The sequence below is a fragment of the Cyphomyrmex costatus genome, unplaced genomic scaffold (assembly GCF_001594065.2).
Source record: "Cyphomyrmex costatus isolate MS0001 unplaced genomic scaffold, Ccosl1.0 scaffold223, whole genome shotgun sequence".
Taxonomy (NCBI): Eukaryota; Metazoa; Arthropoda; class Insecta; order Hymenoptera; family Formicidae; genus Cyphomyrmex; species Cyphomyrmex costatus.
This window is the reverse complement of record NW_017276291.1, coordinates 490292-562380: the sequence shown is the minus strand read 5'-3', so window position 1 is coordinate 562380 and position 72089 is coordinate 490292. Positions and strand designations below refer to the sequence as shown.

Genomic DNA, 72089 nt, shown 5'->3' with positions numbered 1-72089 from the left:
GATAAAATATTAATTAACAATATAATTATTATTCATAAGTAATAGTCAATAATATAATTGTTATGTAATATATGTTTTATATTATATATATTTGCATTGTTGAGTGAAATTATAAAGTTATATTATATTACTATTGATGTTTACCGAATTTTTTAAAATGATAACTTTTGATGCGCGAAATTACGTTTTTGTCTTCCGAACGTTTTATTACTGAATTATGAAAATTTATCCTGAAAAAATAAGCTCTTACTCTGAAAGCTGAAAAGAACTCTTTTTCATCTTTAATACAAATGATGTTGTTTTACATATTAATTATAACTCTTTATACTGACAATGATATTAGATTTAATAACGTAATTAAGAAAATCTGAAAAACAATTTGAGAATAATGCAACTAAAAGTGTTTTTAGATCTTGCAACGATAAAGGAGCACAAATAATCGAGTTATGTTACTTACGTGATGTCAAGTAGTTACGCTCAGTTTAAAATCGACCATAGTTTGCAGCCTCGCGCACAGATGGCGCTCGCAGTGACTTTGTTGTGGCGTTGCAGGCGTTAGCTGCGGCGCGCAGTCTGTTCTTTTTCAGTTTCCTCTCTAAAATATACTCGTTGGTTAGAGAGAGAGAGAGAAGCGTCCAGCGGGTCCAGCGTACCTTTTTAAAACGCGGCGATAAATTGTAAGTAGCGCTTTGTGTAAGATGTATTATTTTCCTTTTTAAGTTACGTCGCGAGATCTTAATTGTTGATCTTCATGTCGTTAGACAATAATCTTAAATTAATTTCTAAGTTCTCTATTTCATAGCCGGTCTTGCGATACCGTTATTATTATAATGTCATTCACACGCGATCACGTCTATATGAGTTTTTCGTACGTTATAGCATATTCATTTTAGTTTATAATAAATTATCTTTAAACTTGAGACAGATTCAGTGATTAACCTTTCACTGCGGACTAAGCAGTGACAATTTTCCCGCCTTTCCATTTCGCCTTCAGCGAATTATCGTTGGCGTCAGGTACGCACGGCGCCGAGGGGCCCAATCAGCAACATAATATTTAAAAAACATTTTATTTAAACATTTATTTAATATTTTTAAAAAAATTAATTCGATAATCGTCGAAGGCTCAAATGAATAAATCGAAGAATAACATCAAGTTGCCAATATGAGCCGACACCAAGGTGACTGCGTGTTGAAAATTTTTCTTTATTAATTAATATAAATCCATACGTTTCGACCTCAATCTGGGTCCTCTTCAGTTTAATATACAAAGAACTTAGAATCTTTAGAGGTGTTATCACTACTAATCAAATCCAATAGAAATCAATGAAGTTAAAGTTTCAATGATTAACATTTGATTTGACCATCCAAAAAACAATTGTCTTACAAACGTACTGAACTTAATATTTTTACATTAAACAAATATTTAAAAAATATTTTTTAAATATTGTGCGCTGATTGGGGGGTAATCACTTAATGTATAATAATCGTGGGACAGAGTCCCTGAAATCATTATAAAATTTATATAAAATTTCGATATATAATATCCGACAATTACAAGAAATAATTGTGTAATATTAGATAAAATCGTTTATTTTACCAAATTACCGTATATATAGTGAGGAAAAATTATTTGTCATTAAATAAAATTATATAAAATTAAATAAAATCTGCGGGACAATATTTCAGATAGTGGTTACCCCCTCGCATGGCGCAATGTTGGGCAACGAGACATGTTATAGTCCCCATATTGCACTTGTGTTTCAGTTTCGGTTAGTGATGCCGATTCTTCAAAAAAAGTATCAAATTTCAGAATCAATCCATTCATTTTAGGTTTAATTTTCGTAATCGTGTATGAATTGGAAAAAAAAGAATCGATTTTTTCGATTCTTTTTCTTAGCAACCAGGTAATTTCTTATGACTAATTTCTTTACTTGCAGATAATAAGTTACGAATAGCTTTTTCTAGAAGATATCTCCATTGTATTTTATATTCTAGGAGATATCTTCTGGATAAAAGTTATCTAGAGGTAAAGAAATTAGGCACTAGAGAGAGAAAGAGAGAGAGGGGGGAGGAGATAAGAGAGTGAGAAGAGAAAGAGTGGGAGGGAGGAGAGGAAAAAGGAGGAGGAATCAATCCATATGAAAACAATAATTCAACAAAGAAGAGATGTTAATAATAATCGCTTACTAAACTTTTAAATTGGTTGTCTATAATCAAAAATATAAATATATCTAGATGTTTTATTTCTCCATAATTTACAACACATCAAATTATTTTTTAATATTTTTCATATTCTACAAGCTATATCATTATATGTATATACATATTATATACATATAGGTATATATTATATAATTATATACATTTATATAATATTGTATTATATATGTGTGTATGTATACATATATACATATGCATATAAATCTCAACGGTATATTTAATTTCTTAGAATATATAAAAATTACAAAAAATAAAGTATATTGTGTATAATACATCATTTTATCCTTGTTATTCACCGAATATTAAAGAAAGATACATTATTTGCATAATGCGTGAAAGGGAACGCAGCCGTGTAGGTTACACGTGTAGTGTAAACTGTGAATACAATGTAAAAAAAGGCGTCGTGATTACGTGAATAAGAGAGTCAATCAGACCTATCCCTTTAACATCGCATCTCTGTTTTCTATAGCTCTAGTTACTACTAAAACCTTTACGTGGCTAGAAATACAGTAACGACAAAAATAACTATTGAAATCGTTACCATTACCCTAAAAATGTAGCTGCGTTACTTCGGAATAACGTTACATGAACGTTATTCGCCGAAGTAACATCGTTACCTATTCGTTACCGAAAAAAGTAACTTGTCACAAACAAAAGTAAACAAAAACACATGTACTCAACTAACGCAACTGATTGTTATTCAACGATTCATAAAATAGACTGATAAGTGAAAATTGAATCCTTCTCATGATTTCATCTATTCTTAGTCATAAGTTTGAAAACCGTAAGACAATTTTTCATTATCACAGTTTCACGTTTTATTGCAATCTCGTTTCTAATTTAAATATCGAAGTTAGTTTGAACTCTACAAAGAAAATTGCGACATTTTCATGAACTTTGTATACGTGACACACGTAAAACTATATGTCCTAATTATTCACGTCTCAACACACAAACGTCAATGTCACTGTAACTGTAAAAGCGTGTCTTTTAGTACAATGTATAGCTTTAATTCGTAGAAAGTCATATAGTCTTTAATTCGCGAAAGTGTACTACATTAAATCAAGTGAGGACGTAAATGAAAGGATTAATTACATTAAAGTTATTTAAAGAAATAAACAGAGCTGAAATGTGTTTCGTACTTTAAACGCTCAATGTTGCACATCAATCCCTATAGGCGTAAAATGACACATAAATATAATTAATAGTTAAAATAAAATATTATAAATTATTTCGGTAACAATATAGAATATTTTTAAAAATTGTGAGACTATTCTACGGATGCTGTACGTCCATTTATGTAATATCCTTTTTTTCCTTAAAAATGCCAAAATGTTACTATGACATATATACATTATCGTAATCTTTTTTGTATTTCTGCAATCTGTGTATAAACAACACAGTAAGATTAAACGGTATGACAGATCAATTAATATCGATTTTTGATTTCGTCTAAAGAGCTAAACTTTTCTTAATAAGAAAGAATATATGCTCCTAACAATGCTACTTATATGTATGACAATATACTTACGTTAGAGTATCTCGTAAAAAATTCACTCGTATTAGTCTTATTAAAAATAAATATAATTGATTATCTATCCCTTTGTCAAACGCAGTTCGTTACTGTGGCATTATGGTTGTAATGTGCAATTCTAAAAAATAAATAATTATTCCTACAGGGTCTATGCAACTTTTTAATGTCAAAACTTCAGTAACGTTAGATCGTTAAACTACAAAAATTGTTGTAGTGATAAACTCATTTTTGTTTCGTTTTGGAGAAAGTCATGAAAGAGGCAAAACGTATAGTTTGTCGTCATTGTACTCTTTTATAATTTATTTATTTAAGATTTACACATTTGCTTATTATTAAAAATGTTGTCCTGTTGCAGGAATGCAAACATATCGTCGATACAGACAGCCTATCTCGCCGCCAGAAACTGATTTTGTGATATTAGGTGCACTGAAATTTTGATTCGATTTTTTAGTTGTTGTCGTAAGTTGATTCATAACGAATAAACTTCCTGTTCATTACAAACCTCCACACAACAAAATTTTATGGTACAGATGGTCGAGATGACTAAGACAATATTCCTTGACATCCAAGAATGAAATGACAACGTTTTGTCTTTTTTATGATTTTCTCTAAACGCAAACAAGTAAGTATATTCTTACGACAACTTTTTTCTTAATTTATCGATCTTTTACACACTCCAGAAATTTTTACGTTTAAATGCTGGACATCCTGTATGCTAAATGCGTTGTGGTATATTACAATTATACCAGATAGAAATATTTTATGAGTACATATACCAAAAAAATAAGAACAAATAAAAATATGATAATGGATTAAATAATTTTTTTAATGAATGACTTAATTTCGATTGGGTACACGAAATCCTCATTTTCTTTAAAGTTTTTTAAAGTGATTTTCTTTAAAGTTCTCTCTCACTAACGAAACAGCGTAATACGGAACTCTATTGCCACATTTATAGAATTGTGACTGTTGAGATCTGGCAACAAAGACTTTAATGCAATCAGAAAATTAACATATTTATAATTAATGTTTAGAATCTTAGAAAAACAAAGAAGATCAAGTGAGAAAGAATTGAAAATACGATAATTTTAAGGCACATACCTCGCAAGGATGTCGTCTTTTAACTTTGTGCTCCGAGCCCATATGATATAATGGAGTTATCATTCATGGGAATTTCTTTCGCATTCTTTAGATTCGTAATAACATTAATTATTTTAGTGAATCATTCTGTGTTGTTTTAGAGATGAAGAAAGCCTATAAAATTTCCGTAGCAATATTTATCGAAATGAATTCTCTAATTCTTGCTAAATGAAGTACCCACCTAAACATTTTTCCACAAATCTTACATTGGTAAAATTGTTTGCCTTTATGAGTATTTTCTTGATCACGCAAATGCGATTTATTCTTCAATCTTTTATTACATATTATGTATTTATCAATATATAGATTCTTATTAGCTTTGTAACGTTTATCATTGTAATGTTTTGCCACCACGTGGTATCTTAGGTCTCCTTCTTGACTGCAATGTAGTAATTATTATTTTTTACCAATTAATTTAATCATTGCTATTCAAATACCAAGGTATTTTTCTAACTCTTGTGTTGTGTGTGTTGCGCGCGCGCGCGCGCGCGCGTGTGTGTGTGTGTGTGTGTGTGTGTGTGTATGTCTTCGCTTAAACACCCACCTAAACGGTTTTTTACAAAAGTCACAATGATAAAAATGTTCGTCTTTATGATCATGCAAAAACGATTTATTCATAAATTCTTTATTGTAATGCCTTGCCATCAAGTGGTATCTTAGGGCTCCTTTTTTCCTGCAAAATAAACGTTGCAATAAATATTATTTTTTACTAGTTAATATAATCATTGATACTGTATTGCAAAATTTTTTTAACGCCTGTTAATCACTTAAATACCTACTTAAATATCATTTTACAAAATTTGCATTGACACGGTTTTTCGACATTATGAGTTTCCTCATGACGTCGCAATTTCGGCTTAGACTTAAACCTTTCACCACATGTTTCGCATATGTGTCGTTTAATTTCAATATATATGACTCTTTTATTTCGTTTCAAAATTGTCGGGGAGTCCGATCGTTTATCTTAATATTAAGAAAAATTCTTGTTATGATATAAGCATGATAACAGTAATATAGATCTCATAATTTTTAAAACAGGCTATACTCATTAAAATTAAAGCATCACCTGCAAAAATAGGCAAACTTCGAAATAGAATAGCTTCGTCAAAAATCATTGTACCAAAATTAAACCAAAGGTTTAAAAAAGCATTTTTAATCTTGAAATCTCTATTCTTCACACCGCTACTTCAAAAACTATCTTGCTGACATTTCATGAAGTTGCACTATCATAAATAATGACGCATCAAAACACAAAATTTTTTAAGTAATTTTTGAAATTGTACGGCGCAAAATAAAAATTATGCACAAATGGGATTTACAGCTATCGAAAGATGAAATCATGTTTTTTATACATATGTAATTTTCTTTTTTTTCAACCTCTGTACGATTTTTTTTCACGGATTTATTCAACGTTAAAGCAAAAAAATTTATTTTTACATTAATGTCAAATAACTCAGTGAAAGAAAATAGTACAGATCTCGAAAAAAGAGCAATTTATCCTTTCAAGATTTATCCTTTCAGATGCTGTGAACTGTATCAATGCATAATTTTTAATTCGTGACGGGGAAATTTCACAAATTTTGTTAAAAATTTGAAATCTGTTGTATGCTCATTTATATTTGCGTAAATTTATAAAATATCAGTAATATCGTTTTCTTAAGTATCTGCCTGAAGAGTACAAATTTCAAGTTTTAAAATGCTTCTCTAAATATCTCGATATACGATGATTATTCACAAAGTTATTCTACATCGAAATTTGTCTATTTTTGTGTGGTGGATCATGCATTGCATTAATTTTGTTGAGCAATTTTTAATACACGAAGGTATTAATAAAATTAAGAATGTTTATTAAGGACTATATAAAACTTACCGCACTGTTGGTGTATATATTTTTTTGTGTTGTTATTCGATACTTTATGTTGACTCATCCTTTCAAATTCAACTCTCAAACTTATCAGTGGTATTTTTCAATTCACTTTACTGTAAAGTTTCTTATATTACTTTCAGTTTACACGTTATAAATATATTTAGACACGTTTATATTCATACATATAATATATCCACCTAAAATCATAAAAAAGGATAACTACTTGATAATATAATAAAATTATAATAAACTGTCAGCTATCACGAAAAGTAATAAGGAAGGAACAGAAAGTGTCAAAGTTAATATTAGTTATAAAATAAGTGATACTTAAAATTAGATTGATACCTGACGTTGGATAGTTGATAAATGTATTAGACATATGATTTAATAACTTTTATGCACTATAGTTACAGTTTAGACGCATAGATCAAGAACTAAGAATACGGTTGAATTTCAAATTGTTTGGTAACAAATAAGTACGTCAAAGTTTTGGGAACGACTGATCCAAGGTCTCCGTATGTGTACCTTTTATATGTGTACCAATACATACATTTATACATTTGTATATGTATAGGTGATTCTTTTGAGAACCGACAGGTCATTTTGCATTATAGCCTTCGAAATCGTTTAAATTCTAAAAAGATGGAATTTTTGCCAAAATGTATTTTTAAACTTTTTAATTTAATGACTAAATACTTTTATATCAAATTATTTTAATTTTATTATTTGTTTAAATTGCCATTTTACCAGCCCCTATAAATTACTGACTTACTTACAGTAAATTGCCAAGTAAATTATCGTAAAATTTGGTCATTTTCATCTCTAACGTTGCATGTTAATTTTCAGTATGATAAAAATTAATATAACCAGATGTCAGAATGGCCAATTATTTCTAGGAGAACGTTAATTTTTTTGCAACAGATAATTTACCTTTCGCTTATTGCAAGAAGCATCCTTCTAGGAATTTGTTTTAGGAAATCGCTTCCTCCATTCAAATTTTTTGCGTCTCCCTTCTTCGGCCCTCATCCCGTTCCACCTCTACCTCGCGATGACCGATTAATTGCGCACTAATGCTCTTCCTCCGGGCGTACTCGCGAACTACAGCGATCGCCAGGACTAAGTTGCAAATAATTTCGCCAGACACGGATACGTGGCTTCATATAGCGCAAGTTACGCGGAGATTGCGTTGTAACCGCGATTTAATCAGAATACGGAGATATACCAATTAACAGTATATTGCGTCCGTGAGCTAAAATTGCGTATGAGGGATAACAAAAAGGGCTTAATATTCATATTACATATATTAAGAGATAAAATCATTTATTTCTTTTCATTTTTTTCCCTTTAGTTATTTTTATTATATATTATTACTATTCCACATATGGTTTTGCATCGATCGTTATCGAATTTCGTTATAGTCGCAAAGACAATCGATATGTATAACGATATAATAAATAATAAAATGCATAATTTATTTTAATATACATATAATATTTTTCATATCTGAAAGCAGAACGTGAATGACGGATATGAAAAGATTGATAGAAGAATATTTGTTCTAAAGGAAGATCGGATATCTGTTCGGGAGTACGTGAATTTGTTAATTTGGAAGTTGTCATAACACCAGTGTGTGATTCGTTTATTTTGTATTTTTTGCAAATTTCCTTGATTTCATCCATTTTATTGCCCATTTTGATAAAAAAGTTTGAGTTATTTATTAGGTCTACAACTTAATTATCGACCTTTATGTTCAATCGAGTACTACAGTACTTATTCAAATTTGAATCTTTTTCTCGCCGTACAGTCGTTTTGAAATGACATCTTTGTACGCTTTAAAATATTAAAGTATAATATGTGTCGATGCTGTGAATCTAACCTCAACAAATAGTAGTAAAATCTATGTCGTTCCGAAAACAGCATTCGAGGCGCTGCTTCCTTTTCGCGTTTCAGCTGAAGAAAAATGTCATGGAAAGAAATGATTTGCTCGACTTTAGACAAAAATTCTGTGTCGCACAGTACATGTAAAAAGTGGTTCTAAAGATTTCGTAATGACAATTCCAATTTTTTTCATCGACTCAAAACAATCATCTTTTTTCCGAAACGGAATCCAACAGTTGCTTGAAAGATGGCGAAAATAATGTGTGAAAAGTAAAGGAGATTATTTTGATTAGGTTAATATTCGTTCTTTTATAATTTTACATAGAAACTTTGTAAAGAAGACCGAGAATTAAGTTGTATATAGACATAGTGAGTATAAATCATACATTCGCAATGTTCGCCTTTCACGTTTCTTCAAAATAAAAAAACTTGATTGCTATCCTAATATCCTAATTGAACAGAATTTGAAGTAAAGAAATTACCATATTGATAATAATCAACATTTTATTATCACATATAATGAAAAATATTATTTTAACGATGTTTTACTCTAATTTCGTTCTTTGCAATTAAACGAATATTTAGCCGGTTTTTAAAGACTAAATGAATTTTGATTGAATAAAAACGTATATCGATTACAACGATTTTAACGCACATAGCTGAAAATTGCAGTGTGCGATAATCGAGGACAGTGGGACAGGATAAATGAAGTGAACGCATTACGAGATATATAATATAATTCTACAATTATACCATAATACGTGTTCCATTTATTAAATTGGAGATATAATACACAAGCGATAGATAACACGTATGTATAATTTATACAGTACTTTATACAGATTGTCTCTACCTCGTCCATTAACAATTTACCTAGGTTTACTGTACAGCAATGTGTTGTCCGATACTCGATAGACATTACAAGAGACTTAGGATGCGCCTTTTAGGAAACGATCGTTCGATTAATCACAGCGCGCAAAGTAGCGAAGCGTTCTTCCTTTTCATTTTCTTCTTTTTCTGCGTCCGGAAAATGTTCTTCGAACCCTCTTGCCCCTGCAGGGCCGTTGCCGAATCTTTCTGAACGCTTGAATCAAGTTCTACAACTTGCATTCTCACCGCATGTTGAACTAAAAGGTAGTCCGACATTACAAAAATTAATAACTTTTTTCTTTTTAATCTAAAAAAAAAAGATTCAAAAAATTTTCTTTAAATCCAATATTTGAGATTTTTCTATATAAAAAGACATAATAATAATATATTGGATTGGAGGAAAAATTCTGTAGCATTTTATTAGCTCAAAATTGCATATTGTACATTTAAAAAATTAGCGATTTACTATTCGATACAACACAAAATTTCAGTTTTAAGAATCTGGTTTTTTAATTGCGGTACAATGATTTTTAACGGAGTTATAGATAACCAATTAAAACCAAAGCAAACCTTTACTTAATTCGCGAATAACTCAGGAACAAAAAATTGAAACATTTTTTAAAAACAAATTTTAAGGAAAATCTTTAAGCTTTCACGTTAGAATAACCGTAGAACTTTTCCTTCAACCTGACATAACGAAAATTAAACTTTGACAAATGCTCGATTAAGGCGATATCGATTTTTATATTTTTATTGGCATAATATGAATGTTTTAGAAAATAGTTATTGAAGTATATAAAATCTTCGTAAAATTTCTTACGCTATATACAGCCAAAGTTTGTTATACTCTGTTTAAAGAATGCTTTTATATTTCGATCCAAAACTCAAGTAATCATATTTAGCGCTAACTTGCGGCAAGAATACAGAAAGTTCATTCTTTTTAGTTGCACTTTTACTTTACTTTATTTCCATTTTTTCTTCTCCCCCCCTTTTCTCCCTTGAGAGCCCGAATATACACATGTCTCATTTTAAATGCGGAAAATGTAAGGAAGTGCAGCTGAAAAAAACCGAGCCAGAGTTACGAGTTTAGACGCACGCCACGTGCGATTTATATATATATATTTATATGTATATATATATATATATATTCTCCTATTCCTCTGTATTTTATTTTAGTCTACAATAGACGATATCTACTTACTTCACTTACGCGCCTAGACCGAACGCCGTATTAAATACGTTAGATATCACATTCACGTTATCGTATATCTACATAATATACAAAGTTCAATTTTGCGTGATTTAACGCGCAAAGTTCATTCGAACGTGTTCGAAATTCACGTGTCATTCATCTCTCCGATATATTTTTTTTCGTTCACTTACTTCTTTTATTAAGGTAAACACTCGACTTTACCTTAATTTACAGGCAAACGAAAGAATTAAAAAAAAATCTTCATCTCTTACTGACAGTTTAGGCAAATAAATAAATATTTATACGTAAAGAATGAAATTCGTACAAAAAGATAAATAAACTAACTTTTTAACAATATAATCACTTTTCAAACAAGAGATCGTCTTTAATTGTTTTTCAGAGTTTTAATTCTCCGAGAAATGAAATTTCTTTTCTGGAAACGCTTTCCTAACAAAGGCGATTTACAAACGATCTTTATCTGTCGATAGGAAGATCACACTAGTTCAGTATGATTGATTGAATTATTCTGTTTCGCATTGTTTTGTTTGACAGTTTCAGTGCCATTCAACATGCGATCGTAAGGTTGCAAAATTACATCTGAATAATTATCTATATCTATAAACGTAAAAGTATTTTTTACGTTTCATGAATAGATAATTTCATTAAACGACATGTGAGCACGAAGTCGAATGTTAAATGGCACTATCCTCTTGTGAAGTAACATATCTTTGTCATGCCCGTGAATTCGCAACATTCAGTGCCTTCCGATGATGGGATCAGTCACGTGTTTATGGCGCAGCAAGTAATTTTCTCGGGGGCATTCATTTTTGGAGTCCAGCGTATTTACATGTAAATATTTTATTCAATCGGAAGAATAATTCGCATCCTATTCCGGTGACGAGTCGACTAGTTTAGAACAATGTGCAGATTGCTAGGCCCTTGGATTTATGGTTATCCATTAACACCTTCTTGACGGGGGGCTGACGTTACGTCGCGTGCGTTGTTTACCATATTTGCCGTGCGTTTGTTTGTCGGATGGATAACAAAGCCCCCGGCGACTAATCTGCCATCGCATAAGCAGCTCGGCAAACCCTTCCTATCGATTCCTCCGTATGCTCTCACAGCTACAGACTAAATATGCACACGCGATTGAGAGATTTTGGGGACGGTAACACGTCGCGATTCAGAAGGTGGTTAACGATATTTGGACGCCGCTATATTTTCCTGCCAAACATAAGCAACATTGCGTAATGTAAAGTAACGAAGTTGTCATGCTTGCTAAGCCGATTTTAAATTGGCAGATACACGCAGATTCTAATTTCAAGTGTTCGACACGCCGTTATTTAAAATGACTGTACGCTTTTTCTCTAAAATCTTTGAAATGGAACCTAATTCTAAGGATAATAAAGAGTGATAGTTAAGGCAGTGTTAAAAAAAAAGAGTGGCACAATTTTTAAAAGTAAGATTTTACTCTTTAAAGTTAGATTCCACTTCAAAGATTTTAGAGAGTTGTTTCGTGATGATTTCATTTGAAAAAGTATAAATTTTAACATAAATGTTGATATTTTATACGAGATTGACTGATCAATTCTAATTGTATTAAAAGTATTTATTCTTGAACTACGCTAGATTCTCATTTCTTGGAGCAAGAGAAAAGAAAAAGTAGTTAAAAAATGTTCGTACGAAAGCAAATCTTTATAATAATAAATTGACATTGTAATCACTCGCGACCAATTACGAATTGATAAACGTACTCAATTTGATCGAACGATTTTATTTTACATTTCGAGATCAGCGTTGAATCAATAGTCTCTATCGATACATTTGAATTATCATAGAAACAAATGTGGCAAAGCGATGTAATTTAAATTCCAATTAGCGCCAGGTCATTTTTTCAGATGGCAGATTCATTGTGTATCGAAATTTTTGTTCAACATTCTCTTAAATGAAAATGTCTCTATTTAATAATTACACTATAAAAAATAAAATGTTAATTTTAATTCAAAAAGACGTTGATTTTCTGAGACATGCAAAAATATTAAAATTAACATTTTTGTGTTAATTTTAACATTTTTGCATGTCTCAGAAAATCCACTCCACGTCTTTAAGTTAAAATTAACATTTTATTTTTTACAGTGTATATTCGCAATAATACAAATTTTTAAATATGAAAAAAATAAATAGTTTTTTTATACATCGTAGCGCTTAATTCCGATTTAAGTAATTATCATTTTGCCAGTACTTTGTTAACTCTTGAATAAATCCGCCATCGACGAAATCAACGTTTTGCAATTCACAATGTCTCAGAGCGAATCAAAACATCCGTTAATTAAACTAGTGATTGCGTGATTATGTTACCAATTAGTGATTACTATTCAATCAATTAAAGCAATGTAGTCATCAATTGCTTTGCTCTAACTGGTTGAAAAGTAATCGTCAATCACAATTGGTTACAATCACGCAATCGTTAATGTGATTACGGCATTAGAGCTGGTCAAAATTAATAGCAATCATCGTAAAGATTGATTCGGTTCAAAGAATCGTTCTCGACCATGACATAGCTGCAAACAATTAGGCATTATCACACGAAACACATCCCGTTTTGCAAACGTATGATGGATGAATGTTCCGCAAATTGCGCGCGCTTCTTCTCAGTTGCAAAATTTTTTAATAAATTTGAAGAATCAAGCTTTCCCGATCAAAAGACACGACAATTAAACTTCTCTATTTAAATTTTTGTTCCAGCAAAAATTCGTCTAAAGTTATAATTCGAAAATAAAATAAAATAATTCACTCCACTTTTTTTTCGTGTATCTCCTATTCGTAATTCAACAAGAATCCACTTCAACGACCCTCATTCTCAATCTCTATTAAAATTTTAAAACCATTACCTTGTACTTTCCTTAAAACGGAGAAGACACGCGACTTTCCAGACATCCCAATATGAAAACTAAATACGTCACTCGCGATGCCGCGTTAAGCGTCCGTTTAAATCACGAAGAAAGACACGCGACACGCACACTCGTGTACGTACGTCTCCCTTTCTCTCTCTCTCTCTCTCTCTCTCTCTCCTTCCTCCGTTTTTCTCTTTCCATCTCCGCTGCCGTACAGTCGTTCCGCGATCATTTCCGAGCCGACACGCGCGTTGTTCTCCGAACAAGCCGCGAGAAACCCTCCGGAACGCGCCGCCCCCGAGCCACGCCTTATCCTTCTCCTCCGCATCCCTCTTTTCCCTTTTTTCGCGCCCCCGCGTGTCCCCGGGCAACCCCCGTCGTCCCCGGCGGTTCTCAATGCCTGTACTGCTGCTCGAGCTCCCTTCGCAGCCTCTTCGCGGCGGTCTCGCCGCCACCACCACCGCCACCACCACCGCCGCCGCCACCACCGCCACCGCCGCCGCCGTCGGCTTCAGCATCACTGCAACCGTCCTCACCCTCGGCGACGACGCCCTCGACTTCCTCCTGTCGCCGCTTCGCCGTCGCCATCTCCGCCGCGTGCTTCTTCCGCCACTTCGTCCGCCGATTCTGGAACCATACCTGGAAACCCGGAAACGGACGCTCGTGTTAACAAGTCCACGATTAAAACGTGATTTTAATTTCTCCGATGCATTTTCGTTAGGTTCAAGCCCGCAATTTCGCCAATCTCCGAAAATTATAATTTAAAATGCTTTTTGAATATTCATATTGTAGTTTTATATTGGTTGTAAAGTGATAAATATAAAATAAGATGAACAAACTGGGTCAAACTGACATTCCTAAATCGTAAAAAGCTAAATACTTTGACGTATGACGTATCAAAGTAACAAAATGTATCAAAGGCTTTCGAAGCAATTTGTTATATATAATAATAATCATTTAATTAAATACCGATAATTCTTTATTCTTTCTATTACAAAAAGATTCTAATTTCATAATAACATAGTCTTTTTGGAAATTACATCTTTTATATTTAACTAAGTTATAATTAGAAATAGATGAGACAGTTTTTTAAACCTACACTGAGAAAAAGGCTTTTTAAATTTTAGTAAATATTTCCTTAAATGGTCCTAGTAAAACATTTACTTACAGTAAATTTAAATATCTATTTGAACAAATAAGAAAATGATAGTTGAATCAAATTAATGGTTCTTGCGTCTAATAAATATATGCTTACATTTAAAGTAATATTCAAAAGAATATTAAAATTTAATAATTTTTTTTCTCAGAGTATACAAGTACGTTAATTCGATTTTTGAAGAGCAAATTAATCCTCATAATAAATCCCTATCGCGAAGCAATCCTTCGATGCGAATCGGCCGACGAATTATTGAAATATAATAGTTGACTCTTGACGTCTTTAACATCGCCCACCCACGGAGTCTATTCGACTTCTCTCGATTAATACGCTAGTCTCGACTTTAGCGGTCGTCTATAACATTTGAATTAACGGGCAAAGGTCCCGGAGAAAATTCATCGGCAACTGGCCTCCCGCGGGGACCGGAGGGGGTCGGAAACGGCGCTAACTTAAGGTGCCCCTCTGCACCTATAAAGCTCGAGATACACAGTAGGAGTCTGTGTCCCCGCAACAATGTATTTAATTAACGTAACGGGTGTCAGGGGAGCACGGGGGAGCTTCACCGTAGCGCGATTGCACCCACAAACCACCCCCGATCCATGCCAGCGTGTGGCCCCCGCTAAACTCCTCCCTCTTCCTCTTCGCCCTCGTTCTCCTTCCTCCGGCCACCCCGTCACCGCCACCGCCGCTCTTCCGTATCCAACCCCAATCCGCAGGCTTGTTCAATGGCCGCCAAGTCGAGAGCTTAAATTAAAGATATAAGCGTCCCAGCGAGCAAGCGCGGGCGCGAAGCGGTAAACGAATTAAAAAGTAAACGGCCAGTCGTAAAAGTTAATGGTTGTTCGGATGAAAATTAAAATACTCGAGGAATTAAGATAACGGAGAGACAGGCGAATGGACAATCTGCAGGGATTGACTGCAGGCAAATGTCGGACGTAAAAAAGCAGTTTGGCCCGGCAACGGAAGTCCAATTTATATTTCATGTTGGTCTTCATAAAAAAAAAGAAGAAAGAAAGAGAGTGAGAGGAAGAAACAAAGAGTAAAAGAAAGAGAGATACGTGAGAAGAAGATTAGGTGGTGCATTCCCGCTGTCGTTCAGTCGCTTATCCTTAATTATAATTTTTTAAAGAATTTTTCTTAAATTTTAATAACAAATCTTTTTAATAATTCTTTTGAAGGATTCCTTATTCTTTTCTTTCTTTCTCCGAGATGAAACACAAATATTTTTCAATAAATATTTTAATTAGAGGAAGAAAAAAAATTTTTAGGGATGTTAAGACTTGAATTAATAATGCATTAATTTCTCGAATAAATAACATCGATTTAATATTGCTTATTCGAATTATATAAACATTCCGTAGAAAAAAATAGGTGTTCAGACGCAGGTTTGTCTACGTATGATTGCGATTTCGCGATCGTGATAAACAAGCTACTTTCGTCTGCAAGGAATCGCAATTTCAGAGATATCGTTCAATGGATCGGAGAAACTGAGGACAATCAAAATTGATGCTAAGTTTACCGAACTCCCCTCGGGATCGCGCGAGCCGACCTAGTTTCTCTCTATTAGTACCGACCCTGTTTACTTTGCTAAAACAAACTTTAAAGACGATAAAGTACTTAGTTAAGCCCTTAATAAATTCAAATGCGATGTCCTATTTTTCCAGAATCGCGGATTGCATTTTGTTAGATGAAGATTTATCACGTCCTTCTTTTCGAGATAAAAATGTTCTTTTTGTTAATCGCACGTTTTTCGAGATAAGAACGTTATTCTTTTCGTTAAATGCACGCTTTATCAAACTTATTTTTATCAAGATTATTTTATTTGTAAAAGCGATTAAGAAATTTGCGGCCGGTTTAATCAAAATTACTCATATTTTTTTTTATCAGAGATGCATTTTTAACAGATCAAGGTTTGTCGGCACAGTTTTTCACAATTTCAGCATTAGATTTTTTTAAACAATTAATTATTATGATTAAAATATATTAATATGATAGAGAGAATTTTCCTCTACATTTATATCAGTTTTCTATCTCTATTTTTATATCAGTAATCGGTTCTATACACTATAGACAGTTTCTTTGCAATAAATAAAATACGAACATGCGCTGCATTATAGTTGGTTTATCCCGATATGTGGGATAAATTAGTACATATCTACCACTTTGTAAGTTGCTTCTATGATAATCTCTATATTAAATTAACAAAAGCGTAATAGAAAAGCAATAAAATCAAACTCGGATAGTAGATATGTGTACTTATATATTAGTAAATATTATATCTTTCAAAGTTATGTAATAACATTTTAAAATATTATTACAAAAAAACAAATATGAATTATCTTAGTTTTACGTACGTCATTTTAGTAGAAATATTAAATAGAAAACATTTTGTCAGAATTAAGTTATAATTGAATGTTTACGCTCGCGGTATAACAAGTAAACCTAATCTTTTCTTGTATATGAACCACGTACTTTCTCCATGCGCACATCTAATTTTTATTATTTTATTATAACAAGTTATTATTATGTTACTCAAAATAACATGTATATTAACAGATACTTCTTTAGATTTGCTTTCTCAAAACCAATAATATATGATATGAAAATATGAAATACTCAAAAATTTACTTGCCTGTTCTTGAATCAGATTTTTTCTTTTTTTTTTATTGTAATATATGATTACTACATGACATTTGATTTAAATAAAGCTTAGGGAAAAGTCTATTATATGTTATAAAAAAAATATTTTACACTAACTTTTCCATTGTTTCTTTCGTCATAAGTACGTAAACAAAACACAATGCCAACTTGTCTCTTATGCCAACGAGCCTCGATCTCCCCTATTTATGTAATTTTAATATTTATTTTTTAATAATTTTGATAAATTACATTAGTTATTATATAACAAGGAAAATTTCTGTAAGCAGTATAACTTTGAAAAATGGGGCAGACAATTCACAATTTGATCTTTCTCGATGAAACGATGAAAAACCGATTTGGAGGTTTAGCCGCAAAGCCTTCCCTATCGTTATTCTTTAAATCGTCGCGACTGATACAGTGCGAAAATGTAAATGCAAAGAAAGTCCTGGCCGGGATCCATCCATCTTGTTTTTGAACGCATTAGTCACGCGCACGTTGCGAGACGGGGGCGGAGAAGCAGCGGTTGTCGTTCTCGCTTCCCCCTCGACGCCGACGTTGCGCGTCGCCTCACAACTGTTCGATTTATTAAATCAGGATTATCTAAGCCCATTACTTTGTCCCGTCGAGAGCTAGATACAAAACCGCATTTGTAACTCGCGTAAAGCCCTTAGGGCGGGCCCGCAGAGAGCGGCACTGATTTCCGCGGTCGTCCACCTACCCTTTCCCTCCCTTCGTTCGTAGCAGATAATACCGATAGCATCTGATCTCGCCGTTGATATCGCCGCTGGGACAATTTATTATGCAAAAGATTACGTTCGTGTGACTCAGTTCTCACCCTCGAGGGGGGTGACAAAATTCGCGCGAGTAACTTCTCAAATCAAAACTATGATAAGGTCATCGCGAATCTAATCATCTAGATAAATGCTATGATTCAACCGCATGATAAACCGTATTCTTGATCGGACTGTTCAAATACACATGATAAAGTAATTTTAAAATTATTTTATATTATAATATATTAATGTTTCAAAATTTTAAAAAGTTATTTTATTTTTATTATATCTTAACTGCGCTTACTAAAAATAGATTTTTATATAATTAAATAGATTAGAAAAAAATGCTTTTAAAATGTTTTTATTATTGTACAATATTTATAATAACGAATCTTTTTTTTTAAATTACAACTCGATCTCTTTAGAATTATCTTATTAGATGTCAATATTTCAAAAAAATTTTTAGTAATAAAAAAACGTTTCTTTCAAAACACATAAAGATTATATCAATAAAAACATTCTTTAAACGAAGAAACATAATTTCGTAAGAGCGAAGGTGATTCCGAGATATAACTATATAGTGATAATAAAAAGACAATAGAGAAAGGCGCAAGTACGCGAGAAGGTAAAACGTAGGAAGGGATAAAGAAGATTGTCAAAGACAGACACGCAAAAGGAGACGGAACGGAATGGTCGAGAGAAAAAAAAAACAAGGAGTGTAAATTAACGCAAAACCTAGGTGTAGGTGGAAATCGCAGAAGAAAAGAGAAAGAGAGAAACGACTGACAAGGTGGGATATTCCGCTGGGGGAGAAACGAGAGAGGATCGAGTTGAGGAGCCTTAGGGGGATGGCACAGAGATTACGAGAGAAAGAGAGAAAGAGAAATGGAAGAACTGTGTATGCATAGGAAAACGGATTTCGATGTAAATACGTGGAAAGGAAAGGAAACTGCGGATTGTAGTTACAGATTATTTTCCGTCTTTCCCTCCTTGCCTTCTCCTCTCTTCTTTTTCTCTCTTTCTCACTCTCACTTATCCAAAGCCGCGTATATTCCGAAATGCCATTGGCGCAGCTCTGATAGTTCTAATCAGTTTTTCCTTCTGCTTTCCGCAGGAAAGAGATAGCACAACGATATGTAGATCTTTCGTTGCCATTTGCGAAACATACTTTGTATATCAGAATACAAAGTAAATTATATATAAACAATATAAAAAATTGTATTCATACGAATTTGTAAAATAACGTCATTTTTATTATATCAAGCTATTATTACTAAGGACTAATAAGAAGTACGATAAAAAAAATATTTATAAAATATTTTTTATACTTAGGAATAATTTATAGATATGTAAAAAGTTATTTGTAACATAAAAATTGTATATTATAATTGTAAATTACTATTAAGTAAGTATGAATTACTATTAAGTAGGAGCACAAAACGGCATCTCTAGTAAATGACAATTTCATGATTTCGTGGAAACCAGATCGCGCTGAAATGGAGCACTTAGTGTTCTCGAGGATTTTCGGTAACTCTGATTGCCAAAAAGTCAATTAATCGGAATCGCTGCCAGAAATACGACGAAACTTCCGTTCCTTACGATTGAATTACGTCATGTATTAAGAGAACGACGGTGCGGGACGATGCACGCAAGTGAAATATATTTTTCCAATTAAAAATCAAAGGAAGGGAGGAAAAGGGAATCACATTTTCTGTCTCTCTATATATGTCTGTCTGTATTTAGAATGCATTATTTTCGAGGGCTTGGCACGCTTCTCTACTAGTTACTACTAGCACACGCATTGCATATAGAATACCCATTTTCAATACTTTTGCCAATAACCCAAATGGATACATTACAACCAATCTTTTTATTCCTACTTGATTTAATCCTCTCGGTAGCTTCCTATATTTTTCCTAATTAAGCACACTATGGTGCTTAGTAAATTAAAAACTAAATAGATTGAAATTATTTTTATCAGTTCAGATTCATATACATATTTTTTCGTAAACTACGACAAAATATTGTTCAATTTATTGTTAAAATTTGTAATTTTGTATAAATAATGTACCTCGGAGCTAATGTATAAAATATTTATGAGTTTATAAATATTTCTTAATAAATTTTTATAAATTCTTAATTTTCTTTGCAAAATTTTTAAGTTTAGCACAATGTTATTATTTTTATTTTACTATTTAGAATTTATACGAAATGTACAATATAAGAAATATTACAAATTCTTTCATGTTTAAAAAAATGGTTTTAATAAGAACGATGTTATAGAAATTGATATTCGCGTATCAGTCAAATTTTCCGTCACGGAAAACTCGTTCGTTGTTTTTAAATAGCACGTACGATTAATCCGCGATTGATCCTGTCGTCCGTTGAGATACGCGAGATCTACCACTAACGTCGTCGTAGCGTCGACGAACGTAACTCCCGTAACTTTTCCCAAAATCCATATCCGCGTCTGGCGCGTAAAAAAGGTGCACCGGAGCTTAAAAATTTATCGGCGATCCGATGAAAGCGTACCCTTTGAATAATAAGCGATTCGACCAATGATGCGGAAAACCTTCGAGTAAATGTCACACATGACTCCGCACGCGTCGTTAAGCATTACCGCGGCTCCGCGCGTTTAGCAGAATTTTATCCTTGTAATTCCTTCCCTCTCATCTTTCGTTCGCGGATTTCGCGACGCATCTTATGGCCTTTGAACTTCAATAATATTGCATTACATGTATGAAGCATATCATTCTATAAACGGTGAGAATTAACATGTTCGATTGGACAATTGTGTCCAATTATCTACATTCTCATTTATTGCGAAAATAGTAAAACATGTGCGTCTTATAGATGGATGAAGACTCATAGATATCATAATAGAATTTTCATAGATTCGTTTATCAAATTAATTTTTAAAAAAAGTAATAATTTCAATCCTTTTCTCTTATAATAAAACGTTTTAATTAAGATTCAGCAAATTTCGGTTTTATAAAGCCATTATATATAATGGTACGATATTTAGCCAGCTTTATTCGAAACTGATAAAATACATCGTAAGATAACGGAGAACGGTGGTTTTAACTTTTTTGCGACGCGTTATGCCGTGGTGGAAAAACCTGGCTTTTGCCTTTTGTCATGTTGATGCATGTGGTACGATAGTACAGCGAGAGATCCGTGTGATGCAAACAAAACTATTGAGCCTCGACCGATGCCCTTTAACGCATTGACTGCCCAGGCTTCTTTTAGTATAAAATTTGCATTTACGCCATATGGCGTGACGCGACAGCCTATTTGTAACCCACCGACCGGGGTGGAGTAACGAGAGCTCCTAAATGCCATCAAACCGAGAGTGTTAACCGCTGCCGGCTCGATATTTGTGTCACATGTTATATTAGCTCTGTCGTAAGGCAGGTCGATGATGGCTAACGCTCTTTCCTGTCGACTTGTCACAAGTACAAAGTGAATAATTAAGCGAATGATAATGACGGGATTATTTATGATTGACATAAGTAATTGCACTTGTCCGTATTTTAATTTGTAAAGAGATATTTTAGAGACTTGTTTGGATATAACTATTTATTTTTGTGGAATTTACGTTAGACTTTTCTGCACTTTTCAAATGACAGAAAGTACGAGTATCTACTCCTTTTGAATGTACAATTAATGAAATAACTTATTTCACAATTCTGTTTTATTAAAACATTGTATTCATTTCTGTTAACATTAAAAATAAAGTAAAGAAGTGCAAATTGAACGAAGTTAAAAATCATGTAAAATTAATCAATTTTTTATTCCAGAAAAAACAGAAAATAATGTAATCAAATATTAATACTATTGATTTTTATTAATAAATTATTTTTAATTTCACTCAATTTAGGTTTCTTTACTACTCGGTCTTGACAAAGATAAATGCGATATACATATATATTTATGCATTATATACAGAATCGGAAATGGAAATTTTCTCGTCGCACACCCTCGAGCGATCCGAATCGCGCAAGGTGTCGCGAATCGCGGCATGCGGCCGCGATTTTGCGTCGTCAATCGGTTCGAAGTAATCGCAAGACTACACGGTTCGCAATATTACAGAGTGCTTGGAACAGAACGTTTCTTCGAGTAATAAGTAACGCGATCTCTTCGCGGGTATGGCCAGAAGGGGGGAGAGGGAGAGCAGACGGACGGGGGTGGTTGGACGACAGAGGGTAGTTGGCTTGCTGGCGATAATGCGATCCTCTGTATTCCGTTGCCGTAGCGCTTCCCCATATCGATATGTTTCCTCTCTTCCCCCGATTCCTCCCCCGCGACACCCCCGACCGCCCATTTGGCCCCGCGCGGAGATCAAATGGCTTCACCGATTCGCGTTATCCCCAATATTCTATTTTTATTTCGGAATCAAATTTCGCGACGGCCGTCGCGATCCCGGTGTACTTTTACGATTCTCTCCTTCTCCCCGGCGCGGCGGGATGTCGAGGAATCCTCCGCTCTTGGAAAACTCGTCGTAGCGATTCGATCTCGATATACGTCGTTATAAAGTGAGTTATCAGATATAACAGCGCGCTGAAATATTAAATAAATATCGTCCGTAGTCGAAGTCATTAATGGCTCCTCTTAACTCGAAGCGTGTAGAGCACATTTCTGCCTTCTTTCCATTTACACGTGTTAATGTTACATTGTGAACATTCTCAAAGTTCAAGCACGAACCTCTGTGTGCGAGAGCATTTTCCCGTTATAAAGCAGCTGCTCTTAATTCTTCGAGATGTACTCTCCCGCTCGCCCTGCTGCTTTAATAGAAAAGAACTGTTTCTCTTTTACGTTATCCCCAGCAATCGAAATGCTCCCGCGTTTATTAAAATACTCCCTGTTTCATTTTCACGCGACGCTTCGGTGTTTAGAACGCAAGAAGAGTCAGTCTGTCAATTTAAATACTGAACAGACCTCATAACACACACACAACAAAAGTATTTTACGAAGCATTTTTCAACGGAGAGAAAATTGCGTTCTTTATATTTGTAACATAGTTATAAATACGCCATTTATAATATTTATCAGAAAACTCATGCAGTTATTGCGCATAATTTTTTATCTATTCCACTTGTAAAGTACTGCTATTTTACGATTACAGGAATGATACAGGAAAGGCATTTTTCGCCGCCTAGAATCGTTATAAAGAACTTCCTTTAGCTGAAAATATTCAATGTTTGCCATCATGGAAACGAGGTACATACATAAATGCGATCGAAAATTTATGTTATTGTCTATCTTCTAGTCGTAAACGCCTGCTCAATCTCCTTATAAAATCCTTCCAAAAATGATTTCGCGTCTATGGTAGAGAGATCGAAACCCTAGGGGAATCTAATAATCCGTCAGCATTGCCATCGTGAAAAGAAATATAATAAAAGAATATACTGTGAGAAAAAAAAATATATATATATATTACATTTACTTATAACAAATAAATATTTATTTATAACAAAAAGAAATGATTGGTAAATCAAATTACTGTTTTTGTATCAAATAAATATACCTTTATATTATATTTAATAAATATTTAGTTGATACTATTCAAATTAATATGATTTAGTAAAGTTTAATTTTTTAGTGTATTCTCTCTCTCTCTCTCTCTCTCTCTCTCTCTTTCTCATATAAAAAGATATAGGTAAGATATTAGTACATCGATAAAAATTTAATCAAATAATTTCTTTGCTAACTTCGGAACAAAAAGTATCGTTTATCAAATACATTATAATAAGATTTGTATTCTCTTTTTTATCGCATCTTGAAAAAGAAATTATGTTCTACAAAATCTGTCTATTTATGAAATGCATGCTGTCTCTATTGAGAGAATTTTCAGAGTAGCGCAGTTACTCCTGATTTATGGAAATTAAGTTTTTGCAAACGCGGAATGCAACTCTAATGTGAATTTCCGGGAACGTACGATGTGCGTGACATGTGTACCCGAAGGAACGGTATATGTTAACGCACAGTACCGCTAATTTAGACAAGAAACGCATTATGTAGAATATCTTTAGACGTCTCGACATGAACGGTCGACTGACTCGATGATGAACATCCGTTAAACTGAATGCATTGAAACGATCCTCGTGATATACCAAAAAAACCATTCCATAATTATTCTTACGCTTACGCATATATACCTATTAAAAAATATACATAAGAATAACGTTTGCATGAAATATTAATTACATTTGTAATTAAAGACATGAAGTACATATATCATAAAAAATATGGGACGCGATTATAAATGTATTTATGCGATGTTTTTAATTTTATATAAAGTATTATTGATTATTCGTCAAGTATTTATATATTTTATTATTTAATTAGACACATTAATTAAAATAGCAAAGCGTGAATTAATATCATAATTTTATTACATTTCTTTCTTTCTCTTCCAACAAACTTCTTTTTTATTTTATTAAATATAATTACTAAATATAGTTTTGTTCCTAAATCTTTTCTTTTTCTTTTACATACATTTTGTTGCTCTATTATAAACCAAATAAATGCATCAATATACTAGTTTGCATTTTCGGTATAATCTCTCATTATACGAGTATATTAACGACATTTGCTAGCGATGCATGATATCATTGTACCGTCTAAAAAGTTAGCAAGAATGTCTCGCATGCAAAGTGCAAATTGTCCAAGCACGAGTGACGCATTTTGAAAATAACTGACAGAGTGTAAGCGTCCATCAAAAAGCAATTATCGCGTGCATTGTCGCAAAAGCTACACGTGCGTTCGGTTTATCAAACGTCATTGCTGCGCAGTCTCATTGCTGCGATAATCCAGTTTCCCGTATTACGTGCGAGTGCACTATTTTCCTTGCGTCGGTATCGAAATATTGGTCCCCCGGAAAAGGTTTCTAATAATTTCCCCGAGACCGGCCCATGCAATTACGCGGTCCATAAAACATAATGGCGTCTCGGGCGCCCGTGTATACACCCCGATATAATTCCGTGCCGGTGATCTCGACGAGATCGTTCCGCTGGCGGGGTTGAAACGGAAGGAAGGGAAAGAGCGAGAGAAAGATGGATGAACGAATTGAGGCGGGACATACAAGATGAACGGAGAAAGACGATCTGAGCAACCGGGAAGGTAGCTGGCAGGTTCGGTCGAAAAATAAAGTCGGTTTTATCAAGAGAGAGAGAGAGAGGGGGGAGGGGGGAGGAAGAAGGAGAGAGCCAGGTTCACCACCAAGAGGCGAGCCGGTAGAATCGTGGGCATTATGGAGTCAAGTACATGTGGGCCAATTTCGAGGGTACGCGATGTGGTGTGGTGTGGTGCAGTGCGATACGGCACACTGATGGTAGTGGGAGGTGAATGAAGGGTACACCGCCTGCTGCCGTGATTTATCACGCCACGCCGCGCCGCGCCGCGTACATATACCGCCATGATGATACATGGCAGAGGCAGAGAAGAGGGGGAGAGAGAGAGAGAGAGAGAGACGGAGGGAGGGAGAGAGAGAGAGAGAGAGAGAGAGAGACCTTCCGCTTCATACTAATTGACGTCATCGATATTGGTATCCGTCGACGAGCAGATTACTCCGCCGTAAACAACTCGGCCCACCGACCCCTCCCCTCCTCAGTCACCAAACCTCGTCGGTCCCCCTTCGGTAGCCGCTGCCGCGTATTCTGCCTGGACGGGGAACCACTTTGCCATCAGTATCACCATCACCACCACCGTATAGCATGAATAGGGATACACAGCAAACGTTGTAAGGATGTTGCAATCCCGCGTATGCTGGTGACCCTATCCAGCGTTTGCCCTTTGGAGGAGCGAAGGGCCCGAGCCAGTTTGCGACATGTACTTTGATATCGTGTTTAATGTGTTGGGGATGCCGTTGTTTTCAATTATCTCGAAATGGTGCAGGATGTTTTGTTTAAAAGTAACGACGAAACGAGTAGGGGAAGGTTGGTGAAGTGTAGGGTGAATCAGTTGATCGTGTGGTAAAAGTGATGATATAAAAATGTTCTCCAATGATACAGTTTTGGCACAACGTGTAGTTGCTTTGACAATTTTATTACGATGGCTATTAAACAACTAATTATTTTTAATATTTTTCAAATAATTATGAAGCTTTATTTTTTTCTTATAAGAAAGTCGAATTAGAAAATTTATTTTTTAAAATTATAACTATATAGGTATATACATATTTATCACATGAAATTTATATAAATCCTCTCTTAATGGTTATGAGTTAAGATACGGTATGTTACGCTTGTTTTTACGATATTTATTTAAATCATCCAGATATACAGAAAATATAGTGAAGTGACGTAAAACAGAAAGTTATTTGGCGACGAATTTATAATTCATTTTTTTAAATGACATCTTTAAGTTCAAATCTGTAATCTACTCAAATATAGGATTCGTGCAATTTAGACAACTATTAGACCGCACTATAGAGATAAAGGATCCCCTTCCTCAAAGCAGCTCAACAAAGTTATAGTCTATCCAAACACTACTCCTATCCGCCATATCCTCAATCGCCTCGATAAAGAGAAAGGCTGCAGAGATCACTGACTTTCCGTCGCAGCAATGAATCGCGACTACCACACCCTTGGCATCATCTGTACAAGAAAGTATCTCATCCCCTTGATTCACTGTCGATGCCGTCGCTATACAATCCTGTCCGCTTCCTCCTCTTTTTCTCTCTCACTACCCTCGCGCTCTTCATCGTCCTCGAAGCCACCCTCTATCTCTCGTTCCTTTCATAATACACGCTATGATATGAGAGAGATAGAGCTCGCCTAACAGGGGCGCCACGGTCTTTAACTCGCAAATGCCCCACGTTCACTTTGTCGTATTAGATTCTAATAGGGGGACACGCGCGATAGCTAAGGGGGTCATTCATGTTAAGAGCTTTTCGTCTCACTCGTCGCGTCGCGTTGCACTTGACTTGTCTTAACTGAGTGTTTACGCGATGGTCTCTGATTAAATCATACGACGGAGGATTATTGCCAATTTTAACAACGAAAAATTATTTATTGGATCGCGCACAATTACCGTTAATTACGTGACGAAATTAACGAATCTGTTTGAGAAAATATACGATAAATGATTTGCCTATATGTAAATAAATATATCAAGCATTTGTTGCGGAATTGCGAAGAATTAATGATAACATTAGTTTTTTAAAATAAATATTCATAATTTAAAAACAATACAAAAAATTAAGTAAATACAAAAGGCTATTAAGAGTCAACGCTGTTAGCAGTGCGTAAAATATATAATCTTAAAATCTATAACATAGATATTATGTCGAATTTATTAATTTCATAATTTAACTTAATTTTTTTTAACAGACAATATAACATTTAAAATTTAAAGGGGTTAAACACGTCTTACAAAGAAAATCCTCACTATGTTAAAAATTAACAACTTTTTTGGTGGAAATTTCATGTATTTTTTAAAACAGTTTCTGAACAGTTTATTAACTTTTGTCCAGTAATTAAGAAATAAAAGATGCAACGCTTTTGACCGCTGTTATTATGCACAAAAGATGCACAAATTTGAACCTATATTTATTGAACGAAAACAGGATAATAAATGGACTGCATAGTAAGTTTAACTATAATAATAGTCTATTGATACTAAACAATAACTGGGCAGATGTCTACGTATAAATTGCATATTTAAAAGTAATATAATTAAATCGAGAGTTACGAGATTCTAGCAAGATGACAGTACTAATAAATCTTCTGTTATTGTATGTAATAAAACAATTCAATTCGATTGTAATTTTTTTATTACGTATAATAACAGAAGACTCATTAGCGCTGTCATCCTGCTAGATTTTCACAGCTCTCAATTTAATTACATTAATTTTAATTATTTTAGTAGAGTCGTTGCATACAATACTAATTTGTAAATTACATAGGATATTTTCATCGATAAAAGTGATTCAATCACTGAATAACGCGCGTTTTATTAAATTTTTATCCATTTTTCTCTCAGTTATAGTAAATAAAAATATTACGGACAGATAATACTACATACAGATACATACAAAAAAAACTATTAAGTCTACCATAGTATGCATATACAAGCAGAAAAATATTGTAATCTTGCTTCAAAGATTTCAATTTTAATTTAATTGAATTTGTATTGATACTTTATTGCAAGTCTTGAATCGAATGCAAAGCAATATTTCCATCAACACAAATTCAATCAAATCAAGACTAAAATCTTTAAAGCAAGATTACATTATTTTGCATATTATTATACATATAATATATGAGCATATTATGGTTGATAAGTGAGAGAGAAAATAGTGTTTTTTTCTGTGTATCTTAACTGGATGAGTGTTTAAGAAAACTGCATACATTTCTACCAATGTTGTTAATTTATTAATAAAAACAATATAATTTACTACGTTTTAAATCGATCAACGATTTTACAATAAAATAATAAAAATTCATAGATCTTTAATGATTTCAATGTTATTCATGCATAAGATACTGTACATACCGAACACCTGTATCATTTATTAGCTCAGATTACGCATATACATCACCGGCAAATATTTCATCGCAAGAATTTATGCGAACGCCGACCGCGCGCATTACGGAGAGACGCTCCTTCCCGTGTCGTTCTGCAAGAAGGATATGGGAGTCACATTCGAGCAACGACGTTCGGTTGATCGAATATATTAACGTGCGGGCAATTTGTACAGCCTGACGGATATAACCCCGAGAACCATCGGTGGCAAAATGTATTCCGGGGATTACATCTCCCGAAATCCACCGTCGTGCTATTAGGTGAACGAAAAAAAAAAAAAAAGAAGAAAGAACCGTGCTCTCGCGCGCCCATACGGACGCGGGCGTCGGAAAGGTATACGTTTCGATAATGAAAAAGTTATAAATCTGGAATTGTGAAATGGCGGGCCGGTATAAATCTTCATCGGGCAACGCTGCCAAATCCCTTCGTACCGCGTAAATCCCTTTCCAATATTGAAAAAAGTGATAGGTCCAGTATGTAATGATCCGGTATTACCCGAAACCGCGAGGGAACGGTATCGATCTATCGTTGGTATTCCGCTCACATCGACCGCATCGTTCTCTACATCCTCTCGTGTATCCCAATTATAAGATATCACCCTCGAATAAAACAACCACGTGTACGATCGTAATATCACGCTGCGCGCGAGCGTAATTGTGTTGTTTTCTTAAATTTGGATAAGCGACAAATTCATTGAAATCTTTCGTATAAAACGTTTTCTTTTTCTTTTCTTGTATGAGACTTGCAAATTTTTTATTCTATTAGCACAGATAACCTTATATTTTCTATCTATAAGAAAGTTGAAACATTTAGGCCACACGATCTTTCAAATAGGGGTGAACCACTAGATGTCTAAAGCAACAGCTGTAATCCAGTCGAAATCACCATTTTTTTTTCCCTCTATTACATATATGCTACTGGAAAAATTCACGAACGCCTTACTCTCATCCTTGAGAAACTTTAAAGGAAATCGCACGATTCCGCGAAATAACGCGGGATTCATCGAGGGTGTTGATGTAAACAAGCCCTCCCTTGTTCTCCATCTTTTTTCCCAGTCAGCCGGTCGCGCAAAAGAGTACGCGGGTATATATTGTCGTAATATTTCGAAAAATGCGCCAGCACACCGAGATCTGAGGGCAATCTCGCCCTCGAAGATGGCATATACGCGGAGGTGAATCGCCTCTTCCCGAGGAAATCCGAGGTAATTGAATGCTAACCCTCCTCACCCCCGCAGCGCATCCCCTCGTCCGTACTCACTCCGCGCAACTCCTCGTCCACCCTCCGTGTCGCGTCCCTCGTTCGCCCTCCTAGCCATCCCAACCCGCATGGGCTTCAGGGGGCGCCACGCTCGCACTCTCGCTCCCCCTTCGCCATCACTCACCGACACAGACTTGTAGCTTTCAATAAAAATGTAAATATGGCGGCGTAGAACGAGCCAATGACAGCGCTACATCGACGCCCGAGTCCGCGAGGGATAGACAGATAGAGTGAGAGAGAAAGAGAGAAAGAGAGACAGAGAAGGAGAGAAAGGGAAAACCCTGCCCTGCAGCAGGGGTTGAGGGTTTCCAAATGGGAAGCTGTCTCTCTCCCTCTCTTTTCCTCTTTCTCTCTCAGAGGGTCGAAGATGGCGAGAGAAGAGGAAGAGGAGGAAACGGGAGATGAAGGGTGAGAGGAAGGTTTCGACTCGGAGCGGAATGCCGAAGGTGGAAGGCGAAGAGGCGGAGGAGCTTACGCGGGGAGGGGAGGGGGGGGAGAGTGGGGAGGGGGGGGGGAGGGGAGGAGAGCCAGAGAGATGCCCGGGAAGGAAGAAGAGGAGTGCAAAAGCTCACACGGAGGACGAAAGGAGAGAGACACATAACTCTCTCTTCCTCCGTCCTTTCGCTCACCGTCACTGCGTGGCCTCACCCGAGTTTCACCCGTGTCTCATCCGGTGTTCCCCGTTCTCCTCCCTTCTACTCGTGACGGCGAGAGGGTAGTGAAAGGGGGACGTACCGCCAGCGTCCGCGGGAGAGCGACGCCGAGGATGACGCAGGTGCCGCAAAGCTTGACACGTCTCCGGCTGTTTTGTCACCTTCTTTTATCCTTCGAACTTTTTTACCGCTACCTCGTTAGATGTCCTCCCCCCCCCTACCTCCCATTCTCGTTTCATGTGCCCTTCCCATCCCGCAGGCGGGGGGCGCGTTGATGGAGTAAGCCGGGCAACGAGCAGGACGTTTTTTAAAATCGCGCCTCCGCGCGAGCGAGCCGCTTTTTGCGAGAGCCATCGTGGAAGGGCCCCTCCCCCCCCCCTCCTCGGGGCGTCGACGGGCGATCGTGGCGGATTTCTTTTTTCGAGGGAGATTTTTCGGTCGCGGATTACTCGCAGCGCGCGGATTTGCGTTCCCCGCGCTGGGGCGATGCTTTGATCGATCTCTCGGTGTCAGCAACGAACTCGAAGACAAATGTCTCCTCGCCTCCTTTTTTCACGAAGGGATACTTACGATATGGTTTTGACAAATGTTGGAATATATATTCGCAACATGAGTCAACGCAAAATCTTGTTTATTATGTTAACCTATCACTCTTGCAAGATATTCTCGTCAAATATTGATTCCCTCTTCTACTAAGTATCTAAAAGGAGATATTTTTAATTCTCAGCTACAGGCTGAAACTATACCCTCAAGTTTTAAAGCGTCAGTTTAACGTACAGAATAAATTCAATGAATCTCTCTGTGTTACGGTGATTGATATAGAAAGGTTCAAAGATCTTTTTACCTACAATTTAAAACTTCACTACCAATTACACAGATTTGTACAATCGTTCAAAAGTTTTCGTTTTATTTTTTCCAAATGATCATTGCTGTCGAGGATTATAATTACGGAGATAAACGTTATCTTCTTAGAAGATGCAGCGATTTCTTCGAAGAGCGAAAGATTTATGCAGATCGATTTGACAGAAGAACCGTTTCGGTCAACACTATGTACATATAATGAGCCTAATAGCAAGATGTTACCTTGACTTGGGATTCCGACATCCCGAGGGCGTACGCTAATTTGGCGCGCTCCGGGCCGGCTAGGTACTTGGTCTGCTCGAAGGTCTTCTCTAGGGCGAAGATCTGTTGTCCACTGAACGTGGGCCTCGTGTGCTTCTTCTTGCCGCCGTCATGTTCCCCAGCGCCACCGCCCGTGCCCGTCATGGCTTGCTGACAGCCCAGCTGTTGCGTCACTGTAACATTTGCGTCATCCGATGAGTGGTTCCTGAATATCCGTTTCGCTTCAAATGGAGTAATTAGCTTTGGCCAATAGAACGGATGGCGTTTTGTTTGATTTAATAGTTTAAAACGTAGTGTTCGGAGCGACAGAGTTAAGATTAAAAGAGATTATAATTTGTAATGATTACTTTAAAGGTACAGTGTCGCACCTTATATATATATTAAGAAAATTCCGTTTTTAAGCTTCGAAAAATCGCAGTCTTCCGCTGAATTATAAACTGTACCTTTTTTTATGTGTATACGTTAATATATTAGCCATTTGGTATACTCGTATGTGCCGATAGATAGAGTTAAAACTATGGCGAGAGGAATACTGTATGTACTGCATGCTTACTTTTTCACTATGGGTGAAACGAAGGACGTTAAAATTCGACTATCGAAAAAGTGACACGGAATATCGACATCTATGACACTAACTGTAAATTTTCATTGCTACCTCGAGCAATTGTGTGCATTCGATTGTGCGTGCATATGGGCATTCTTCTATTAGGGTCCCTCGTGATCTCTTTTCCGAGTCACAGAATTAAAGGGGGAAACTGCAAGTCCCATCTGTGACTTTTAATCGTGACAAGTCATAGAGGAATATATCGTCATATTCTTTACACTAACAGCAACAGTCTGGATTACATAGATAAACGGAGATAAGTACATATACATATGCACTTCTAGCATATGCATGAAGCAAGTACGTATAATACGCTTGTACTTCCTTAATAAATTTGATTTCGTTGTATTGCTATTATGCTAATTATACAGCGCAATGAAATTTATTAGGGAGATGCAACGCTATTATATGCACTTGCCCCATATACACACTTTACCCCCATTTGTTTTACGTAGGAAAAATATGTCTGCGATATATCTCCGAGCATAATTAGCTTCCGTGTTATAACCGTAAGAAGTATTTCATTTTAACCGCAGTTCGAAATTAATTCGCCATATTCCGGAAATTAATTACGACCCTTATAACGTTGGTAATTATTGCCGCAACCATTTAATACTTCTCTCTTTCATTGTGTGGACTACAGCAGATTTTTCTACGAAATATCTTCTACTTCTCTCTCTTTCTTATTTATGTTTCAATTATAAGAGAGACAAATCAATTTTTACAAATCACATCAAGACAATCTTGTAATCTTACGTCTGACAATCGTTGCATATTTTGTATAACTCGCACTATTCCGATTTCAATAGTTTAGTCTTATTAATTTAATTATTTCATTTATAATACTTATATTAGTCTTAATCGTAAGAATGTATAAAACGATGTAAGAGTGCCATTTTTTCTTTTCGTATTTTTTTATATTCTCATATTTACATTTTTAATCAAAATCAACATTTTGGATTACATTATTCTCTTCACTAGTTTAAAGCTGTTTTTTTTTTTTAAAGAATTTATATTATATTTCGAATTTCCAATCAATAATTATTATTGCCAGTGTTAACAGGACTAAAAAAATCGTAAAAAAGTTTCATAGATTAAACGACTTTATCTTGTTCGCGCCGGCTGATTATTTTTAATCTCGACCACTCGGTTGAGCCGAGTCTTAATTAGATTGGTAAAAGAGGCTCGCGAGAAAATTTTCGAGGGTAATCGAGAGGGACAATCGAGGGGAACGTCTTCTGCGGAGGGGGCCGCATACGGTCCGATGTGGCATGTGGGCGCGTATATACAAGGGGGCGAGAAACGAAAGGGACTCAGAGGGGATGAGTAGAAGGAAGGGTCGACGCGCAGGGTTGTCGTGACGCGGTACAGTGTGGGTTGTGGGACTTTAATTTAATAAAGCAATTTGTAACGGAATACGGAACGAGGCAATAATGGCCGGTCGGCGGGGAGGGTTCTAATGAGCTGCTTACCGCACTCCAACCCCGGTGCCTTCGACGACGACCGGGGAGTGGTGTACGTTCTCCGCCGTTGGATATCCCTCCATTCGTCCTACTAAGCCGCCGCGCATATCTCCGCGGCTGCTTCCGCAAAACCCGATAAGTCCGCGTTTTTATCAAAATTTGTATGCGCCGCATACAGCGCGCCGTAAGATTTCTTTCGCGGTATAATTTCAGACTTGCCGCGTGAGATAAAGCGTTATCAGTGTTATCAGTGATAGCGTAATTTCCCAAGAAACTTACGAAAGATCGAACACTCGATTGAGTAATTAAATCGAATTTTAAATACTGTGAGAAATTTATTCAATTTACGAAGACATCAGAATAAAATATTTTCATCAACATTGAACTTAATTGAATATAAATGATATATATACGATTATAATATTTAAACTCATTATGTTATCGTATAGAAATTTATAACAAAGGATGATGTATGATTTATTTATTCGTAATATATTTTACATATAAAACATATAAAATATGTTAAACAATATATAACGAAGAAATATTGCGTTTCCATATAAGCTTTTTAATTAAAGTACTTTCTTGATTTTTTAAACAAGCCGGATGTCCGGTTGTGTCCGGTCGTTCCGACGATTTATTGCCCGACTTTTTCCACAAAATATTTTTTTCGCTTGGGAATTCGGACCAGTGATATAAAGTTTTAACCCATCTATCGACTATGCCGTCCAATTCCAATTGAATTCAACCACCACGAGTTTTTTTCCCCACAAAGAACTAGTTAATATAATAAGTGAAATGAACTATCGTTTCCGAGCCATTGAAATTCCTGTATTCAGATCACGCTGATTTTATCTTATGCAAACAAGAAGCCTCGAAAAAAATTGGGTTGATACAAAATTAGAAATTAGGGAAATTGAAAACAGAATCAGAGAAATTAGGAAAAAATCAAGGAATTTTTTGCAAAATTTTCTGAAAAATAAGAATTCTTGACTGTAAAGAAGTTTAATGTACATATATCACACCTACACAGTTTTAGAATACTATCAATTTAATAACTAAAAATGTGTTAGCAACATTAATTTATCATTGCTTGTGTTAAATTGTTTTTTCAACAAAATATTTAACGATTTCCAAATCAGGACGAAAATACAAAAAAATTTTTGAGTATTACTCTCTAACTCTGAATCAATGGAAAATCACTGATATTAGTTTCAAGTATACTACTGATAATAAGTAAATTCGCAATGCATTAATTAAAAAAACAATAGAATCCCTACCTTATACATTAGCTAAGTTTGTTTCAATGTATGAATTCAACATTTATATGGTATTGGAACTGTCATGCAAATATTGGTAATTTAATTATAGGATAATACTCGTACTTTCTTTTTTTTTTTAATTTAATTTCACTGATTACCTGGTGTTAAGTATATCATTGGGTAGTCAATGATTATCCACTGATTTAGATTTAAAAGGTATTGAAATTAAAAGGAAAATTATGAAATTTTGTTTGAAAATCAGGTAAAAATTATGGAATTTTAGGATGAGGCATTTGTGACAACTCTGAAAGATGCATCCGCTTGTCGAGTCGTTTACGCATTACGTCTATCAAAGGACTATTTATCTTCGGCACGTGGTCGTATCTGTCGAAGGTATCATCCTCCGTTATGCCAACGGATTCTGGATTAATCTTTGTAGCGTGTCGCGGTGTGATAGAGGGCGGCTAGGAGAGGGATGGAAAGGACCATAATTTAATCAGCCGATTTAGAGTGAACAAGTGACACGCGTGTCGCGGGTAGTGTATGCGAGCGAAATCGCTCCGGATAATGCGTATATATCGATACCACCTCCACGCACAACCACCACATTGATGTGCGCGCGCGGCATCGCCGCCGCGGATAACGCTGCGATGTCCGATTAGACGAAGTATCGGCACGGCAAATTGATGCGTCCGCCCGCACCGTGTCGATGTAAATCAGCGGCAGGTGACCGTATCGGCGTGAGAGCGCGCGGCGTTTCAAAAAAGAGGAGCGATCAAAAACGAGACACCGTCCGGCCATTCGTAATATTCGTTATCGGCGAACGGAAGTCCGGGTGCGAGGCTCGGCGCGCTCGATTGCTCGATTTATACGGGGTGAGCGACCCCCCGCGCGCGCACGCGGTGTCACGGGCCGTTTTATCCACCCGAGAGTTCGGGGCGAAACAAATCATTCGTGGTAAAGATGCGTCGCGATTCGGACGCAGAGAGGGGGGAGAGAAGGAGGGAGATCGATAGGGTAGTTTCTATTATTTTTTTAACAATGTTGGAATTTATTTTTGTTTCTACAATTGTGGCTTCTGTTCCCACTTGAATATTCTATATCATTGAGAGAGAAACGTTTTAAAATCATCGTAATTTTAAGTTATGAAAAATCCCTTTAATTTAATGGCACTAATTACCCTCATTAAAAAATTAATTTGTATTCGGAAATAACGAGAGAACACCCACGTAGTAAATAATTCTCTTTTTCATTTAAATTATGTAAAATTTTAGATTGCACCCAGAGAAAAGTTTGCTTGGATTTAGAGAAACGTTTCTTTTGCTATATGGTTAAAGAAAAAATTTCTTTAATTTGAACATTATTTTTTGAAATCAAATAAATCTTTTTACTTGAATAAAAAAAAATGTTCAAATCAAAGAAATTTCTTCTTTAATCGTATAATAAAGAAACGTTTTTTTTTTTAAATCGAAAAAACTTTTCTCTGGATGTACAAATAAAATATACATTTCTATATTGAAAGAAATAATTTCCGAAACAAAACGTTTCAACGGTACTTGTTTTCCATCAATAATAATTATATTCAAGTGGATACAACGCAATGCTTTTGTCGGAATAAAAAGTCAGAGATGACATAGGGCGATGGTCCGTCACTTCGACGTAATTGAATCGGATATCACTCGACTTCTAGAAAGCATGATCGGGCGCTCTTGAAAGGGCTGCTCGCTCCATCAACGACGTGAGTAATAACGGCGCGCATCGAGTCGACTGGCGTCCGAGAAGAATGCTTTATCGAGTGTACAAAGTGTGTTGTCACCAAAAGTAAATGGATTCTTAGTTAATTCGAGCTAACGAGGTTACCGCTCTGCCGCACCGTACTGGTCGCGCGAGATCCATCAACAGTGGTTTATCGGCGCTGATCGTAGGGTTACAATCATTAGCGAGCAAAAAAAAAATGCATTGCACATAATATATTACATTGAAAACAATTTACTGAATTTTATTAAATATTTGTTTGAATAATACGAAATATTTATTTACAGTAAATAAACATTTATTTTTAATAAAAGGTTATTTATATTATTAATTAATTAAATATGTATTTACATTTAGTAAACATTTCGTTAGTACTTTACAAATAAATATTTAATAAAATTTTTTTTCAGTGTATACATCGATCATTTCGTATAGACAATATCGGAGCAACAGAAAATGTAAAAAAATAAAAAATAATACAATATAAGAGAGAGAGAGAGAGAGAGAGAGAGAGAGAGAGAGAGAGAGAGAGAGAGAGGAGATGGTTTTGCTAAGATATTAAAAAATGTAATGATACTGATTTTATAAGAAAAAAAGTTGCTGATTTAAAATAATATTAGTTGATTCAACTAAATGCAGCGGTCACATGTTGTCAAGCAAATATTTATTAATTAGAATCACTACGAATTACAATTCATAGTAATTGTACGTATTTAGTTCAAATATACTTGAATAAATATGTTTATAAATGCAACAATTTTTTTTTATAGATACAGATCTAAAAATAATTTTATTGTGTCATCAAAATAGTTATGTAGGACGTTCACTTGTTAGAATGCACCTAAAGAAAAAAAAAAGACGTATAATAAATATAAATTGAAAAAATCGTTTCTTTTGTTGTGATCTTCTTAAGTTGAAGTAAAAATACCTTTGAGGCAAATAAACATTACTCTCTTGATTTCGGGAAATAATGTTCAAATCAAAGAAAAATGTATTTGATTTCAAGAAGCAATGTTCAAATTAAAGACGTTTTTTTAACCGCACAACTATGTACACATTTCTTAGATTAAAAAACATTTTTTTGAATCAGAAAAACTTCTTTAGGTGGTTAAAACTTTTTACGTCATTACCCATCATACTTGAAATTCTTATATAATTATTTTAATGGTTTAGTTAAATTATTTTCAGATCTGTATCTATATAGTTAAATATTTTAATAAAAAATTGTTGTTCCTATAAAAAAAATTCCTAAAAAAAATTACTAACTAAAATTATATTAAATTATAGTATATAACATCATTTTATTATATTTCAAATATTCTAATTATTTAATTATTATTTTATACGCAAAGTTTATATTATATTTATATAAAAATAATTTTTTGAGAATATATAATATAAATTTTTTGAGGAATACGTCTGAGATGATATCCCGTGAAATACACTCGCGAAAAGTTATTGAAAACCAGATCGCGGTCGGCTTCTCCCTGCTAGGGTGATTCGCTCTCCATGGATATATTGTGAGTAATAACAATATACATCGCCCGGCATGGACCGCCACCGGAATCTCGTCGCGTCAGCGACGTTTTCATTACCGGGTTCCCTTACGTGACGCTTATCCGGGTGAATTTCATGTCCATAAAGCCCAACAGATGAAGAAAGCGAGGAAAGGCAGGGCCGGTAAACGCGAGGGGAAAAGGGGGAAATACGGAAAAAACGAGCAATGATGGCGTGAAAAAAAGAGAAGAATAATACAGGAAGGAGCAGTAGGAATAACAGGATATCTAAACAGAAATATAAGGTGCACAATGTCCGACATTCTCGTTATGAGGATGGGAATGAAGGAAAGTACGTGCGAATGGATAGATGCCCATCATTTTCACGAGAAGTTCGTGTTTTATGCATAGAATAAAATTTTACGCTATACGGGAACGAAATCGGAGTGTTATGAGAAGATTTTATGCGGAAAATTTCTCGTGCGCATGCATGGATTACAAATTAATATTAACGAAAGTTATTAAAAATTTTAACAACTCATGTTTATTAATTTTTATTGATAATTAATATTGATAAAAACTATTAAACAAAGTTTTATGTAGATCGTTATAAAATTTTGTAATATTAAAAATATACAGTTTCAAAACGAACTACATAACGAAAACATAAAGCGACAGGATATCCAGCTATACTTGAATGTTCTTGAATCCTGAAGTTTAATATATTCTGAAGAACTCCTGAAAAACCTCCGCAATTTCAGGATTGTCCTAGAATTTTTGTCATTTTTTTATTAAAATAAAAATCGGATCATGAAAAAAGAAAGAAATAAGAAATATTTCTCTCATGCGCAAGAACACTATATTATATCAATAATATGATGTGAATTTTATTATTATTTTAGATGAAGCTTTAAACTTTAAAGTGCAGATATTGAAATTAGATTATGATTTAATAATGTGCGTCAGTAAAGTAATAATTTTATAAGGTGATGTTTGTACTGTAGAAAAAAATTGTATTTGGGTATACACCCTCTCTTAAAAATATATAAAACCTAATTAATAAGTAATAAAACAAACTACTAATAAAAAAGTTTGGATTTAATATTTACAATTATAAAATAGAATATAGCAGAGAAATTATCGTTTGTATTGAATTGTTCATTTATTATTTATAAATCATTGTTGTACCAAATTAATTTGTTCGGTTTTAATTAATTCATCATACAGAATTCTAATTTGAATACAAAAACATATTATAATATAATATTTGCGTGGAATGAAAATTAATTAACTAATAAAAATTAATTGACTTGAAAAACTAGGATTTTTACTTGGAATATTCACGGGAATTATCCTTGAATTAATTAACAAATATCACCGGATACCTTAATTAAGATTATAGGAAGTCGAAAGTTTTCTTTATTTGAAGCTTCAAATTCGTGTTTTTAAAAGAGTAACATGATCTAAAAGTGCTTTGGACAGAAGAAAGGAATGCTTTTATACAAATATAATTTTTCTTTCTATATAACACAACAGTTCGAAACTGAGATTTTCTTTAATTAATATCTTTTTAATACAAACTCTTGATTATCTACAAGTTTCAAGTCACGAACAGATATCGAGGTGATTATTTCTATCGCGATTATTGTCTCCACCACATGGGTACGACAGGAAAATAAGGATGAGAGCAGGAAGGATGAAAGTTGGACAGGGTTGGCTTATTTCGAGTTGTATAGTTGTATCCCGATATACATATATATATATATATATACATATATATGGTGCAGAGGCATAAATAGACGACGGTTCCCGTGGCGATCGTTCGACGATGCCTCGCGAGGGCCATGAGCCGATCAACGTTTCGCTCCAGAATATAAAATATACCGGGTAGCCGGTGTAACTCTTACATTTCGTGCGAAGCGGGGTGCGCGTCGGTCCCTTGTTTCCTCCTCCGCCACCCCTCGGGTGGTGGGTTCAACGAAGGGGCGAGGAGGAATCCATGACCGCAGCGTGTACCAGGGGCGGTGGAAAAGGCAGGCGCGGATGCCTCGATGCCGCAGTTAAAATATTGCTGGAGTTATTCGCGCGAGTGTGGAAAACGTAGCACTCTGGAGAGGAAGAGGGGCAACGGGTGGGAAAAGGGGGTGACGGAGATGGAGCGACCGACGGCCGGCGGCGGACGCTCCCAGGAGTTGGGGGCGAGGTTGATATTGAATATGATGATATCCCGGATCCGACGCCGCAGCGGACTACCGCTACCACCCTCTTGTTCGCCCCCCCACGGTTCGTACGACATACTCCCTCTTTCTCCCCTTTCATTCTCTCTCATTCTCTTTGCCGACATGCCGCGCGGCATCGAGCACATCCGGGACACACACGCGCCCACACACGTGCCTCCACACGGTGTGTCCACGACCGCGTTCCACACGTTCTTCTTACGTCGCGACGCGGCCGCAACACATGTGCCGTCCCCCGCAGGGTTGATGTATCGTGCCGTTTCCTCTGTCTTTCACCTTCACCACCGTCACTCTCCGTCGTCCATCTCTCCGTCAAAAGGGGGACGTCACGTGTTCTTTCACTTTGTTTGTGATTTCTCTCTCTCTCTCTCTCTCTCTCTCGTGCCCTTAATCGTCTTCTCGTAAGGACAGGGGTGTATACACGATGACCGTACTATCATCGGAAATGTTCCGGTATGTATGTCGGGGGAGATCCCGCCGGCTAATTGAGCGTGAACCGTCCAAGTGCCCGAGGGAGTGCGAAGGGAGTGTGTCGGCACTTGATAACAATCGGGATCGACCTGCTACGATCGGCAATGCCGGTGTCTACATGTAAACGATGGTATAGTCGATAGCCTAGATACGAATGACCAAAATTTTGCAGACGCCTATAACTCATAATTTTGTAATACTTTATTGAAAGATTCGCACGTGGTACTGAGAATGAATGGTTCTGAAATTTAATAAACCTATTTTAATATGATTGACAAGTCTAAAGAATTATATGATATCTTAAATAATCATATAACGTATTATGACGATGTTAATGCCTTGATCTTCTTCTATTGGAATTGAAATCAAGTAAAAATGCTTTTCAATTAAATACGATAAATTAGCAATTTCCAAATCAATTAAAAATTTTAAATTGACCTACCTCATTTAGAGCTACTCATGCGTCCGTTTCTTTGCCACAAAATTGCATGTAAAAGATGATGTATATTATTGTAAATTCGGAAGTAATAGATTACACGAATATTTGCAATTCAATTAGTAATTAGTATGCGTTGCATTATATCGATGAAACTGTAAACTCGATAACTCGAATTAATTTTAAATTCATCGTTTAAATCCCTTGCGACACACGTGTCGCAATTTTGTCTAGTTAATTCGTAGAATTTTGTTTTTCTCGAAATTTTATTTTACATAAGAATATTCCATTTATAATTTTATATATATTCTACAATTCCTTAAATTCTTAATTAATTTGTAGATATCACTTTGTGATATCTATAAATTTAACATACTACATATTTATAGATAATACACTCAAATATACATAAATATAACAGGTTGAACAAATTAGATTTACTTGACACTCACAATGCATAATATTTTATGTAATTTTCATTTTATTATTCAATGCGTATTTTAGCTTCCTAATCCTATTTAATAATTAGAAGGGGACTAAAATTCCAGTAAATTTCGAGTAAACTAACATATACGGCAAAAGGACTATTGATAGAAATATGTTCTTTTTTGTGCGGTCAGATTCTTCGTTTATGTGTCACCGTTTTTGTGTGCTCCCGTTCAGATTGAATCCCTCTTGTTCCCGTGGCCGCGGGCCCCTCGCTCCAGGACTTCCTTTCCCGCGCTCTCCGCGCGCGCGACGACAGTTTTCTACGCATTTTTTAAATTCCTTCCCGTAGGCGACCCACGCCGGGAGAATCGCTTCAAACGACTTTCCGGGCACGCCGTTACAAACGGAGACACGTTCGGCAGCACGTGTTTCTTCACTTCGGCCCTGTGATTTTCCTGCCGCGAAAGCAAAACACGCACAGCTGTCAAACTCACCGCGACGGTGCCCGGGGAAAGGTAACGAAACATCCGCCGCAGGCGGTTGAGACGTACTACAATACTCGTATTTAAAAGTAATAATAATACATCCCTCCATTCTCGAAGAGATGTTTGAGTGAGGTAAAAAAATAGGAAAGGAAAAGAGAAGATATGTTAAGAATAAAATTCCCAATTTGAAAAGTAAGGCGCAATTACTCGTAGACATAGGCCCGGTCTCACCGATTAACTTAATCGATCGATGGTTGCATTGGAACTGACGAATCGCATTTGCAGAATTGGCTAATCAAGGTTGACATTAATTGGCCGATAGGTTAATCGGAATTGGTGAGACCGGCCCATAGGGGCCTGTACAGTTTACATCGTGCACTTGATATTAACTAGTAATTTTCTATTGAATTATTTTAATTTTGACGATACGTGTGTCAACATATCCATGATTAATCAAATAATCATTTTGATGTATATTGTGCCATTTAGTACATCGTTCTTTAAATAGACATATTGCCGAAATTAAGATAATTTAAGAAAGTTAATCACGTATTATACTAAACGCTCGGTATCTCATTTTATCTCGGTATTGAGTACTTCTAAAAATGAGTGTTACACTAATTACCATATGTTTAAAGTTAAATATATATTGCGTCTATAATATATAAATGTATTTACAGTACATATATGTATATAAATGTGATAATTGTGTTCAAGAAATATTTGAATATATGTATATTCAAGGCAGTGCGACATTTTCTCTGTATACAGTATTCCAAGTGTAAGGGATGTAGTATGCGTGAGATATTGACTTACATGTGTGTAATCTTGCCCGCCATGCGAGAGGATCGCTGACTAGTCCCTGAAGGCCCGGCCAATAGACTGCAGTGTGCCGTGGTTCCGCTCTTTGTTGAAATTGACCGATACCTAGGGAGATATACAAATGAACACTTATACGTATTACGCGCGAATTGTTACTTAAGCTGGTTATTCCAAAGTCTGCGCGAATCAGTGGCACACGTTTTTCAACTTTTCGTAAATAATAAACAATATCAATTTCTTTCTAATAGTAAGGTAGATAGAAATATAATTGAAAATTGAGGAAATATGTATTAAGTTCTAATCTTTTAAATCTCAGCAATACGTAAAATACATGTGATCATATATATACTTCTTGGTTTGCGATTTTGTTGTCTTTTTTTTCAAGAAAGCGTATATTGTGAATATTAATAATCATTCGCGATATTAATAACGGTTGATGTATATTTAACTGATATTGGGATTAAACGCAGCGGATACAGCATATGCTTTGGCCCGACCGTCGATGTAGATAACAATATTGGATTTACGATAATTCAGATAGCAGCGCATATTGAAGTAATAATCGAAGGAAGCCGTAAAATGCAACGGCGAGATGTAGAACGAACGCGCGTTTACTGACCGAGTAAAACAGCTTCCTCGGATCGATGTCGGCCAAGTCGTCCTGTTTCTCCACCGTAAACCGCTTTATTAAGCTTCAGTTTTTCCCCGCCTAGATGTTTCCACATCTATGCGATTCATTTCACATTTTTATCATACGCAATTTTCATACAACTCGCATCCGCCCGGGATATGCAAACGGAATTTAAATGCCGCAATTTTATAAGCCGCGCGACCTCGCGACAGATTTCAATCTCGCTCTTTCCCCTTTCTCCCTCCACGCCAAATAATTAAATGTTCAAACTGAGAAAAATCCGAATGTCCGTTATTGTATTACAAATTGCATAGATCTTGTACACATGAATACGTTTTTTTTTTCGTTAGGCAGAAAGAGACAATTAATGCGTTGTATCTTTTATTCTTCGTTGTATCAAATGTTCGACACGCATGCTTGAAATGAGAAATGATCAACAATTTCAAACATATGCAGTAACATTTTAATCAATAGGTTATAATTAACAAAGTCTTGCAAAAATAATATTATTAAGACGATGCGGTGTATTATTGGAGCTATGTGGTGTATTTTGGAGGAAGAATGACAATATTTTCTTTCATTCGTCGTAAGTATTTAATGAACAATTTTGCTTTAAAATGTAATAAAACTTAATTGAAGTTTATACATATTTATATGACGTTACGCCCGAGTTTGCGCAATTGTTTCATTCTCATAAGAGGATGAAAGATCTTTTACTCTTTTGCTTTGTCATCTCGGATCCTCAATTTAGGCACAAGGAATATCAAAAGATTTGTTTTCTGTTCCTGCACTAGACTGTACTGAGCTTGCGTTCCATCGCAATGCTTGTGAAATCAATTCATCCTTGTTGTTTATCAAATGTCAAACAAGGAAACGTATGCTCGTAAGCGTTGCGAGCGTTTAATGGAACGCAGCCTGAAAAATTAAACATACACCTATCTCACTTTAAGTTTCAAAAGTGTACACTAATTCAGCCCCATAGAAAACAGATCTCATATTTATAAGATCTACGACAAGTTGTTACAATTTTACTTCTAATTCTTGTAAATCGTACAATTTCCGTTCTATAGATTTCGACTTTCGACTGTTTGAGAATAATATGATAATTTGCATTACATATAATTTGAGAGAATAATGTAATTCGTAATAGAATTATTCAAGAGATGATTATGCAAACGAACAAATTATTAAAGGATCTGTAGGCATTTTTTATCTCTTTTCTTTAGAATCCCCGTTTGGTTGAACTCGACGGAGATTCGAATCTGGTGTTTTAGTCGAGATTATTAGCACATACACACAAATACCTACACACGACGCCAATTTCCCAGCCTCGGAGAGGTTCCTCGGCAACTCTCGCTTTGCGGAGACCTTAATGATCCGATCTTTCGAACGCGAGAAATTAGTCGACTTAAGCCGGGCTCTATGCGAGAGAACGGCTGCTGGGATATCGAATCCGTAAATATCGGTCGTCGAGATCCGACGAACTTTTTGCGCGGATTAAGGGAGATTAAATTGATCTCTCTGATCGAAACGCGTGAATCGAATAAAAGACACGGCGGGATTATCATTATTCGCGTTTCCAAGACTTATTATCTTATCGTCTTTGAAAAAAATATGAGACTTACGTGCGTTTATGCATATTTTTCAGAGTTTATTCTTTCAAGAGCGATTATTTTTCTCAACAAATTTAGAGATTCTAATATATAACATACGATTTACATGTTTTAATTAATTTTAATGAATATCTCTCTCTTTAACTCTTTTTTTTATTAATTAGAAACGTCCGCGGTGATTTCAATGCGTTTAGATCTATTGTTTTATCTTATTACGTCGCATGCAAAATAATTAATTAGTATAATTGTTAAAATATTTAGAAACATACTTTGATAATCATTAATTTATAATTTTTTAAATATTTAAGAAGATAGGCACACAGTTTTAATTTATCTATGAAGTTGTTAAAAAGTTTTGTTATTAAATAATAAATTGCTCACAAGTTTCCGCGAATCTTACAAAATTGAAAAATCGCTTTTATCGAGAAACAGATCGTATATCTTCGTAGTACAATTTCGGAAAGTTATATTTACATCAAAATTTAATTGATCGTTGTTATACAATAGTCCAGTATTCTTGCAACCTTTCCCGCAATATATCATCGAGGACATTCACGATACGACGTCGCTTACTAAAGAAAGTCACTCGATCAGTGACACCCGCAGAAATTAACCATAATCGCGATTAAGAGTGTCGACTCCCGATCGCGTGGGCGCGTTTTAATTCGTTTCGGGTGCGTGTTTCTACCGGCCGTCTACGCTTCTCCATTCGAACAATAAAGCGTCATTTCCATTTTACCATTGACGACGAAAAGGAGAATAGTAGGATACATGCGACACGACCATCTGATCTTTTGTCCGTTACGCCGAAATCAGACGGAATTTATGGGATCATAAACAGCTAAACCCGCGCGTACGCTCATCAACAAAAATACCCGCGATCATGCTCTTTGTCCGCGGCCTGGTGAAGGAAAGGAGTAGAAAGGTGAGGTCTTCTCGATTCTCGAGATCCTCGGCACACGCTTTTATGACACCTCGTTGAGACCGTGAATAGGGCAATTAAAAGCGTTTAAAAATATATATGCGCGATACCTGAATACCTCGATCTTACTTCATAGAGGTTCAATCTTGATCTTAATTACAAATGCTCTGACAGTCAATCTTTGGAGAAAGAGATTTATATTAAGATAAGACAATTAGGATGTGAAGTTGGTGAGAATAAATCTAACTAAACGAGAGAAATCCTAATATATTCCGTCAAAGCGGATCTTAATGTTTAAATATTTCCGTATACATATATGATATAAAAAATATATATCATATATATTCAGTTTCTGGTTAACTTGTGATTTAATTCTATATGATGTTATATTAAACCCACTGGGTGAAACATTAGGTTAAGCTAAATAAAATAAAAAAAAAAAAAAATAGGCTTGATTCTGTAAATCTTAAGATAAATATTCTTTGAGATTGTTTAATATTCAACATCAAATATTTTGACACAACTAATTTTTAAAATAGGAATCTGAAAGAGCGCGAGGGTCACTTAGAATAAAAAATATAAAGCTTCTCTCGTTTGTAGCTTTGAAATTTAATTTGCATCAGGGATCTCTATATGTGCTGAAAAATGTAGTGTGTGGAAGTTTTTAATAAAAAAAGAGTTGACTTTAAATCGTAAGCTAGAACATCTCTTGTATATATACGATACGTCGCGTTTATTGGAACGGCCAATCGGGAAAACACGTGAGAGCGTAAGCTATAAATATTCGACGCACTGAATATCGTGGTGAATAAGGTATGGACGCGACGTCGACGGGCGAGTAAGCGGACGAAATATTTATCGTTTAATACGCACATTTTGATGGGCTTTTTGTCATTTATACAGCGGCGATCGGCAGGCTCGCGCGCGCGCCCGGCGAGAATTTAATTAATGACCATCGGTGTAAAGCGTACGCGCGCGAGAGATCGATCGGTATCAGATGTCAATTAGCGGCGCACGTTGCGAATCGCATAATCGCGATGACGATAGTGCGGCGAGGTAAAAAAGAAGATCTATCTCCGTGCTTTGTCACGTGATTATGATCCAATAGTTTTATACTCTGCACAAATAGATAATGCTCTCTTGACAATAATATAAATAAAATCTGCTGCGTTCAGCGGAAAAAGCAGTTTTACAATTGTAAGATTCTTGAATGTGACTATATACGTAAATTTATTATTCTTTAATATAATTGCCTTTATAACACTTCACTGGACTTAAATGTGTAACTATCTTCAAAAATCTTACAGTTGCAAAGCTGCTTTTTTCCTAAACACAGCTATTATTCTCTTTACGCGTTTTACGTCGCGCGAGCCGCATCGCGGGATTACATCGTGAATAAAAGAGAGACGCTCTTAATTATAAAGATAATTTTGTTAAATTTATTGTCTTGGACTCCTTGTTTGTTAAACTATTTTATTTCAATCGGAAATAAATGCATTGAATCGAACGAATTGATTGAATGAATTGAATCATGGGGGGGCGATGTCGCGACGCGTTCGAATCGGCGCCGGCGGCGCGTTATTGATATGAATAAAACGCGACGATGTGTTTTAGCGGACGGAATTTATACGGGAATATATATGTACAGTGTACATATATATCGTATATACGCAACAGAAACGGTATACTCTCATGCATACGCATACGTATCAGGTGACCGTCTATAATTCTAACAAACCAACATTCGCGCGCCATCGAATTCGCGTCGTAAATACGAGCCGTGCTGCTTGTCGTATTTGTAATCGACGTAATCTGTCTAATATGACAATGAAGTCGGTTACCCATTAAACCGTTATTGAAACCGTATACGATTACGCGAATTACATAGTTCGTACGTATGCGCCATTGTAACGCGCGTGTGCGCCAAATACCCGGGGATGTGTACGTACACCGCACGGATTTGAAACACAGGCAAATATCGCAAATGCATTTGACAGGATTACACAATAACGATATATGACTATTTTATTTCGTCGTGCTGAAATTCTATACGCCGTGCGTTTGCGTGTTGAATATAGGTACATGCGCATGTCACCGTTTCAAAATACTCAATATTTTCATTTCAAAGCACTCTTGCAAAACAACCAAAAAGACGCTGATGTCCAGAAATACATATCTTATTGTTATTATATAAAAGTAGACTGTAGACTGTATAATAGAACTGATATTAAAATAAATGTCGTATTTTTTACTGCAAATGACAATCAACACGCGGCTGTCATATTTTTTTGCAGCTTCATTTCAAAATTAAATAATTTATTTGTACGATATGATGAATTCAATATTTTTTTTAATGTCTAAAGAACATAGGTATGTTATAACGTATATGTATAATATTTCAAAATCAAGCATCCACTTTTTTCTAAACATCGTTGTTAAAAACTATAACAATCGGTCTCGGTCTCCCCTTCTATAATTTGAAGAAGTATGTACAAGTTCTTTTTGTTGAATTATTCAATCATGTAAAATTGTCAACGTATCATTCTTTGGAAGCCACTGCTGGCTTCCAAAGTTGAATATTTTAACATTTAGTTCATCTAATTGAACACGGCGGCGCGGCGTTTCGTGCCAAGTAAATGTAGTTCAGAAATGTTTCGCTTCTTTATCGATTCCCATACTCATTGGCTGCTCCTGAATTTATTCGCCAGATAACTGCGTTTATTGCAAGCGAGGGATGCCCCTTAATGTAGTCACCGATAGCAATTCGATTGCGCGGAAATTTTCAGTCCTCCATGAATCTGGTAGTCTGGTATCGTCGTATAAAAAAATATCTTGTCGCAAAAGTTGTTGTGAATCACAGGAAGCCTCTGAGATTTTGCGATGCACGTTTCAAAAGGGGGACAGAAACGCTGTAATTTATGATATAGAATGGTGAGCAGATGCAATATTTTCGAGGTTTATATTATAGATAAAAAAAAATGGAAGACACACGTGAGGAGGCACATGGTACGCCGAGCAGTTCCTTTTCTAGGATGATGTGAATATCTGTTTTCAGGATAAACATACCGCCTCATGATATTCGACTCCAACGGGCATTGCTCTATTTCATAGAGAACGTACACCTGCAGAAACGTCGTCCAATTTTGGCACGAGTGCCGGTTTCCGGTCCGATCCTAATATCTGCGATATATGCAGGCAGTGACATTAAATCCGCACATTGAAAGGACGGTTTTGCTGAAATATCTAAAAAATTTAGCTGCATAATCTGAAAATAATTTTGTTGGACCATCAAAATTATGTAGCAACTAGTTGTTAAATCAGCTAGAATATCGAAACTTCTTGTATATTTTATTCATCATACCTAAAATTATCATGATACGATTTCGTTAATATGTATCTATGTGACTTACAAAAACTTTTTACTTTTTAATTCGAAAATTGTGTCTAGTTAGAATAATCAAATTTTGATTAGAACACAATTTCTTAATTCAAGAGTAACAAAGCTGTTGCAAGTCAATATCAACAAAACGATGGTTATTTATTGTATATCAAACATTTTTTTCAGTATGTATGTATATATATATGTACATATCTAGCTAATACATAGATTCAGCACAATCGTTCTTTCTATGCGCGTTATTCTTTCAAAATCAATCAGACAGAATCTATGCAAAACGCATAGAATAACAATTTAGAAAGGACATCGTGAAACAACGGCGGTAATAATTCCACGCGATGTCATTTACGTCACAAAAATCCGCAGGATGTAATTCATCACGAACAACGACGCAAGAACGTAACCGCGATATTTTTGCAGCGAACTTTTCAAAATTGAATTGCTCCTGCGCGCGCGCGCGCACTGTGTGTCGCATATCCCGATATGATTCTCGTTTCTTTCTTTTTTATACTTTTTACGAGACTGGTGTAATGAAGGATATATTTACGGCAAGCTTCAGCGCGGTCACGCCGTAGCGCGATTTACTGTCATCCTTATCTTTTTCGAACGTTACTCCTCGCGCTGGGCCTCCTCCTCTTTTGCACGCGGTATTAAATTTATACGCATCACATTCTTATCGTCACTTTTTCTCATCACCGTGCACCGCTCGACGCCCGTTTACCGTAATACGATCTTTTTGTACGTTTATATATATAACCGCAAGTGGACCAGAGACTCATGCATCCTCTCGCGGAAATCCGAATTCGCCACCAAGCCGCGTACGAGCATGTCGTCAGTTGGTTAACCCGCAATATCCTAACTTCCGCTCGTACACGGTCGCCCTATTTGGCTATCAAATAATTCGTGTCCTATTGTAAACACCGATTGTAACCGCGGTATAATATTGTTCTCTTCTGTATTGTCTTGATTCCTCTATCACGTGAAATGATTCATAGACTATAACTTGATTTGGTTTTCTAAAAAAATTTAGGGCGATAAGAAGCAAAAGTTTAACGACAAAAAATCGAAGCTAGAATAAAATAATTAAAATATGAGATGTTTGGCTAAAACTACGTTTGGAAACACCATTCGAGTGCCTCCGTATTATTTTATCCTTGTTGTTGATCAAATTTTTAAGTACGTAGAGCCACTCGGGTGATATTTCTAAAAGCCTACAACAATAATGTCAAACATATGATACCTTAAAATAAATTAGCTCAAAAGCCATTTGTACCTTCGATTGTTATATAAATTACGAAGTTTTACATGTAATCTATGATATATACAGTTATGGTAGAAAAGAATAATTATTTTTAATATAAAGAATGAAGCGATATCATAAACAGGGAATGAAACTGCAGAAGAAAGCATAGACAATTCTCAGCATAAAGTAAAATTCTTAGAAAATCTCACTTACAGAAATCATCGCGTTAGTTTCATTACTATTACATATGTATGTATCCCGTTTTCGCGCGATAAAATCAAACTCGCGATGCTTCGATTAGCACATTTCGACATGCGAAACGTATAAATCGCGAATATAGTTAGCGCGCGCTGTTTAGCGATTCGTTATTACGAGGTATAACCGTGCTCTGTCGGGAGCAAATCATTTAGAAATTTAATGTCATGAATGTTAAGTAACGTCCCTCGTTTGCGTCGTTCGTTAATGTACCGAGGGAGAGCAGGTAATTCGGTAAGCATAAATTTTAGAGCCGCCGTTCCACGTCCGCTACTCCTTTCAGTCCATATTTTTATCAAAGTCACGTCGTAATTCTTATTCGCGTGTTTTGTTTTTGTCTAATTTGCCATTTTCACACATTAAACAAAACTCTTTTAACTATTTACAGCGATTGAAAAGAATCGAAATGAAATGCTGTTTATTATTCTTTTATTAATTCTTTTATCATTATTTTCAGACTATGATAGCTGCTATTCTTATTTGTATTAACTTGTTTAGAATTAGACAAAATTTTACAAAATATTTACATAAAAAAAATATTCTTATAATCCTAAGGATAATATTACGTGTATATTAATCATTCCAAAAATTTTTGATATAATAATGATATAATAATAATAATAAAATTTTTAATATTGCATAGATAGAATGATTTTACTGAAGTATCTGAAAATTTAGCTAAATATCCATTTGAAAATAAATTTGATGTATCATCAAAATAATTACGTGCAAAATTCAAGCATGATAAATAAAGATTGCGGCACAGATTTTTGCATAAGCCCCTCTTTTCCGTGAAAGGAAAAAGAAGGAAGGATTCTAATTGGTTGATTCTCTTATATGCTATGCGTTGTGCGTTATGCAAAAGCCTGTGTTGCAGCCTTGTTGCTGCAAAAAGTTTTAACATTTTAATCATCTAAATATCTAACGATAAACAATCTATGTATATTATTTTGATATCTAATCCAACAGAATTATTTTCAGGTCTGTTTTTAGGTAAACGTTTCATAAAAATAATTTTTTGTAAATGTTAAATTTGCTGCAATTTACTACAGTTGGATTAGAATATTTAGGTTAGCATTCTGATTGGACAGAAGGCGTGCAATAAAGTCATTTTAACAGATTATAAACCATGATACCGGCGTTTATGAATTAAACCCACGTCTCCGATATTACCGCGATATTGTACGACACGTTATTTGTATGAGCAACTTCATAATACGACCCTATCTTCCCTTCTGTTGTAACATCGACCCCCCGATAATTCTAAAATTGATGTCTGAATACATTCTTGATAGGCGAGGAGTAAATGATATACGAAGAAAATTTTTACAAAATATCCCTAAAAATTGATAATCCTCATTTAAGACAAATATTCTTCTAAATCTTTAAAGATTGTAAAAGAGATTAGTATAAATTGCGGTAAATATACATTTCAGGTAACACCTCACCAATTTCAATGTTCTTTAGATATGTTGTAAAAGAGAGTGTTCTGAGTGATTCCCCACAAGAATTAAGTGGGGAACGGCATTGGTTTAGGTCGTTTAGGAGATATAATAAATTAAAGAGTTGACAAACTTTTACATTAAGAGACACATCTTCGATGATTTTGACATGTTATAGAGGTGAAGGTACTGATCAACTTTTTCTTATAAATTAATCAGCGGTATTTTATAGTTTTCGAAATGTGTTTATACAAAGCTCATTTCAAAATTTCATTATTTTCTTTGTGTGACACCTTGTATATGACGAATGAGTGGCCCTCGTTTTGCGTTGTAAAGTATAGATGCAGTAGGTAGATATACGCGGAGCTACACTACGAGGAAAAAAACTAACCTAACCCAACTTATTTTTTTATGTGAGGTGGCTCTTGTTACGCCTAGAAAATTATAAACCCATATTGAACTTTGGTCTGTGAATTTACAAGACTTAGAAATTTGTATAATCGCATATTAAAAGCTATTACCGAATTGCGAGAACTCCGTCGACTATTCATGAAATATCTGTAACTTTCTGTGACTTTCTGACTTCGTTTACATTCTTTAAGAGATTAATACAGCATATACAAATTTCACTATTCGTAATACATCTCTTACTCAATGTTATCCTCCACATACATATTATAGAACTTTAATTCACTCCAATGCCGTCTCCCACTTAATTCTTGTAGAGAGCCACTCAGGATACTCTTCGCAACATATCTAAAGCACATTGAAGTCGATGAGGTGTCACCTAAAATGCATATTTACCGTAATTGCGGTGTTCAGTTTAAATGGCGTTGAGTCGAATGACTGAATGTTTTGTAATTTTATTGATTTTCTGGGCATCATTGAGATAAATTCTTTCAAATGATGTTAGTTATACACTTTCGTAGACTCGAACGTCGTTGTTAATGCCAAATGATTTAGTGTCAAATATTTAATAATGCGCTCTGCATCATTTAGCTTAATGTATACGCGAGGTTAAACGTTGCACGAAAGCGCTCTTGAACGTGTGACATCTTTTCACATGCTTTCAAGGCGATGACAAACGCCTTCTGCTTTGTCGCACACCATCCGATGGAGAAAAGTTATGCATTTGCAACATCACAAACGAGGTCTTGATGGTGCAGGCTGCCAACAACAAAACACGAGGAAGTGACATTGTAAAAGTGAATTGAAAGTTCATGCATTTACATAAAAAAAATGTATCTCATATAAAGAAGGAAATTCTTTTATTATAAGTTCTTTATACGTATCATAATTTTTTTATGACGAATTTTAAGGAAAACCGTGTCGTTAAAGACTGGTTTCTTCCACTTTTATAATGGAAAAACTCTCTAGTATGACGATCAACATAATTAGGTTCAGTGGAGACAAGCTCTGTACAATACAATTACTAAAACGCCTGAATCATTTCAGAGCATTTAACTTACGTTTCCTTGTTTTAACATTTGTTTTTATCTATACGAACCTTTATGAAAGCTTTATTTGTTTCGCCAATAAGTAAAAAAAATCGCGTTTGACATTTCTCTTCGTTAGGCCAGAATGGGTTAAAACAGACGACAGTGATTCTCGCGAATCAAAATGGAAAATCAGACTCCGACTATGTAAATCCGTGAATTATACGGCGGGGCTGATCGTATCGAATGCACAGATAGTTTCGTAATAGATTTGTAACTCCTAGTCGCGCTTTCGTCTGGCCCGCGGTTGTTCGATCGACCGCCCTTGGTAATTCTACGATTAATGCGTTCAATCCGTCCCGCATTACACGCACGCTATCGCAGCACGCGACGATTTGTGCGTGGAGAGAACGGTGGTTTCCCTCCGATTTTCTATCGCAAACGCGCGAATGGTTACCGAATTGTTACCGTTGCAGATGTTAGTAATATCTACAAGCATCAATAACTTTCGACGTTTATCTCCGTTCCACGTTTACAACATATTTTTCACAATATTTCCACCTCGATTGCTCGCTCTTTTATCATGAAATCACATTGTGAGACAATTTAAGCTAAAGCTTTGTATATTGGGAAAGCGGGATATATGGCTTATCGTAACAAAAAAAAAACATAATTAATCGTGACGTACTTGTCGTTGAAGTTATATGAACAGCGGAGTTTCTAATATATTTCAATTTTTTTACACTGACTTTACCAAACAATAGTTATTACAATTACAAATTGAATTAAGTATAAACATATAAATTGATTTCCTTTACTCCAAGAATATAAATCACAAATTAATTAAAATTGTCAATATTGTAAGTCGACTTAGAATTTCAAATGTTACAATTCTTGTAAGATTTTCATGAATAACGATCTAAAATATACCGATGATTTCACGAAAGTACAAAAGCAGCTCAAGATAGTATAAAAAATCATATTTACATCGTATTTATCTCCTTGAACTTCAATTGAAGATTCTTTCTAAAAATCTGACGAATAATATTGAATGTTCAGAATATATTAAATAGGAGAGATAGGATATATATTCACAATGATTTATATTCGCAATTTTAAGTACTGTAATCGGTCCAACAGCAAGCTGAAAGTTCTTCGCGTTCTTTCAAGGAGACATAGACGAAGATCAGAGAATCGCTAAAGCTTTGAAAGGAAATGTACAAATTATTCAAATCTAATGTTCAAATAGATTATCTTTTCTTCAGTATTTAATGTTCACTTGTTTGGAACGACACGGAATGGCAATCCTTGATTAATTATATTCATGCAACCGCGTCACCCGCATTTAAGTTAGGAAGACAGTGGTATATACGCACCCGAAGACGCCGTGAAACCGGCGTGCATGGCGTACCGCGGCGCAGCCATGTGCTGGGGATGTGGGGTCGGTGGTAGAGTCGCATGCGACGGCGGTACCGTTGCCTGGGGGTGTACCGTCGCCGTCGGTCTCGAGAGTATCGTGTCGATGCCGTGGGGATTGCTGCCGACGGAGGTGATGGAGGTTGCCGGGCTGTGCTTGCCGCTGCCAGTAGGCGACGATTGGCCCTGTGTGATGGTGGATAATGGCACCGTGATACGCGGCAATTGGATGCCACCTTGTTGCTGCTGATGCGACGGATGATGCTGCTGCTGGTGCGACTGCTGCTGTTGCTGCTGCTGTTGCTGCTGCTGCTGTTGCTGTTGATGCTGTTGCTGCTGTTGCTGTTGTTGATGCTGATGACTCCTCTCCGCCATAGAATGCAACGCTGCTAATGGCTGGCTACCGAGCATGCCGCCTCCGGCGGCGCTCAGATTGAGAAACTGCAAAACATGGGGCGCGGCCGCCGCGTGGAAATCGTGGAGCCAGGGCGGCCGCGGGGGTGGCGGCGAATGGCTCGAGGCGGGCGGCGGCGAGCACGAGCCCAGCGAGGAACCTGCGGACGAGCTGCGGTCGCCCTGGTCCAGGTGGTGATTATTGTTGCGTCGGTGCGCGTCGCTGAGCGACGACGACATGTTCTCGGTGATCTCGAGTCCGCCGCCCTCCGGCGTGGAGCGCGATGGCGGGTCCGGGCACGGGTCTCCGCTGTCGGCGCAGGCCTTGCCGCTGGTCAGAGAACACACCATCTCGCACCACGCATAGTTCGGTAGTGAGCGAAAAATCTTAGCCGGTGCTTAACTACGCGCTGGATCGAGAGGCGTGTGGTCGCCTCGGAACCGCGGAGTCCTCGCGCGCGAGAGGATTCCCGAGGACCGCCCGCCGTGCCGGGAGGGAAGTCCGGCGATGTCGGTCCTTTTCGTACGGAGGTGTACCGCGACGACGCGATCGACGGTTGTCTCACTTGTCGCGTTTCGCTCGAACAACGACGCCGAAGCACATACGTTTGACACTCAACCGCGATTGCGACCGCGAGTGGCACACTGTTCCCGAAGGGGGAGGATAAATTCTGTCGCTTTTACCTTTTCCGTGTTATTTCTTCCCGAGTTCGCCGGTGTCCCGTCTCATCCAGGTCAATCACTAATCCCCATGGTTCCTCGCGGATCGCACGGCGCGTCGTTTGCGCGCGACAGGCTGCCGATGACACGTTCCGCGAGTGGCGATCGATGAGTGGAGAGTCACCGTGTAGTCACCGCACACCCTGAACAGTCACCGTCTCGCCGATTTCGCGCGATAACATGGAGAACGAACGATCGAACGAGAAACGATTATAGTCACGGATTATTGTCCCGGTCTGAACTGATCATCGACGCGATCAGGAAGTGATCGTCCGTGGCGCGACGGTACGGGGTTCTCGCCGCGTCGCTAAATGGTATGCGAGTAGAGTGCATCGGGCGCGCGCTCTCTCTGCGGCGGGAGATCGAGTCTCTCTCCCGTGCCTTCGTCCTTGCCCTCGTCCTCGCGCGCGCGTTCCGGAAACCGACACGGCAGAGGGAGAGATAGGTCGGCCCTCGACGTGAGTCGATTGGCGTATCGTCCGTGGGTCGTTTAAGTGCCCGGGGGCGGCACCGTCATCGGATTGGTCGGCCTGGTGGTTTTCCACCGGAAGGAGAGGTGTTCCGGGCGGGGCCTTTCAATCTCGCGTTAGCTTCTTGTTAAGCGTCTTTCATTGTGTGTTTAAATTCGTAATTTATGATCCCGACTGAATAAAACAAGAACTTGCTGGTTCACTCGCTCGTCCGTTCGCTCGCTCGTACGTTCGCTGGCTGGCAAGCTGGCTGGCTGGCTGGCTGGTTGGTTGGTTGGTTGGTTGGCTGGTTGGCTGACTGAGCCTCTTTGGCTATGAGACTGGCCCTCTAGTTTCCTCGACGACTGGGCACCTCCGCACGACTACGATGACACTACTGTCTCGATAACTCTCGCTTCCTTCCTTCCGTCGTTCCTTCCTCGCTATACCTACCTACCTAACCGTCTCCTACCGTATCTCTTCCCACTTTACCTTCTCGTACCATTTAGCTCTATTCTTCCCGCCCACTCGACTTCTGTTCACCACCTATCTACCCTTCGGTCTTTCAGCTAGTTCGAGGACGCATAGACAGAGCAAATCGAGTTATTCGCTGCCGATGATCCATTTGGCCTGTTCCTCCTATTCGTCGTACGTATGCCGATGCACGTGTCAACGAGAATTCGGTTACTTCATCCCGAGATGAACCATTGCCATGTCGCTCTTAGTGCGGCGCGCGGCTGACGTAACTAATGTCGGATGAACTCGCAGGTTCTCTCCGACTCTGGCAGCCGACCAATGTAATGGTCGGCCGTGCTTCGTCGCTCAGTTCCGCTCTCGTCTATTGGATCCGCGTTTCAGACTCGCCTTCGACCGAACGGATAATTTACGGCGGCTGACTGCACTTCGCGCTCCGATCATTAAGCACCGCGCAGGCGGGGTGTTCGCGCTGCTTCTCTCTTTTCTCTCTTCCTTCTTCCACGCTGTATTCGCCCGAGAAGGAGTTCCACCAGTTCGACGTGCGACCGTATAATTCTTAAATGAATTTCTCGCAAATTTCTTCCGCTCACACCGTATGTGAGCTAAATATTCTCAAACTTGGAACAGATTTCGCTCAGCTTGAAATTTTTTAGCTTCACGTTTAAACGTAGATTTTTCCGATCTCACACGTGCTAAACCAATTTGTAAGTACAAGATAAAATTTTGCTGGCTGAAATGATAATGTTTTAGTTATAGCCGTGATATCTAACTTGTAATATCCGTCTTTCCTCACCAAAATCATTATTTTGGTAAAAAATTTAAACGAGATGTGAAACTCAGTTTCAAGCAAAATGACGGAAATTGGATTGTGAAAAGTCGAGAATATACAGAAACGCGACATTTTGAACGACAGTGTACGTCCGAGCGCAGTATCTCTGCATCATTAAATGCGAGCGTGCCGAGATCGATCGTTTAAGAGTAATTATGCTAATGCGGCCCGATTATGATGAAGGCTCGAAATAAGCTTACAGGGTATCATCATTACCACGTTCAAATACGTGCGTATTATTAATAATGAAACAATAATGGATATTATTAAAGCAGCATGACGCAATAATAGCCGGCTAGCAGCGCAGTTGCCAATATTTGTTGCACCGTATTAATCACCAGTCGCATTAATATTGCACTTGTGCACGTAGAAGGCTTTTGCAATCCGTTTCGCGCTTCAAATTGTTGCCTAATTCGCAAGAAAGCTTTTCGGACGCTTCGTCGCGTAATTTGACAACTAGGACTATTTGGAACAGATTGAACATTTCTATTATACGTGTCAGGTTCGACAATGATTTTTTCGCAAATTATGCATATTTTCCTTATGTCCTCTATTTAATTATCATGCCGATTTTCACATTTGGCGAAGGGCAACGACATATAAAACGAGAAAAGTTTCTCGGGCCAGTATTCTCCCGGCGCGAAGCGACCGAGCGGGATTTAAATCTATTTTATTTGACCCCAAAGGATCAGTCCTTTTCATGGAGAGGCGACTCCTTTTCGAGGGCCATCAGACGAGGAGGTCGAACTCTCTCCCTCTTTTCGTTTTTCGGCCTCGCGTTTCCACGGACGTTCCTCGCAAATTATGTAAAACATGAAGAGCAGCCAGCGACAAGTATTGATTCCCATCGCCGGATGCTTTACGGCGTGTATTATTTTCGAGAATAGCGATTGTTCGATCCGACGGAAACGCAGATTTTCCATTTGCACGAATTTCTCGCGAGCCAAAAATTCGGTTCCGGAACGATCTCTCATGTTACGCGAGTTATATATAATAAATCAGGAATTGAAGAAAATTGTTTTCCTAACAAATCCTGTGCGTTCTATGCAAATAAATATTCGATGCTGGAATAAAGTTATTTTTGAAATTCCAGAGTCTTGGATTGTAGATTGCTTATCTTGACGTTATTATTGTTATCTATTTAACACAGACCATCTCATTTTTTACATTTCAACAGAATTTAATTATACATATGACAATTTTTTATAACGTCCTTTATAATTCTTTTATTATGTAATTTGTATTTTTTATTATGTAATCTATATTTGACATTACACTGCGATCTTTTTTCTCAAATTATCGATTATATTATTTTATGTGCCATTTTGTTATTAAGTGAGCTAATGTTTGACGTGTCGATATCCGGCGCGAATCGAGTGGCAATAAAAGCGTTCTTATTTAAACACCGTTTCGCAGGATTATATCGAATAATTTGTTAGCACCGATAAGCGCAGTAGAACACGCCATATGCCGCACGTGATCGCGAAATATTAAATCCTAGTTGTGCCACGTATCATTGCCCTCGCGTTGCCACGGCAAGCTTATCTGTCAAATACACCTCGCTTTAATAAACCATGCAGTGCAAAATATCACGTAAAAGAAATTCGGTATTCTCAGCAATTAAAAATGGCTCGTATTAGTAAGTAATTTCGAAGGCGGTTCAGGCGGACCAAATAGTCGTGAATACTTCTTGACACCTCGCATAATCGCTTTGAGATAGAACGCGTGCTCGGGACATAAATTTGTCGTTAAAAAACTACGCCCATTATTCGGTTCCCTTCCTGCAGAAAGTCGCTATACAAATTCGACTGCTTGTATTCTCGGAGTCCCACCCCTTAACCCTCCCTATCGGCGACTGCCTCTTCCCTAAACCCTCTCTGATGAGCCCCCTCCCCCCTCTCGCGCGCTCTTTCTTTCTCTCTTTCCCTTTCTCTTTTGTTATCCCTTCGGTTTAGGGTGGAATTATTATGCAGAGACCAAATTGTCCCATAAAATCGTGCAAATTACACACCCCGATGCGTGTCTGAGCTTCATCGTAGTGATTAACTGACAATAATGGTGAAAATCGGCGATTTGGCGCCGATTAATCGGGTATTTACCGGCGCAGGACCGCCAGCGGAGGACTCTTTGCGATCGACGTCGTTTTAGGGTTTTACGCGTGTATCAGCTGTCGTAGCCGCTTTACCGCGTGACGATGGGTTAATTTATCGGAAGATTAGCTTCGATTAAGGACGAAAGGGAAAGCGAATATTTATACAATCTCGACTAATCGCTTGGAAGAAAAACGTAGTCCCGGAACTCAAATTCCGGAACAAATCATGAAATTCTAATCATCTTTATATCATTAGTTTGGATATATATAAGCTATGAAGGAAGAAAAATATCCTTAAAAAAATCAATAAAATCATGTTAGCTGTTTTACTCGTTTCTCTTTAATGCACAGAAGAAAGTATGATTTTTCCTTTGCTAAATATTTTCATCAGGTATCAGTTCAAGCGGAATTTCGTATATAATATTCCGATTTAAAGACGCTTTGCAGCCAAAGGCTTAACATTCGCCTTTTGCGTACTTACCTGTGTGCGCTCTCTCATCGAGACATAAACGTGAAATTAGCAGTCCATACGAGCAGCACAGCCACTGAAAATCTTCATCCACACGCGGAAGGAACACGTAAAATTCCCCCGTTACCCCGCGTGTCGCCAGTGTAGCTAATTCGTATTCGCAGCACGACCTCGCGTCGCATGATCACGCCGTATGGATTCAAATCCGAAACGCATCGAAAGTTCACGATGTCGTTTTGCCGCCGCGTAACTCACAGAGGACACGAAACTTTTTCGGTGCCCCTCGGCCCGATAATACGTTTCTGTCAAAGTTCGAAACAAGTCGCTGGGAAAAGGGCGACCAGTGAGACACGATCGCCGTCAAACGTGATTTTTTTTCCCTCCTCAATCGATTCGCGATTATTATTTCGCGAATCGGTTTCAAATGGCAGTTTGAGAGGACGGTATATTTTTAATCCGTCGCTGCATCTACGTGCGTACGGTACTGGGAATTTAATGCGATCTGTGGAACAGATCCAAAGTGGCGTTTTGAGAAAAGGAAGGGGAGAAAAGACACAATGTTAAATTTATAATGTCAAATAATACCTAATTTTAATTATTTTTAATAATGTTTGTAGGTTGATAAATCGTTTATTATATTATTTATAGGTCGCCATCAAAATGTTATTTAACTTAAGGGTTAAGTTATAATTATTCATTCGATTTTTAACAGTACAGATAATGGGGAATAATTTAATAATTAAGTTAAATAATTGAAGATATAATATATATCTAATTTTTTTCGTAATATTATATTTTTGCGTATACAATGCTGAATATAATTATAGGTATATATTATTGTAAACTAACAAAATAGAGAGAAAATTAGATCATGTATACATTATATTTTAAGCAGGCAATTTCTCCATTAAATGTAATAAATACGCACTTATTTCTCTTAAAAATTGTAGCAGAATAAAAAAAAATACGAAATTTATTTCAACTAAAGCCTAATCTATAATTGCGTAAATGTAGTTGTAATTGTAAGAATTGACCAATTACAGTTGAATACGAGGAGAATATCCAACTGTGATTGAAGGATTCTTATAACTACGATCACTTACAACTGGCTTAACACTAAATGTTCCCGATCCTTCGATAGCCATGTATTAATTCGCCATGCGACAGGACACTTTTGTCCCGCCCTTTCGAGCAATACATAAATTTTTCCAACCAATACATACATATGTAGACACTTTATTTACAATAGAATATATGTATACATGTGTACATTACAGCATTGTATTCTTCGACAGGCATTTCCTTCCGTTCGGGACATAACGACGACGGTAAACGGGTCGTCGAGCGGCGTCTCATCTCGACATCTCGGAGGGCGGCCTTGGTAAGTGCGACCTAATTTTACGGAACATCGGCTCTTATTAATGACGCGACAAAGCGCAGGGTAGGTGAAGGAGAGCTAGCTTGGCTGTCGGTGAAGAAGTCATTTCGCGCGGACACCGGGCTCTGGGCGCCATTGTGCTTGCGACTCGTCACACGCCGATGATTGCATTATATTAAGCGTGCTGAGTCGATCGCTCGCCCGTGGATAATCTGTATCGTGGCGGGCCCGTGCGTGGCAGTTATTCCCTTATATTCATCCCCCTCGTCGTAATAGCCCGTGCTTTTTGCCGCGCACCCTGCCCGGAATCGCCTTTGCAGTTTGGCTGCATATGGCCAATATTGTTTTATTTCTGTCCCAGACATTATATCGATCGACTGCGTCGTAAAGATGTCGATCTTGCGACGGACCCATGAATATGACTTTTCGAGAGTCGAGGGGTGAGACAGAGGTTTTTTTCGCGGAACGACTCACCGAGAGAGTTTTTCTAATTTTATCAATATTCTTTTATATATCGTGTCTATTTGAAACACATAAAATATAACAGATACGATATATGTGAATAATTAAACTTTTTCATTGCAAACAATTTGGATAACATAAATTATATTTGTCATAATATGAAGTAATGGTTCTAATCTCGACCCGTGTAGCGATGTTGTTAATGAGCCATTTTAGCCCTTCGGGGAACCATATCGCATAAGAGTCATAATTCATCCCCATGTAGACGACAAACAATAAGGCAGACTTCGCGAAAACATGCAGTAATACCGGAATGGATAGACGTATATTGTTATACGAGTTAATTGCGTTAATTTGAAAACGAGAAGATCTATTCAGCATAAAGAAATTTCACGAAATTAATATGAACCGGCTGGTACAAAGTGCGATGAATATAATTTAAACCACAACGACGAAGTGTGTTTTTAACTCGTATATCGTACTAAGAAATTAAATGTTGCTTTGATTTTAAAATAAATTTCACATTCACTACATGACCACATTTATATTATCAGTATATTAATATTGATTACGTTAACATTTTCGTTAAATTATTAATGTATTTAAAATGTGTGCTTATTTTCTGAAATTTTGACAAACTTACTTACTATACAGGTTTTGCTAAACAGTATTTAAAAATTTAGCTAGATCTAAAAATAATTTTGTTAAATTATCAAATTAATTATGTAAGACGCTCATGCATGATGAGTATAATGCTACAACAAATATCCTCATTGATTGATATCCTCGTAAACAGCTTGAGTCTTACATAATTATTTTAATGATACAAAAAAATTATTTTCAGATTCTCTATCAATCTAAATTTTTAAATATAACCGTCCCCTTCGTATGTATTTTTATCGAAGAGCATTAATATACATATAATGTGAGTTTTTATGTAACATGTAATATTATCGGGTAAAATTCGTTACGACTTTCAATGCAGATGGCACAATGACGATGACTTCTCCAGCTAATGTCGGAGAATAGACAGCGAATATGATCCGTCTTCTTAAAACACTATTCGTCAGGGAATAATTCGGCTACCCTTCCCGAGTAAAAAGCTCATATTTTACGCGGGAACAAAACGTGTCTTGGAACAGCTACCCCTTGTGTGCCTCCGATGTACAACGGTGCGACCGAGAATCGAGATCCTATCCCGGATTTAGCTCCGTATAGCCTTCTCGACTTCAAAGGATTAGACGAAGGATGCGATAGCAGGAAGCCGAGAGGTGTTTTTCGTTGAGTTCTCATACGAGAACTCTCTTTCTCCCGCAGCGAGAGTAGTTTTACATTTCGTCACATTGTTGCGTCGACATTTATAAATGCTTGTGGTCCAGTGGCGGTCGATTATGACGATTATATGACGACGGGCAGGAAACGAGGGGGGGTTGGGGAGGCGGAGGGAGACCGAAGATGACGCTGAATGTGAGCCGTGATGCGATGGGACGAGTGTGATTCAGCGAAATCAATGCGTCTTCAGGAATACTGAAACGCCTGTTAGTGACGCTTCATCATTTCGCGATAATATTCGTGGTCGCCGCGCCGATTAATGAGCCGAGGCTCAACGTCGCTTTGAATACGGCACATCCGGAGTCTCTAACAGCCGCACATCCTCCTTTAAAAACGTATTATCCCGCGAAAGCGATCCGCCGAATAATATTTTAATGAAATTCGAATTGAGATGGTTGGCATCATGTTTTCATTTTATAAACAACGCGTACCGGCTGCTGAGATAAGTTAACATAAGTCGATGTGAAATCGTTTTATATCGTGAAAAACGTTCGATAAAATGTTATCTTACGCGAGATAAGATTACGCTTGCCGCGCAAAAAAAAAATGATAAATGGTAGGAAAGAGTCTAAAGCTTTCTTTGTGGAAATTTCGTATAAATAGATGTACGTGTGAACGGGAATATACATAATTAATTTATCTGACGGAGTTAATGTAGTTAACTATTTGCGTTTGCAACTATTTGTATTCGCTCCAACGAGTAAACAATTAATGTACACAATTAACATACAGATTATTACACGGCTAATTGCTGCTGAATTTTAAGTGCAATCCGTCATTTATTGGTATTGATTTGGTCGGTGAATCGAGTCGATTCTGTAAATGAGAATTACTAAAAAGCATATTATGTCCCTCGCATTTACAATTCATATTTTTATATCTAAGGTAATAAAACGTACTTTATATAGATAAAAAAGATAATAAAATATTTTGTAACGTAAAAATTTAATGAAGATTATTGCGAACATAACGAGAGTATATTTCAATGTACATTTTTATCGATTCATGTATATCCTTTACTTTATCTCAAAATAATTATTTATTTATTAATAAATATAGTTGTAATTATTACATTTTTTTTCTACTATTTGAAACAAAAATGTGCTTAAAGTATAATAATTGTATTTAACTTTAATTGTGGTATTCACTTCAAAATTTAATTATTATTCATTTTAGTATTCAGCTTAAAGTTATGTATTTGAACGATTTTTTATTTTAAAGAACAGAATTCGAGAAATAAGATTATACACAACTTAAAATTATGTAATATTGTGAAAAATATTTGTTATAAACAATTTTCACAATGCGGTTAAAGAAAATTTCCAAATTACTGAACTCGCAAAAGTTGATAAGGTTAACCTACGAATTTGATAAAATTACTTTTGCAAAAATTACAAGTTCCAAATTGTGCGAATACGAGCTGCATTTGTTAAAAAAAAATCGCTTTCCAGTAATTGGACCTTCGATTCCGAAGCTGAATAATCGACGCTCCACAACATCGTAGCGCCATTAATGGCCTACTGGTGATCAGTGCTTCTTTCTTATAGGGCTACTTTATATCCGCGGCTGTAAAACGCTTATACGATCCACCGTAAAAGGTCGAAACGCATATATTACGGGAATGGGGTGTATGTGTATCGTATATATTGCGATACACACAAAACATATGTGATCGGTGAAGACCGGCGGGATCACCGGGACGTCGTTTTTACGATCAAACCCTATAACTACATTCGACGGAATTATTTGAATTTCCCAACATTTGAAGATATTAAAACACCGCATTGGCCGGAATAACGTGGCAGCCGTATTAATCATTCGTCCACGTCAAATCTGTTGAAGCCGAAACGTGCATATCCAAGTTACGTGGATCGATTTGCGATTTATCGGCCGTTTTCGACGGCGCCGATATTCGCATTGTTTCAGCATTACCGGAGATAATCGAGGCAAATCAATTGTATATGTAATTTTCGGAGGATTACCAGCGATCACACGTTTCTCATATTTTTTCACGTATTTTATGTGACAGAAGAAGGTAAGGATGTTTTATTTTTCATTGTAATACGTGGCTACACAACAGGCTTTAATGTTTATCTTATCCATATAATCTCTCTAAAAGAACTGCGTCAAAGATCATAATATAAAATTTATAACTGACGGCAGGTGTACATCAATATTATCGTTTATTCTAGCAGAATAACATGAATGTATAAGTGGAGAACATTAAAATTGACGTTAACGATCTGGGAAATAGCTTCAACCGTTCGTTTTTGTGATGAACAAAAAAAAACGTTCTATCGCAGGATAACATTTTTTTAAATTTCGCCATGATTACGCTCAAGTTTACGTCACTTTCAGCTTCCGTGCCGTGCAATTGCAACCCGTTTTCATTCGCTTCGCGCAACTTCTGATGACGTGCGCCACGCTGCATCGGAGAGCTAGGTGTAAAAGCGTGACTTCCCCAGCCAGTATGCATGTCGCTACAGGCCACCAGATATCCTGTGAATGGACCTATATAACGCTCGGATGCTTTCTCCGTACGCTCACGATGACTGATAGACCGAGGAAGGACACTGACTTAAGCCTGTTTGTCGGCCCTTACCAGCCCCGGTGCAGCAGCTGTATCCCCTTCCCTCTACCCCTCGTTATAGTTCGGGGCACCGGATCTTTTCATGGCCCCCAACAAAAGCGGCTGTCGTATTTGGACAGCATTAGCGTTAAATTTGGTCAATGAAATGGTTTAACAGGACACTACCGTAGAATATGGTGCGCTAGGGAGAATCTATACCTTTGATCCGAGAGAATTTCTCGTCACGGATACGCGACTGACATGATTGTGTTGTAACAATCGGAAAGTGAAGCGCGTGATGGTGACTCCTTTAGCTCTTTATAAAATGCGATTAAATTTAATTATATGACATTATATTTAACTATGTTAACATAAAAAAATTATCTTTTATACTGTTAAATCTGTAGTATTAACTCAGTTTAAATCGCCATCACTCTTATTCAATATATCATTATATTTAATTAAAACAATGAAGTTTAACTAAAACAAAAAATTTAACTCAAGAAATGTGTATTAAATTTGACTTCAGTTTAGTTAATATTAAAGAAAACAAGATTTTTAATATTATTAATATATGCATTTATAGTAAATATTAACTGAGTCAAATTTAATATACATTTTTTCTTGAGCTAAATTGAGAATTTTTTAAGCTAATGTCTACGATTTTTAGAATTTTGTAGATAATTAGATTTTAATTAGATTTTCAAATACTTTTAGATATTTTCAAAGTTTTTAAGTAGATTTTTAGAGTAATTTTATACGGTTTTTTTTTTAATTTATAGAGTCAATTTTAATCAAATTGAACTATTTTACACTGTTTCACTTGATTGTTTTAGTATAACAATATTGAGTAGAAATAATGGCGACTTAAATTAAATTAAATTTAACAAATATAAATATCTATATATAAAATAAAAAAGACAATAAGAGCAAATGGAAATTTATGTTGTAATAAGTGCGCCATATGTTAACATGTAATATTAGTCTTGAAAATTTAGATATTTCGGCTAATCTTTTAGTTATCATCAGTAATAGGTATCTATCTAATTGCAATGTGCTGAGATCTATCACATACACAAATTATATGACTATGATAACATGAGGCGATCCACCACTCTCCCATACTATCCTAAATCTTTTTACATATTTACGAGTATCATTTCTTAGAAAACTGTTGCTATTGCTGATTGTTAAATTTAACAATATATATACGATAGATTTAACAGCGCAAAAAGAGAGAATCTTTCAGTACTCTGTCGTCTATTACTCCGATGCGTAAGTGTAACGTTGACTTCGACCGCAGCCGTCAACGAGATCGGTGAAAGTAAGTTATTAATCATACAACTGTACACTTCCGGCTCGCTATAAGCATAAGAAAACGATTCATACGAGAAGCATAATGTGCGCTTTGCCTCCGCTAATTAAGAGCTCGCTCCTCGCTACTATATTCGGTTATTTCAATTCTTTTTCACTTTCTGTCAGTCATAATTATATTGGTTACAGAAGAGTAAACTCAAAAGAATATTTGAGACGCTTATTGAATTAGTGATGCCAGTTGATTGTTTTGATAAGACAAATTTAACGTTCAAGTTATTTAGAGCTATAAGTAAATTTGATCTAGAATTATATATATCTAATTTAATTTTACTATAATTTTCTTTTTTTTTTAACAAACTTATGTATACATTCTTTTCTAAAGAAAAAGATATGTTAAACACGTATTATTTCTTCCTGGTATTATTTCTTAGTTTGCTGAGTGTTTTTTGGCACGAGTAAATTTTATTCTCTTTCAAAATAAAGGAGGGTAATGTCTAGTTGTTAAGTATTACTTCCTTTTTTTGAATAAATACTTATTTGTGATAAAAAAATGTTTATTTAGTACTATTCAAAAAATATTATTTATTGATTTAGGAAATTTTTTTCAGTGTAGAAATTTTAAAAAGTAATCCTAAATTTGTCCACATTTCATACAAACATCTAAAATGCTTAGTGAAAAAAAAAGAGAGATCGCAGAGTTTAAAACAAGAAAGTTTGCAGAAATTAAATTATACTATAATAAAATAATATTTAGGCTAGAAATTATTTCTCAAATATAACATTACAATAGAATCGTGTAGCATAGTAAATTCGCGACAGTATATTTAAATGGCAGGAGTAATTGGAATTATCTGATGGGTCCTGACGCTATCGTATCGCCATGTTTTACTGTTATTACCAAGCATTGTCTACGTATCGGGGGAACGGACATAGTAGGCCTCCGCGACACTTAAAAACAAAATTCACGCCGTTAAATCGAGCTATACGATCGCTATCTACCCATCCGACAGCAAATCTCGCACCCGCCGCAACATCCCTTCCGACATGGCGGGGAAACATTTGAATTCTCCTCTCTACTTGCTCTCTCCTTCTATCTTACGCTGCTGTTTATATCTTGGATTTCTGACACAAGGGTGCCAGAACACCCGTCTCGAGCAAATTATCCTAAACAAATTCGCCATCGCCTGTTAGACACAAATTTAATTTACGCGTGTGTGCCGGTGCGTATACTACTATTGAGATCGATGGAAGATATTAGATATATGAAAAATTAATAGAAGATTAGGACGTGTTTCTTATTAATAACAATAAAATAACATCACGATATACAAACACGTTATTTTCTGTCTGTGCTTTCTTCTCTCTCGGAAATATGTTAGAAAATAGATTTGATTTTGTCGTGTTCTTGATTCAAGTATTAACGCCAATAGAATAAAAAAAAATATCTTTCCTTAAGTGTATAATATACCCCCCCTTTATATGTAAAAATTTAATTATTACGGGTGGGGCAATCATTCATCGGCACCCTCTCTAACCGAGACATGGATTTGCCACGATGCTGCCGCTGTTATTATTATTTATCCAGTTTATTAATTCCTTAATTCCTTAGCGTGGTGCACAGCCATCCCAGCGGACGCGGCGGCGGACGCGTCGCGGAATAAAGACGGGGCCCTAATGCATCAATGTCATCGCGAGCAACATTGTTCCCGGCGCAACGACTCGCGCGCCTAACGACGTATTTATGACGTCACTTTGCGGCTTAAATAATAACCAGTCGGTGATGGATGGCCGCGGTGCGGTGCGGTGTGGTGCGGCGCGGCGCGGTGGCCGCGTAGAAAACCGACATCATTATTGTGATCGAGGGAAGAGGGGAAGTGGAGGGCCGATCACGTGAAGTTTCCACGGTGGATTCCTCGCGAGCGGGCGCACAATGCGTTTGCACGGCGAACAGATGCAGCTAATCTCTCCGTATTAGCGAGAGCTCGATCACGTCGATCTCTTCTGCTAGTCGCTTGTCCTTCTTCCTTCTGGTAGTCCGCAGGACACGCCTCTGATCGGTGTCTGTGCAATCTGGTCCTGTACAGGTTGTCCTAGACCTATCGTTCATGTATAAAATAAGGTGGTATAAATTTAAACATGATACAATTCTGTACAAAATAAGATTTAAATTTATTATAATTTTTCAAGTTCTCAAGTTTAGTTCTTTTCTGTTTAGTGATATCCTCTATCCAAACTAACTTGCATATAACTGCATAATGTGTAAAGAAAATTATTCAATTGCATCCCAAATAGGAATTCAAGGTAGACAATATTTAATCCTGACAAAATACTGATCCTATACCGCAAAATGATTTCCTATTTTAGTACTGGACTAGTATTTAAAAAGTAATGATATGGTACTGGCCGAATGTGTGGATTAGTATAATTGAATATAAATAGTAGTACTGATCCAGTCTCGTATTATCAGTATTTTTGGTATTATGTCTATACTGAAATTATCTAAAACCATTGTGTCAGATGTCAGTACTGAAACACCGCCAGTATATTTGTAGTATCGTGTTCGTATTTACAATTAATACAATAACACCGTACTGTAATAATACTGTATTGTAGGGACTCACATAAAATACAATTAGCTAATTTTCGTTTATTCGGCTATGTAAGTTTGTTTGCGTAGACCTTCAGTTTCTCCACACGATAATTATGGCTACCAAACTTGAATCTTGAAATTCAATTCAAAATTTATTTTGTTTGGAATTATATCATGTTCAAAATTGTACCACTTTATCCACCCGCGACTGGAATCGAGTTTCTCGTTAATGAAACGATTGAGATGCCAATTGCCTTTAAATTACAAGCAATACGTGTAAAAGTTTCTAAATAGAGGTTATTTTAGCACTTATTTACTGCACGGAGAAAAATGTTCGATTGAATTAACTGGAATTCTAATGGAAAATGAACGAAGAATTTTGATTAAATCTAGAATTTAGTTGAGATAATCGATATTCAGTATTTCCTTGGTTAAATTTGCTATTGTACAATTCTAATAAATTTAACCAGAAATCTTGTATTATAGATTTAATCTGGATTATTCTTTTTCCATCAGAATTCCAGTTATTTCAATCAAAAATATTTTTCTCTATATGTCGTTGTACAAATTCAAATAGAAACGGTTAATCCTTATTTAATATTACTTTTCTTTAAATTGACTAATTTTATATTTTTATTTTTATTATAATCATTATAAACAAGAGAGATCATCTTTGAATTTGTGCAGTCATAATTCTCTAAAGTGCAAATAAATTATGGAGCACCTGTTTATACTAAACACATACGCTATATTCTTTATATTAACCCTAAATCAACGAACTCGTACGCGGCGGAAGCAACCCCTCCGCAATGGAGGCCACTACAAAATATGATGTACACTCGAGGAATCCAACGACGGGTCCCTTTGGGCGGGACCTTGGGACAAAATAGTCAGCCGCAGGTTCATTACGATCTCGACAAATCGTGTATATATACCCAGAAGCCCGGGAATTCCCGTATGATTTATAGCACGTTTTCGGCCAAGGAGAATGGAGTCGAATAATCTGGTCCACGGCGGATCGACCGAGCGCCACGACCATGAAGAGATAGAAGAGGAAATGACTCCCGCGCATTGACTTCTCGCGATCCAGAGTGGGACAGGAGGGTCCGTTCTCTCTTTTTCGCCGCTTCGCATCCTGTCTATGCGCGCCTTTTCTCGGGACTCCAGACAAACGGGTACCGGAAAGTGCGCTGCCACTTTTTCGGTCACGGCGCGCGGCATAGAAACGCGTCTCACGCGAATGAAATCCAGGTACAATGGTCCAAAAGCTTCAAATTAGGCGGTGCAGGTCAACTGCATGGGCGTCCCGTCCCTTCATCAGTTCGTGACTTTCGGCCGAACTCGGGGCGGCCCGAAACGACGACAGCGGCGGTTCTCTATCCCGCTCAACGCGGCACGGGGCCCAAAAGCCTAGGGGTCCTACCCCCGTCCGGATATAGGGTTACCCTTATAATGCCATAATACAAATAAGCAG

At 36.5% G+C, this 72089-nt stretch overlaps 1 protein-coding gene across 1 annotated transcript; it reads right to left on the bottom strand.

Moving 5' to 3' along the window:
- Positions 1-13988: 13988 nt before the first annotated feature.
- Positions 13989-56282, bottom strand: HGTX (HGTX homeodomain transcription factor). The gene is made up of 4 exons (XM_018539854.1): positions 55499-56282; positions 43178-43288; positions 31685-31896; positions 13989-14234 (listed from the first exon to the last, which is right to left on the bottom strand). The coding sequence occupies exons 1-4, from the start codon at positions 56280-56282 to the stop codon at positions 13989-13991; spliced, it is 1353 nt and encodes a 450-aa protein (XP_018395356.1).
- Positions 56283-72089: the final 15807 nt, after the last annotated feature.

Excerpts from the sequence above, each read along its gene's own strand:
- HGTX (XM_018539854.1), bottom strand. The coding sequence starts at position 56,282 with ATGGTGTGTTCTCTGACCAGCGGCAAGGCCTGCGCCGACAGCGGAGAC. Across the intron at positions 43,289-55,498 it reads CGGTTTCACGGCGTCTTCGG|GTATCGGTCAATTTCAACAA; the intron begins GTGCGTATATAC and ends ATATCTCCCTAG. Across the intron at positions 14,235-31,684 it reads TGTCGGAATCCCAAGTCAAG|GTATGGTTCCAGAATCGGCG; the intron begins GTAACATCTTGC and ends CCGGGTTTCCAG.